The sequence below is a fragment of the Typopeltis vanoorti genome, chromosome 9, assembly GCF_054136105.1.
Source record: "Typopeltis vanoorti isolate ZY-2024b chromosome 9, IOZ_Tvanoo_1.0, whole genome shotgun sequence".
In the NCBI taxonomy this organism is placed as follows: domain Eukaryota; kingdom Metazoa; phylum Arthropoda; class Arachnida; order Uropygi; family Thelyphonidae; genus Typopeltis; species Typopeltis vanoorti.
In genome coordinates this window covers 114,637,947-114,710,035 of record NC_143557.1, presented here as the reverse complement: position 1 = coordinate 114,710,035, position 72,089 = coordinate 114,637,947, and the positions used below count along the sequence as shown (strand labels likewise).

The following is a 72,089-nucleotide window of genomic DNA, read 5'->3' as shown; positions in this document are numbered from 1 at the left end:
CGTAAACGTTGTGTGGAGTTGGAGGGAGATTATTTTATATTTGTGTAATTGACAATTCCAAATATAGTTATTTCTTTTGATTTAATAATTGTGCTCTCATTACATGAAGAGCGCACTTTGTAAATAGATACGACAGCTTATGTTGCTAAGCCATGAACTAACCAGAGGAGATGGAATGTATTGTATTGCGAAGTTTCCCTTAGGCAGGTGTAAGAGGCAAGAGAGCTGAAGAGTGTTAGTGAGTAGCGAGTTGAATTTCACGCGACATATTGCAAAATTTGTAACGGTTGCGTTTCATTTGACAATTTCAATAACTATTAAACGTGGTCATTTCTTTCGTTTGATACTTCTCTCAAACATTTGATCTCACATCATAAAAAATCAAAAATAGTCATGTATAAAAAAAATATATGATTGAAGAAGAAATATCTTTATCCGCACTGGCATCACAACATAGCTCCTAACTAGAAATATTATGTAAATGAAACTTTAATTACAAATGTTGCACCTTAAGACATTCTATCAGTCTTAACACCTTTATAAATTGTTTAAAACACTTAGCAGAGCTGCTGAATACCAAAATACTTAACAAAAGACAGTAAAATATGATAATACTGGTATTATCTCTGCTTTAAGGAAGTTACAAGAACAGTAATAAATTTATTTCAATTTTTTTTTAAAAGGCAGTTCCATATTATTATTGTTGTTTGTGCTGTTAAATGGTACAATACACGAGTCGAAGTTCTGAGACGCTTTTGTTATAGGGAGAAAAGTTCAATGTTTTAAAAATCATAAAGAAAGACATGATTAATCATTTAGGATGTTTCACGATTATCGTTATGATTTCATTTTCAAGAAATAATAGGTTTTTACAACGCGAGATAAAGAGACAGAGAGAGATATATAGATCTGTTCAGTCACACTACTAAAATAGACTACTCTAGACAATGCATTAATCGCTCTACAGCCTTGGGCAGATGATATTTGCACTGTTTATGATTCCTTTAATAGATCTGGATAAAAAAAAAAAATAATAATTTTAAAAAATATATAAATCAAATGGATATTACATCCAGGTTTTGAAATAATGCTGGATTTAATGATTTAATATCTACTTGATTTATATAATTTTGCATCGCCGAAATGAAGCCTTTTTTGGCTCTTTATTTTAATAATTTATAAAATATATATTTACAACCGAAGAACTTTAACAGATTTAACACGCATTATTATATATTTTGTAAAATTATATAAGATTCTGTATAGAAAAGTTATAGATTATTTTCAATTTTTTATAGTTTAATATAATTAAAATCTCAGTTTCTATGATGTTAATAGTCAACTGTCACAAAATTGTTTGGATGAATGTGTACAAAATGATTTTCCATCCCATAATACACTTTCCAACGACCCATGTTCTAGTTATACTGTAAGCTCCTAAGTCATGGCTGTCGAACCAGGTGATATTTGACTAATATCCAGCACTACTTTTAATGAAATCAGCCAGTTTAAATGAACATGATTATCATAGGGCAATATTAGACATTCATTACTTAATTGCCTCAATTATAAGTTTGTGCGATTGTGGTGCTGAAGATCCTCGCTGTCAACTACTTCAAATTACCATAATTGTACATGTGCAGTCAACTATATGACGGCCTGGGTTCCCCAAGATAGAGGTCAGCTCTTAACACAACAGGCTGTAGTCTAAATCCCGGCATAGATATTTCTGCATGTCTTTAGGTGGTAAAAATTCATCTGCATATGTGAGACTACCACCCCGCTTGTTGGAAATTTAAATTGCTTTAGGAAAGTTCCATGTTTGATCTTTATAGAATACGACTTTCAGATTATGTGACCTTAGCCCGTTCATGGAGCTAGATGTGCAACAACATTACAACTTTCGTAAGAGAAAAAAAAAACCAAAAAAAAAGTTGCCTTTATACCCTGTCCCACATAAATTTGTTACTGACATTACAGAAAAATCAGGATGTCTATTTTGCAAGTATAGTGTGAGGAAATTTGCTATCGCCTTGTTAATAGTCCATATAAGGACTTGCTTAAAGGGCCGAAGCAAGAATGCTTTTCATATTCCCCGTTTTCTGTAGAGGACGGTGTAGGGATAATGTGTTATTGAGCTATTAAAGCTCTGATCATGGCAGGAGGGTAATAACAGCAATAGCCGAGCCTCAGTTAGAACTTCCTTGGCATTGCAGCATTGCCATCCATTACCCTCTAAGATTATTTGGTGATATTAATCACCCAATCTCCCCCTCCGATACCGCCTTGTTAATACCATTCAAATGAACCAATATCTATAATATCTATTGGTTCATTTGAATGGTATTAATTTGTTGTACTTCCCTATATTGCAGTATTTGTGATAAATAAATGATCATAAAGCAATTCGCGTGTGATACTGTATATGATATTAATTTCTATCAACATAATACTGCATTAACAGTATCTATTCTATTCGTGTCCCAGTCAGGGACTGGCTGAGAATTTTCCGCCGATAGAGTATCACTGGATAATGAATAATTACGTTAATTAATTATAGTCATCTTCACAGTTCATGTCATACGGAGGATATCACTGCAATGCTTTTTTGAAAAGTATATCAAGAGAGAACGCTGGTTTCTGTCTTAACACAAACCAGATAACGTATTTCACTAAAAACCAAGATCGAAACTATTTTCCAGCACACGGGGGAAAAAAAAAAAAAGAAAAAAAAAAAAAGATTTTAAAAAAAGATAATTTTTCTACCTTATTCTTTCTGATTATTATTTTTGTAAATAAACAATTTTTTAAATAATTTAGCCCTCATCCTGTTAACTTGATGCTTGCATTGAACGCCCAGATTGCCTTTACGGCCCCCCGTCAACAAAACCTACGGCCCCGAAGGGGGCCGCAGCCCACAGTTTGGAAAGCGCTGAGCTAAGGTGTCTCCATTAAGTTTCGCTTTCTGGTTGACAAGATTAACCGTTACATGAAGCGTAATGATTAATCTTGTTAATCTTAATTATTTATCCCGATTATCATTTGAAAGCCCCGGTATACTGGTAGCTATGACTGATAACTGATTTAAAGGTTAAACAAACAATTAAAAAAATTTCATACCATGCAAATCAATCGAGCATTCTCTACTTCCTCCTATCCTTGAAATGTCGAAAATAAAACTTTTGATATGGATGGATGTATAATTAAATATTTGAACAGCATCTGCCAAATTGAATTTCAGAACAAAGAGCAGTTTTAATTACTGCAATTCGTCCTTATAGCTTATAAGGACTAGTTTAAAGGAGCGAAGCAAGGATGCTTTTTATCTTCCCCGTTATCTGTAGCGGACAGTGTAAGTATAAGGTGTTATTGAGCTAAATAAATAAAGCTCTGATCATGGCAGGAGGGTAACGCTGTAGCCAATGACTTGACAATTATATCTTTAGGGGTGAAGCAAGATGCTTTTCATATTCCCCGCTATCTATTGCGGTTACAGTGAGGGTAAAATTTATCAGCAGTTTGCTCGCCCTGATTGGATAGGAGATTATGCATCGCTATAGGAGGTTAATATAGCTTTCGGTCTTATATGTTTGAATATGTCCGTTGCCTCGTGTGCTGCAGCTTGCTGAACCAAATCTTTGGGGTGTATGGACATCTTTAGGAAGAACTTAGATGCTAAGGATTGTAGGAAAGAGAAAATATAGGGAATATTTGTATCTCTATGAAGTTGATTGTTTCTAACATACCATGGGGCGTTCAGAATCATTCTCAAGCACTTGTTCTGCGCTCGTTGTATCTTGATAATGTTAGTATTAGAGGTGTGGCTCCAGGCTGGAGAGGCATAGGTGATTATAGAACGAATCGTCATCTGGTATAGCTGCAATTTGATTTTGTTGCTGAGCTTGCTATTTCTATTAATTAGCGGATAGATCTATGCGATGGCTTTAGATGCCTTTGCGCACGTAAACTTGATGTGTTGGTTGAAAGATAGCTTTTTGTCGAGAATTACACCCAGGTATTTTGTTTCTGTCTTCCAGGGAATTTTAGTATTGAATAGTAACACATCTCCTGCAGGAGATATTGGCCTTTTCGAGAAAAGAATGGTTTGGAGAATCAACCCTCCAGCTTTAGAAGGTTTTCTTGAAGCTTTCTGGTAATGAAATGGGGTCGGAGAGATCTGGTTAGTATTGCTGTATCATCCGCATACAGGACCAAAATGGAAGACATCGGATTGTGCGGGATGTCCGACATGTATATAGAAAACAGCAATGGAGCTAGTAGGTATCCCTGAGGCACTCCAGCAAAGATATATCTGGGATGAGGTAGAACCGTTGATTTTGACTTGTATTGGTCTATTCTGAAGATATGAATGGATTAGATGAACCATTTTTAGTGAGATATCGGCTGAGATAAGTTTGTGTAGGAGTCTGAAATGCCAGATTTTGTCAAATGCTTTTTTCTTTTACTGCAATTCGTCCTTATAAGGACTGGCTTAAAGGGATGAAGCAAGAATGGTTTCATCTTCCCCGTTATCTGTAGAGGACAGCGTATGGATAAGGTGTTATTGAGCTATTAAAGCTCTGATCATGGCAGGAGGGTAACAGCGATAACCGAGCCTCCGTTAGAACTTCACTGGCTACAGCATTGTCATCCATTACCCTCCAAGGGTATTAATGATCGCATCTCACGGTCGATCCGTCTCCAACCTCTCCTGCAATCTCCTGCAATTCATTTGATCTTTGAACTTAATTGGTTGATGGACTGAGTCCTTGACTCTTTATCCCTTCATCTGGATTTTAGATTGTGGGTGATGAGATTATTGTGGGTAATTTACCTGCTCGTTGTGAGCTTTGAGGCTGTATCACCTTTCTCTTGCGATGGAGGATTTCGGTTTTTTTATGTTTGAAACGATCTGAGGGCTTGTGGTCCGCTGCCTGTCGAACTAACTGATTTGGGTGATTATCCGTGATTGTGAAGAATTTCTCCGCAATGCTTGTCATGTAGGTCTTAATATCTGGAAGATTGGCTTCCTGATGTAACTGGATGTTTATGATGAACCACGGGGCATTATATGCCATTCTTAGGCATTTATTCTGTATTATCTGAAGTCTGTTGATGTTGCTTTTAGTCGTGTGACCCCAGATTGGAGAGGCATAAGTTAGTTGCGGTCTGATTACCGATTTGAAAAGGAGGATTTTGTTGCTTATGCTTAGGAAGCTGTTCCTATTCAAAAGTGGATATAGCTGTGCTATAGTCTGACTTGCCTTAGTGGCAACACTATCCATATGTGACTTGAAGTTTAGACGTCTATCAAGAAGAATTCCCAGACATTTGGTAGAATTGCGCCAAGGGATGATTTTACCAAACATTTGTATGCTTGTATTCGGTTCTGCTTTACGTCTGGTGAAAAGTACTGCAGAGCTTTTGTTTGGATTAATTGCGATACGCCACTTAGTGTACCAATCCTCCAATTAATTGACTGCTCTCTGCAGCTTGATTGTGGCCAGGTGTGGACGGAGGGATCTGGCTATAATGATTGTGTCGTCGGCATACAGAGCAGTGATAGCTGGAGACAGTTTGGGGAGATCTGCCATGTATATGGAGAAGAGTAGGGGAGATTGTAGAGAGCCTTGAGGTATTCCGGCCGTGATTCTCCTCTCTGTGGATCTGATACCGTTGAGTTTTATTTTAAATTTTCTGTTATTTAGATATGATTTGATAAGTAGAATTAGTGGAATACCAACTTCGTGTAGTTTAAAAATTAGTCCATGATGCCACACTCTATCAAATGCCTGAGTGATGTCCAGGAAAACTTCGCCAGGGTGTTGGTGCCATTCATACCCTTGGATTATATGTTCGATAACTCTGTAAATTTGTAGCGTTGTGGAGTGATATTTCCTAAAGCCGAATTGTTCATCTTGAATTATATGGTTGATATCTGTTGCCTCTTGAACCCGTGTGAATACCACGTTCGGCTATCTTACCTATGCATGAAAAAAGGCTGATTGGTCTGTAATTTTCAGGAAACTGTGTATTTTTTCCAGGTTTGGGAATTAGGAAAACGTCGGCAATTTTCCATCGCTGTGAGAAATAATTTAGCCGGACGATGGCATTAATGATGGCTACTAGATGCATAACCCCTTTGCGGGGAAGTAACTTGAGTACCTTGTTTGTTATTCCATCTGGACCCGGAGCCTTTTTGTTATTTAGTTTTCTTAAAATCTCATATACTTCTGTTGGTGACAAGGATTTGTTATTGGATTGGATTGAGGCATTTTGAGTTATTTTACGCACTTGGGTGTGAATTTTACTTATGAAATTTATATCTGTATTGATATAATTGGGGCTGCATTGTTTTTCTAAACTGTCAGCAAATGCTTCAGCTTTTTCCTCGTCGTTGCAGACACCATTAGATTCACCTTAGATTGGAGGAAATGTAAAACGCTTTGAACGGAGTGATTTCATCATTTTCCATATCGATTGATCCTCTGTGTTTAATTGGAGAATTTTGTTATTCCAGAGTTGGTTACGGTGGTCCTTTAGGGCATATCGAGCGTGGTTTGTTGCTCTATTCACTGCTTGTTTATCCGCTGGGTCCATTGTTCTCTGATATTGTCTTCTTAATCTGTTTTTCTCTTGGATAAGACGTTTTATATCCTCTGGAAGTTAATTTGATGGTGTACATTTGGTTATATTTGTTACCTGTGTTATAGCTGTCAGCAGTTGTTTTTCAAGAGTCTTCACTGATTTTTCTACATCTTCGGAGGATGTTATATGCGGTATTGGACCAAGGTTTTCCTGGAAGGCTGAGAGAAGTTGTTTCCAATTTATAAATGTGGTGGTGTTTTCTGTTAAATCTTGTATGGTGCCTAGTTGTAATATGATATATGCAGCCTACAACCCCCCAAATAAAATACTCCTTGAATCGTTTATTGCTTGTATCTGATGGCTGTGCGCTATGTTTTTTAATATAGCTATATCTAGTATATCAGGACGTCCGGTAGCTCCGTAATGTGTGGGTTCAGTGGGTCCTATTACTGTTACATTTCTTGAAGTGGTGTAAGAGTTGAGTATTCTTCCGTTAATATTTGAGTTTCTGCTGTTCCAAACTGAATGTTTGGCATGAAAATCTTCGGCTATAATCACTGCTCTGCCTGTTTTTAGTATCACATCTAAGTCAGATTCAAGGAGTATTTTATTTGGGGGGTTGTAGGCTGCATATATCGTAATGCTGCTTGTGTTTTCCATATGTATTTCTATTCCTGTAGTTTCCATGTGTTATGTTTGGGGTTCTGCTATTGAATTATGTTTTATGTTTCTTTTCACAAAGATGGCAGTGCCTCCACCTCTAGCAAAGCATCTGTCTGTATAGTAAGTGCTATAACCGTTGATTCTGATTTTGTCACTTGGACGATGATGTGTTTCATTTATGAGGATGATGTCTGCTTGGGTTTCTGCTGCAAACTCTTGCAGCTCCTTCAATTTGATAGATAAACCATTTGCGTTCCATGAAACAATTTGTAACGATTTCGGTTTTCTTTTAGACTTATCCATTAAGAATTTCCATAAAGAGTGATTGTGTGTGTGCCTTAAGATGATATCCTTAGCTTCTTGAGTTGGGTTGGTTTGTTGGAGTTCAGCAAGCATTTCACCTAAGTGGCTTGTTATGTTCAGTAGAATAGGTTTGTTGGTTTTCTGTGATTGCTTTGGTTTTGGGTCTTTTTGGAAAGTTGATCTTGTAACTTCAGCATACGATCTTCCAATCTTCCATCCGTTTTGGAGACTATGGTTTGATGGGAGGACGCTTGTTCTTGAAGAGGTTTACTGGTTTTGAGTTGTATCTTTTGGTTTCGGGGAAATGCTATACAGCCCCTATAGTTTGCAGGGTGTGGTCCTCCGCAGTTTGCACACTTTGATGGAAGTGTACGAGGTTTATGGCATTCATTTGATGCATGTTTGCCACCACATTTCACGCAACGAAATTCAGCCTTTCAGCATCGTTGTGCATGTTGTCCAATCTTCTGGCATCTATGGCACTGGGTGTAGTTGATTTATGTTTCAATGCCTCAACTTTTATGACTAGGTCACAGATGGTTTGGAGATTGTATATATGTTTTTGGTCTACTTATTTCCACCAGAATTAGGGGATAGGGTGTTTTATCAGCTCTCCGCATTCGGCTGACTTTAATTGGGCTAAATCCCTTAAGTTGGAGGTCTGCAGTGAGGTCTTCTATTTGTAATGTTTCAGTTACTCCCCTTAACACTATTTTTAAATTTTTCTCACTGTTGAGTGCAAAAGTGTGGTATGGCAAATTGTTGTTGTCTAGAGGTTTGGTCATTTTTCTGTAGTCTGATGATGTTGTAGGTTGTATGCGAATCCCTTCTTCTGTGTTTGTGGCTTTAATGAAGGTGATATCTGAAGATTTCAGTGTGGATGCAACGGACGTCCAGTGCTCCTTGGCCCTTAGGGCGACTGGGGCTACCCTTTCTTTAATTACATTATCTGGTTCTATATTCGCTGTTTTGGGTGTATCTGCAGTAGAGGAGATATTCCTTTTCTTTTTGCCCGTGTGGAATTCTGTGTTGGATTCCAAAAACTGCGGAGTATTATCCAGAGATGCAGCATCCTCTATATTCGTGGAGTGACTTAATTCTGGTTCAGTCAACATACTTCCTTCATTAAAATCATCCATCCTATCTTCTGTGACTGCTGTAGGGAGGAATGTATCTAACAGCTTTACTTTCTCTGGCCAGTTGTCGCTCAATAGCTTTCCTAATCTTAGGAATTCTCTGTAAACTTCTTCGAATATGCTTTTATTGAAGAAGGCAACAACTCTATTAGAATAGAGTTTGAGAAATGTGGCCTAGAGCCCAATGTAAATATCCCGTAGATCAAATCGATCTACCAGCATCGGTAGCAAATATTTCACCTTAAAATGGCGAGTTCTAAACTACAGATTTTTTAACACTAACACGCGAGCAGCCATTTTTTTTCTCCTCAGAATTAGTAAAATGCGATTCAGTAGTCAGCTTCCTTTTATACTCATCTACAGTTTCTGACAAAACAACACTCCATTTTATCGAAATCGTAAAATGATAACGAAAAATGCACACTCGTCATTGCACGATTGGATTACACGACAAAAGAACTTCTATCAGAGTTTGCAAATAAGCAACAATAAACTCCTGCAATTCATCCTTATCCTTATAGTCCTTATAAGGACTGGCTTAAAGGGGCAAAGCAAGAATGCTTTTCATCTTCCCCGTTATCTGTAGAGGACAGTGTAGGGATAAGGTGTCATTCAGCTATTAAAGCTCTGATCATGGCAGGAGGGTAATAGCAATAGCCGAGCCTCAGTTAGAACGTCATTGGCTACAGCATTGCCATCCATTACCCTCCAAGGGTATTGGAGTGAATGAATCAGTCACCGCATCTCACGGTCGATTGTTTATTCTTCCTCCTACAATTCATTGACAATTGACAATTGACATTTATGGCTTTAGGGGTGAAGCAAGATGCTTTTCATATTCCCCGCTATCTGTTGTGGTTGCAGTGAAGGTAAAATTTATGAGCAGAGTGCTCTCCCTGATTGGGCATGGAGATTATGCATCACTGAAGGAGGCCAATATAGCTTTTGGTCTTCTATATTTGAATATGTCCGTTGGATCGTATGCTGTAGCTTGTTGAACCAAATCGTTGGGATGTGTGGACGTCTTTAGGAAAAACTTGGTGGCTAAGGATCGTAGAAAAGAGAAAATATAGGGAATATTTGTGTCTCTGTGGAGTTGAATGTTTCTAACATACCACAGGGCGTTCAAAATCATTCTCAGGCACTTGTTTTGCACTCGCTGTATTTTGATGATGTTAGCATTAGAGGTGTGGCTCCAGGCCGGAGAGGCATAGGTGATTATAGGACGAACTGTCATCTGGTATAGTTGTAATTTGATTTTGTTGCTGAGCTTGCTATTTCTATTAATTAGCGGATAGATCTGTACTATGGCTTTAGATGCCTTTGTGCATGCAGACTTGGTGTGCTGATTGAAAGATAGCTTTTTGTCGAGAATTACACCCAGGTAATTTGTTTCTGACTGCCAGGGAATTTTAGTATTTAATAGTAACAAATCTCCTACAGGAGACATTGGCCTTTTTGAGAAAAGAACGGCTGAGCTTTTCTGGGGGTTGACTTCCAATCTCCACTTAGAGAACCAACCCTCCAGCTTTAGAATGTTTTCTTGAAGCTTTCTGGTAATGAAAAGGGGTCTGAGAGATCTGGTTAGAATTGCCGTATCGTCCGCATATAGGGCCAAAATGGAAGTCATCGGATTGTGCGGGATGTCTGACATGTATATAGAGAACAGTAATGGAGCCAGTAGAGATCCCTGCGGCACTCCAGCAAAGATGTGGCGCTGGGAGGATGTAGAACCGTTGATTTTAACTTGCATTGATCTATTTTGAAGATATGAGTGGATTAAATGAACCATTTTAGGTGAGATGCCTGCTGAGATAAGCTTGTGCAGGAGTCCAAAATGCCAGATTTTGTCAAATGCTTTGGATAAGTCTAGGAAAACAGCGCCTGTGCACTGGCGCCAGTTGTAGCTGGTTGTGATGTATTCAACAATTCTGTGGATTTGCTGGGTAGTACTATGGTGTTGCCTAAAACCAAACTGTTCTTTTGGAAGGATGTTTAGGTCATTTATTGAGGTATGAAGTCGTGAGAGGATGACCTTCTCTGCAACCTTTCCCAGATTTGAGAGGAGACTGATTGGACGATAATTTTGGGGTAGGTATGAGTCTTTGCCTGGCTTATGTATGGGAATTACGTCAGCCAGTTTCCAGGTGGAAGGAAAATAGTGAAATCTTAAAATTGCATTTATTATACTGGTCAGGTACGCACTGCCCTCCGGGGCAGAAGTTTAATCACACGATTAGTAATGCCGTCTGGTCCAGGAGCTTTTTTGTTCTTTAAATTTTTAATAATGTCATATATCTCAGCACGTGATGTTGATGCAATATGGTCAGTGCTGGTGATAGGAAGTTTGAGTGAGTGTCTGACCTTGCTGTGAATCTTATGTATGTGGTCAAAGTCAAGGTTTCCATACGAAGGCCTGCATTGCTCTTCCAAGCTGTGCGCTATAACCTCTGCTTTGTCCACATCTGTGTGAGCAAGGCCCTGATCAGTTAATATTGGGGGAAGGGATCTGCCTTTGTTTTTGGTATTTTTCAGTAGTCCCCAGATGGAGTGATCATTAGGTGAAATGGAGGATAACTTTTCATCCCATACATAGCGTCTATGAGCTTTCAGGGCATCTCTTACTCCTGCAATTCATTTATTGCTTGTCTAATACTAATATAAAAATTATATTAAATAAAAACTGGTGTATTGTAAACAACTTGTTATGTGTTGTAAATTTCTCAAATATCGAAATATTTTTACTTAAAATATTAATTTTTTCAGTTGTACAAAATTGTTAAGCATCTAATTATAAGTTACTTTTGTGTATCTTCTAATATTTTATTATGCCGCTTTCGTTAATAATAGACCATGAATTATCCTATTTATTATTTAGAAGTACTTTGACACACAAATTACTAGACCGACATATATATAAAGAGGAAAATGATAATTATTACTGTAAATAAAACAGCATTCTAGAATAAAATATAAATATAAACATAGAGTGCATTTTAAGGTTCAAAAATCGCGTTTCGTTTCATTAAATGTACGCCTGAGGAGTCGTGAGGTGAAACACCCTTAGAGAAGACATGGATACGCAAGTTGAAGTTAGAACTATTAGTTTTTTTTCTCTTTTTTTAATGTAAGAATTATAATCCGAGTTTGAAATTGATTTGCGTTTTTAGCTTATAAGAGACGCACCAAACTGCATTTTGCACCAGCACTTATATATGTTTTATATTTCTATATTCATTTCTTATATTTATGCCAGAGTTTCTAAAGTTAGAAAAATATCACCAACGTTATCTTCGAAAAGTCTTCAAGGTACAATGGAAAGACAAGCAAACCAACCTTGATGTTTTGGAGGTAATAACTACACATATTGGGGCAATGATTATCCCCATCAACAAAAAATTCGCTGCTGGATTGGTCAAATGACCAATTTCCCCGCAGGGTAGATAACGATATTCCAAAACAGATTTTCTCCTTAGAACTAAAAGACGACCATAAAAGCCCTTCAAGGCAAATAACCTCAAGGCGTAAATGAAGAAATGTATTGATGTAAGCAACTGGAAAGATTTAGATCTAGATCGGTCAAAATGGATCAGAATTTAAATTCAAACTAACACATTGACCAGTGTATCTTCTGCAAGAAAGAAATGTATTTCTGTTGCAATACCCGTATCACAAAGAAAAAATTCAGAAATGATGCATTCGATCTTCAGCTCGTGGCAGAGAAAAGCGACACATGAATATGCCAGTCGATTGACATGTTATTTACTTATCTTTTTTTATATTGACCCCATACTGTGTTGAGTGCAGATGAGAACTGAGAAAGAAGTTGATATATTTTTTTTTTTTTTTTAAATCTGAAGGTTGTAGTTTAGAAATACTTCATGAGGAAGGCTGTTCCAGTGGAAGGAATAAAAGAGTAAAAGTGAAGCAAGTTCGGGGTGGTTGTAATTGCACAGTAAAGAGATCCTAGGCAGTTGCTGCTCTTGTACTAAAATATGCAACCGAAAGTGGAGAAATGATGGTTGCCCATTCACTGGAACAGTGATCTTGGAAGTACCTGGAGAACAGAACAGTGCTGAAACACTGCATCTGTGAGATGGAAGTTGAAATGTAAATCTGTAAGAGAGGGATCATCTCTTATAGATTTACTAGCCTCTGGACAGTTTAAAGGATTTTAAGAAATATGTGGCTAGAAAAAGGTCTTTCGTATTCTTTCTTAAATTTCCATAAGTTTTGGCATTGGTAGAATATAAACTTAATCATTGGACGTAGTCAAAAAAGATGAAATCAATGGGGAATATGGGATTTGAATAGGGTAGCCTGCAAATTCTTCCATATCTTAGGTGATTCTACATTCAGAAAACATTCCTCCTTCTTATATATATATATATATATAATCCCCGTGTAGTGGCCGGGATAAGAATAGCTCCACTGCGGCCGTGCATGTCGTACGAGGCGACTAAAATGAGTACCCAGGGAGGGTAATGGATGACAAAGCTGTAGCCAATGAAGTTTTAACTGAGGCTCGACTATTTCTGTTACCCTCCTACCATGATCGGAGCTCATAGCTCAATAACACCCTATCCTTACATTGTCATCTACAGACAACGGGGAATATGAAAAGCATTCTTACTTCGCCCATCTAACCAAAAAATAAAATAAAATAAATAAATAAATATAATTTTTTTTTATAAATATATATTTTTATAAATAACCTTGGCATCTCTGGGTCTGGCTCCCACTGACGAGACCTCAATAAAGGTCGAAACCGGTTTGGATAGTGGCCCTTTCCTTTAATGCATAGCATCATGCATATCCGAAATTGGATGTGCTTTGCATTAGGATACTAAGGGAAAGTGATCAGAACTTACTCCACCTTTACCACGAGTTGCCTCAGACCTGAACATAGTTCAGGCACAAACTCGACTTACTATTCTGTTTGCTTACTTGGAAAAAAAAATCAACTAACGCCTTTTTATTCCCTAATAGGGAATAAAAAGAGTAGGCGAGGCCTTTATACCCTATCTAGCTTTTGGAGACTGAGTGGGCATTTCAATCTCCACCGGTAGCCAATCAGAGATAGCTGGCCCATGTCTATCACTAATTATAGGAGCCACCGATGAAGAGGCTGGCAAACAAGTGCTGCCATCTCTTGGTACCTAACCCTAACAAGATATGTCACTGTCTGAAATAATGTGGTTACTACGGTCGATTTTCTTGAGTTTACAGGAAGAAAAACCCGAGTTTCCGGGAGGAAAAACCAGCTTGCCCATGCTAGAGATCAACTAACTCTGGCATGGGCAAGCAGGTTTTTGCCAAATTTATAAGATTGCTTGGTATTTTTAGCGTACAGTATACCCAAGGTAAAAAACTTATACAGTATATATATATATATAATTTAAAAACGAATAAAAAATAGAAAAGGTGACTAACTCCTGGTTTAATTGTTATAGTTTTCTGTTTGAAGCATATTAATAGAAAAAAAAAAAAGAGTCAATTTCAAGGTGAGGAGAAAGGCATTATTGGTTTTAAATTTCGCACGGAAGTATCACGTGATCAGATGGTTGGAGAAAAAAAAAACATTTCCAATGAGGGAAATTCTGACATAATGTCACTTTTTTCGAGACTTGAATACTCCTTCATCTTACGCATCACATATTTTTTTTTATCCTCCTCCATGCGACCTCACAATTAAAAAAATATATAAAGTTTTATATATTTTTCTAAAATAATCGTGACCGCTTCTGTTTTCATCAGTGGTGAAAGATATTTTCTATATATATATAAATATATTTTATATACAGTATTTATATTGAAACATTTAAAGAAAAGTTTAAATATTTTTAAATAAATACGTTTGGATGAATGCTGATTTGATTATCACAGTACGGTTTATTCCATTTTACATAAGCAAATATCCACTTGTTTGCTGATGTTGCAAAATTAGGAAGAGCGATAGTCAATTCAGATGATATCAGACAGGATGACTTAAATAGGCTGATGATATGGGCTAAAGTAAATGGCTGTCAGTTAAACGTGGCTAAGTGGAAGATGATGAACTTCGGGAGGATGAGATCATATGCTGTTTCCTATATCAATGGAACTGAACTGGAAGTTGATGAGGCAAGGGACTTGGGAGTTATAGGGTAAAGGGCATATTGCAAATGTTGCCAAAACATCACATCAAATTGCATGGTTGTTGAAGAACACAATGACAAGCAGGGATAAGGAAGTTTAAATTTTAAACTTTATAAGGCATTAATAAGACCTCATTTGGATTATTGCGCACAGACCTGGTCACCTGGGTTTCTTGGTGGTAATGAAATGGTGGAGAGGATTCAAAAGCAAGTTGCAAAGATTGTTGCAGGTCTGTGGGTATTTCCTACGAGGATAGATTGAAGGTCTGTGGGCTCCAGAAACTGACGGTATGATAGAGGCATATAAATTATTAAAGGGGTTTTATAGGATTGATACTGATGACTTTCTTAAGATCAGTGCAGGAAGGGAGAAAACGAGGGGCCATCCCTGGAGATTGTGTAAGAGTACGGTTAACAAGGGTGTTAGGACTAGATATTTTGCTTGGAGTATTGTAAATAGGTGGAATGCGTTGCCAGAGGTGGTTATGAATGCTTCGTCTGCGAATGAATTTAAGGAGAAGTATGGCAGGTATTGTGTGAATAATGGTTAGTGTGTCAATGTAGGGTCTCCGGCGATGAGTCTTTTGACTCCTTACGATTGTCAACTTTTACTACTTTACCATCAGAATTGGGGAATGGTAAAACGTGGAAGGGCAGAAGTTGTGCCTAACAGCTATGCTGTAGGACCAGAAGGTTTTCGACTACGATTTGAGCAGGTGGCAAGCTTAGTGCATTTAATACAAAGTCTGCTTTAGATTTGTCGATTATCTTTTTACAGTTGTTATGTGCTGTACTGTAAGCTGAATGAGAAGCAAGAGTATGTAACATTGAATATGTAAATTTTTTCTCTTGAACTGTTGGACACATTTGTCGGAGAACTGGAGCTTCGATGCGAGGTTCGGTTTTGAGTCAAGTGGTGAATAAAAGCTCATTTCGGTATGAATAACTTCAGTTATCTGATCGGAATAACTGCTAACATCAGAATCAATTCACACTACTAACATAACATAACATGACATCATTGGCCAGAAGGGTAAAGCAAGATGCTTTTATTCCCCGTTGTCTGATAGGGAGGATGAATTGAAGGAAAATTTATGAGCTGAGAGCTCGCCCTGGGGGGGGGGGCACGGAGATTAGTCATTGTTGCAAGTATTTAGGATGGCTTTTGGCCTCTTGTATTTGAAGATGTCAGTTTCTTCATAGTTTGCTGCCTGTTTAACTAGATCGTTGGGGTGTGTACAGACCTTTGAGAAGAATTTTTCTGCTGTAGTTAGTAGGAAGGAGTAGACGTAAGGGATGTTTGTATCTCTATGCAGTTGTACATTCCTTAGAAACCACGGTGCATCCAATATCATGCGCAAACACCTATTTTGCACTCTCTGTAGCCTGAAGATGTTGGTGTTGGATGTGTAGCTCCAGGCTGGAGAGACATATGTCATCATGGGGCGGATCGTCAGCAGGCAGAGGAGCACTTTGATTCTGGTATTTAGTTTGCTTTTTCTATTTATTAGAGGGTAAAGTTGTGCAATGGTTTTAGATGCCTTCGTGCATAAGGATTTGATGTGTGGGTTGAACGTTAATCTTTTGTCCATAATTACTCCAAGATATTTTGTTTCTGTTTGCCAGGGGATTTTAGTGTTGAATAGATAAAGGTCCTCCATGGAAGTTACCATTCTTCTGGTGAAAAGTATCGCTACACTCTTTGGGGGATTCACTTGTAATCTCCATTTGGAGAATCATTGTTCTAGTTGTAGCAGGTTTTCTTGCAGTTTTTTAGTGACAAGATGTGGTCGCAGAGATCTGGCAAGTACTGCTGTGTCATCCGCATAAAGTGCTAATATGGATGATATTGAGTTGTTTGGGATGTCTGTCATATATATCGAGAATAAGATCGGTGCCAGTAGGGAACCTTGGGGAACTCCCGCAGAGATCCGTCGCTGACTTGAAACTGTACCATTTATTTTGACTTTTATATGTCTGTTCTGGAGGTAAAATTTAATTAGGTGGACGATACTTGATGGTATGCCTGCTGAAATGAGTTTGTGTAGTAATCCCAAGTGCCATATCTTGTCAAAAGCTTTCGCTATGTAAAGGAAGACTGCTCCAGTGTGCTGATGCCAATTGTAACCGGTGGTGAGGTACTCAATTATCCTATGAATTTGTTGAGTAGTACTGTGATGTTATCTAAAGCCAAATTGTTCCTTAGGAATGATATTTAACTCATTGACTGAGGCTTGGAGTTTAGAGAGAATGATTTTTTCGGCAATTTTGCCTAAGTTTGAGATTAGGCTGATGGGTCGATAGCTTTCAGGCAGGCGTGGATCTTTACCTGGTTTATGCACTGGGACCACATCTGCGACTTTCCAATAACTGGGGAAATAATTAAATCGGAACATGGCGTTGATTATGGTGGTGAGATATATGACAGCTCTTCGGGGCAGCAGTTTAATTATTCTATTTGATATGCCATCTGGACCAGGGGCTTTTTTATTCTTTAGCTTCTTTAGAACTTCATAGATTTCTGCTGGTGAGGTGTTTGGAGGTATGTTGTTGCAGGTTTCGGTGACTTTCAGTGCATGTCTGACATGGAGGTAGATATTATAGACATGCTTGAAGTTCAAGTTGTCGTACGTAGGGCTACACTGTTTTTCTAGGTTCTTTGCTATTTCTTCAGCTTTTTCTGCGTCCGTGTGTACTGGTCCCATATCTGACTTGAGTGGGGGAAGAGATTTGTTTTTGTTTCTGAGACTTCTTAATGTGTTCCAGACCGAGTGTTCGCCGGGTGATACAGAGGCTAGTTTGGCTTCCCATGTTTCGGTCCTGTGAGCTTTAAGTACTTCTCTTACTTCATTGTTAAGTTTATTGAGGAACTTTTTGTCCTGAGGCGCACAGGTGTTGTGGTACCATTTTCTAGCTTTGTTTTTGTTCCTAATTAACTCCATGATGTCTTTTGGTAGTCGGTTTGGCTTAAGAGTGGTTTTGGTAGAGGTGACAACCTTTATGGCTGTGTTGATTTGCTGAGTCAGGCTTTTGACAGCATTTTCAATTTCTTTTATGGATCTGATGTGAGGGACAGGTCCAATGTGTTCTGATAGTACTTCTGTTAGTTTTTTCCATGAGATATAGGAGTGGGAAGGAGGCAGTAGTTGTTTTTGCTTTCCCAGCTGGAGCAGGATTGGGTTGTGGTCAGATGTCAGCTCGTTTAAAGAGTCTAGGCTATACTGTAACTTAATATTTTGTAATATAGCAATATCAAGTATGTCGGCTGTGCCATACGTACTATGATATGTTGGTTCTGCAGGGCCTGCCACCACTGCATAATTTGAACTAGAGTAACTGAAGAGTGCGTAGCCGTTTCTGTTTGTGGTTTTACTGTTCCATGCCGGGTGTTTCGCGGTTAGATCACTGGCAATGATGACTTGATCTTTATTGCCTAGGACGGTATCTAGATCTGAATATAGTAGATTCTTTGATGGAGGGTTGTAAGCTGCATAAAGTGTTAGTTTCCCGACTGAGGTAGTGGGTACTACTGTTCCTGTGAGTTCTAGATTTTTGGTTGAGGGGCTGGTTAAAGAGTGGTGATCGATGTGGTTTTTTATGAAAATGGCGGTGCCTCCTCCTCTGTAGTTTATTCTGTCATTTCTGTGAAGGAGGTATCCTCTAACTTTGGGATTGTCTGCTGGTCTTAAGTGGGATTCGTTTATTAAGAAGATATCTGGGTTGTATCTTTGTGCAAACTCTTGCAATTCCAGAATCTTGTTTCTAAGTCCGTTTTCGTTCCAAGCGATGATCTGTAGGGAAACTGGAGTGCTTTTATATTTATGCATTTATGAGAGCTGCTAGGATGGATTGGGTTTCTTGTAGAAATCTTTTTCTGGAGTCTGATGTGGGGTTTGATTTGCTGAAGTCTTGCAGCATATTTGCAAGAGAGTTTGTAATGAGAGCTGCTAAATTTGGGTTGTATTGCTCCTGAGTGGTCTTTGTTGAGCGGACTACATCTGCATAGGATTTTGTCTGCCGATTGAGGTTTGCTTCGATCGGGGCTTCTGGTTGCGGCAGTTTGTTTTGTATCGTGTTTTGTCGACCTCTGGAGGGTTGAGGAGTTGGAGCTACTGGTTTTTGTAGATTAGTAGAGTAAGCAGATAGTCTGTTTTTTTGGGTGTTGTATACATCCTTTGTAGTTTGCTGGATGCGGGCCCCCACAGTTTGCACATTTAGCCGGGGTAGATTTTGGCTTGGTGCAGGTATATGTGGAGTGGCTCTCCCCGCATTTTAAGCACTTGTATTCTGCTTTACATAATCTCTGGGTGTGACCATATTTTTGGCACCTGTGGCACTGTCCTGATGAGGTTCTTTTTCTTAGTGGTTCTGGGCTGATTTTTATTCCACAAATTGAAGTTAGGTCATATATGTTTTTATATGCCTGGTGGATCTCTACCAAGACGAGTGGCATTGGACTTTTGTCTGCTCTGGTCATTCGGCTGACCTTGATGAGTGGTAGGTCTTGGTAGCAGAGATCGGCGGCTATGTCTTCTGTATGTATGCGCTCTGATACTCCACGGAGAACCACCTTCAGGCTCCTCTCGGAGTCAAGGGTGAAGGTGTGGTATTGCACACCTTTATTGTCTAGCTCCTTTGTGAGTCTGCAGTAGTCCGTTATAGTGGCGGGTTGGATTTTGATACCATCGTCTAAATTCTTTGCTGTAGTGTATGGTATCTGTAGATTAGTCATAGTGGCCCTTAGTTCTGTCCACCTATTCTTTTCTCTTAAGATAATTGGAGGCAATTTCTCTTTAGTGGAGGCAGGAGGATCTTCCTCCATACCTTCATCTGTGGGTGGTTCTGTCGTCTGTGTTTTGCGTTTTTTCCGCGCGTAGGTCTCTCCTTGATCCTAGTGGGGATTGGAGACCACCAAATTCAATTTTTCCTCTGTATTAGCAGTATCCTCGCTTTCCTCATCATCTCTCGTTGTGGAGTACAGATTCAAGTATCCTGGCCATTCCACTTCACATTTTTTTAGCAATTTTTTGAGTAGGCTTAGTGCCAGACCTTTGTCTAGTGTTTCTATCAGGGCGTCGGTGTCTATGTCAGTCATAATTACGTCTAGTAGGTTTTGATTCGGGGTTGGTCAATTACTAAAACTGAGAATTAATAGCGAAACCTTACTTTTCGCTGAGTGAATCTCAATCAAAATGCACTCCTTTGTATCGAATGCAACTGGAAAAGTTTTCCACAAGTTAGCTTTTCTGCGATAGCTACCGTTAAAATCCAATGACGTATTTTCTTTTTCAGAAAGTCTTACCTCTATATATCTATCAATCAAATCGCATCTCCAAATTCACTGAGCACCTTCACTGTCGCCATTTTTTTTTTTTTTTTTTAATTTACAATTCACACTACTACAGTGCCAATGATGATACATCAGTTTAAGATAACAAATGATCTAATAGGTGTCAAAGAATCTTTACATGTAGCTAAAGAACTGTAAAGTTATTCGAAAGATTTTGCATAACATGAAACTTTTTTTTTCTCCTTTAGATTGATATAAATTAATAAATTCAACGTGAATTATCATGGAGTGTATTTAGCGAAAATGAAAGTTACTTTAAAAGCTTAGAGTTGAAAGAAAATAGAAATATCCTGTGATGTATTTCAAGGTCTAAACACTTATTTTCAAGACCAACGCATGGATAATTGAGTTAAAGTGGATTGTCAAGTCATGTAGAAAGTTACTTTTGCTTTCTTAAATGTAATCGAAATTTAAAGTGCTTCGTGCTCTGTCTGCGATAGTAACTGATGATTTCAATATCATTTCAAGTATAAATGCTTCAACTGCAATAAGGTATTGAGTTCAAAGATGAATTTCAAATATACAAGTGTAGTAGTAGAAATAAATGTTGAGAACCGTTAAACATTGTCTAAAGAACAGTTAATGTCCCATCAACTGGGGGTAACATTGACTAACTTGATTTTTTTTACACAAGTTTCGTGAAAACTGTACACAAAAATTGTTTAAAATAATTATGCGTTAGTTCAGTGAATAGAGGAACAATTTTCTGCTTTATGTTTTTATTTTTTTTGGCATGTTTAACTATTACCGAAAATATTTAAGAAACCGGGCTAAGGTTGTCCCCGCACTTGGGATAACTTTGGTCCATAGGTTTATTTTTATTTATTTTGTATGATGATACAACGGCCGTGAACCCCCTTTTATGGAGAGGTATGGCACCATCTCAATCCCCCCCCCCTTTTATCCGGGCTCGGGACCGGCATAACTGACGAATCAGGCTTGTGGGTGGGATACACCGTTTATTGAGCATTCCTGGCTGTAATCCGTGTGCGCTCACAAGGCCGGTTTGCCCGTTCTGCGGGGCGAAAAACACCCCTCCTATTTCCGTATGAGACCGGCTAACTCACCTTTCGTCGAAAGAGACCAGAAAGGTTCCTCATGTCACTGACGGGAATCGCACCCCGGTCTTTCCGACAGAAGGAAATACATCGACTGAGCTACGGAGGCTCGGTCCATAGGTTAAAATCCATTTATAAGAAGGTTGTCCATCTCGTGTTATTGTTGGACCCAACAATAAATCGAAATAACAATTTTGTGCAACATCTGACTAATGAGTAAGGTTTTACACTGGTTATAGGACCGAAACAACAACAGAATAATAAATTATAAATAAGCACGTTATTTCGAACTTAATAACGAGTTGTTAGGATGAATTATGCAAAATAATGAAACCCAGGAACAAAGAAATGATTCCTCTTAGAAATTAACTTAGGAGGCTTGATTTTACAAATTCCCAGTTATAAATTCTGGCGTCTTTTCTTTCTGGACATCGTTCAAAACTTTACAGTTTTTTTTTTTTTTTTTTTTTTTTTTTTTCCACTGTGGGAATGTGGGAAATTACATGATGTGTCTCCCCATTAATACGACAGTTACGAGTTCACCGACTACATATTCCTCTGGATTAAATTGTTTGTAATATGACAGAATTATTTGCATTTTTTAAACTGTCCTCTAAGTAAGAAATGATTCTAATGGTACTTCATCAGGACTATCATGAGTCAAATTACTCCAAAAGAAAATTAATTTATGACAAACCTAAGCAAACATATAAAAATTGTATATACAAATTATATTTCTATAATACTGTGAAAATAAGAAATTACACATACCAAAACTCCAGTTAATTCATGCAGGTGAAAGTTTGTGGACAAGATTTTTGCTTTGTCTCGTTTTGGATAACACGAGAACAGTGCTAAGAGTGACAAATATATGAACTATCACAAACTAACTAAGAAGTGAAACGAGTGTTCCAATCTTCAACGAATTTGGCTCGTTCATTGTGCAGTCATAAAACAAATAATTCCCCCCCCCCGCCTAGGAAGTGAGCTATTGTTACCTTCAAAAGGCCATATCCTAATTGACGGAATCTCAACCTAGACAAGTAAACAGATGTCAGCGAAAATGTCTTTTATCATATCACCGCTTTGAGGGTGAAGCGATTGGCTTCGCATTTCTGAACTAATCTGCGACATTCTTCTTCGTTTTCTGATATTGTTTTATCCATTGTCGGGTGGACTACTTGTAGAAGCATTCAGGAGGCAGATAGCATCGATGTTTCGAGGTCAGTACCTTCTTCCACCATGTCTTATAGAGAAATCACGTGTACATTAACAAATTTATTTATATTACTCATTTCAATCAACTGAATTCCACCAGTATTAATTTTTAAAATGTTATTGATGCATTCTTATGATTTCCGTATTTTACAGAAAACATTTGCAACAGCACTGGAAACGTTTCGCTTAATAGGGTGTAGACTAGGAGCTTACGTTTTTGAATATGCTGATGAAGGCTAAATAATCCGAGAAGAATTACAGACAAATCATAAACGTTTATTGCATAAAAACTTCAAAATGCTACAGATGATTATTTTAAAAAAAAACTATAACTTTAAAAACAAACGATTTTAAAATTATATAATATAAAATTGGTATCTAATTACATAACAAACAACTAAAAGACATATTTCAAAGCATCTATTGAAATTTCCATAAAACAGACGATATTATCTTTCATTTTATAATTTAGGACTTGATCCAGCAGGTCTGTAATTTCGTCGGACACCTCCGTCTTGATGAAACTGATGCTAATTACTTGGATATAATCCATGTAGAGTTTGGAAGGTTAATACACGAAGGTAGGGCGCACTGGTATGTGGCATTTTTTTTTTTTGTTTGTTTGTTTTAAGTTACAGTAGAGATAATGTGTCTACTACACAGAAATGCAGCAAGTTAAGCTTATGTACTGTACTTAGTTCTTTATATTATTTAATTACATATTTGTTATTTAACGTTCGCTTGTTGAAATAAATGTATTCCCTAATGTCTTTTATTCCCCAAAGGGAGTAGGCACACCTCTTTTACTGCCAATGTTTTGGAAATTGGTTACAACCCGTCTTCATCCTTCTATCTTCACTAATGGCTGAACTCAAAATTATCAACGAATAAAGAAATAAGAATGCAATTACTACTTGCGTTTCCCCTTATCCCCCTCAGCATGGAAAGTTATATATTGACCATAAAAAATTTCGAAAAACTGGGCTACAGAGCTTATGAGAATACAACCCACAGCACTGAAATTGACTTGGAATTGCACTACTTAAAAGACAGAAGCTCTGCCCACGAGCAGGTATATTGCCCTTTTAGTGATTTTAGGTTTCACTGGCTTGACAGCTATTCCGAACTGTTGATTCTCATGGGAGACCAGGCAGAAACTTTAAGGGGGGGGGGGGTAGTTGATTTTTCATAACTGAACTCTAGGTCGGTGCGGAATTGTAATCATTGAAAAATATTAGACCCTAAAATGCTTCATTTCGTTGTTGTAAATTAATAGAAATAGGGAATATTATAAGTCCATTCTTATAGCCTTATGCTAGTTAAAAGACACGCGCTTTTCCCAGTAGCCCAAGTAGTACAAGTCCAAGGTAACACCGATGTCTAAATTTTGTAAGTTTTTATACATTCAGCTATAAAATAAGGATGGATTTATAATATCACTATTTCTATTAATTTACCTAGCCGAAATGAAGCCAATAGTCTCTCTTTTTCAATAGTTATGCTGACTTTTATCTTTGCTTCTTTGGAGTCTGCTGTTAAATAAATTTCAGGAAACTAGAAAAAACGTTAAAGAGAAGTAATGGTGATAGGATAACGTTGCTAAAGATAAGAACATTAAACAACTAGCAAAAATCATTCTGTTCTATTAACGCGATATCATGTTTATAACTTCAAATGGAGTCACTTGATATGTTTGTGCGTGCCTGCATTTTGTTTTGCTCTCAATAGTAAAAATGTTCCTTTGTATACAATGCATATATATTGCACGTAACTTCTAAATAACTGAATTAACATTTATATTTTTGCATCAATATTTCACATTTACATATATTTACAGTATATAGTCCATACATTGAGTAGTTTATATTACATTTCAACGTAATGTAATTATAATATTTTGATTATAATTTAATGTTTTGGATAAGTCTCTGTTTTGACAATGGCCACTCGTTTTCAGAAGCGATGACATGTTGTATTAGAAGTATCTGGATGGAGTCCAGTGGCTGATAGTCACAGAGTAAGTGACCAACAATCTGTTGAAGGTGTGAAAAAAAAACAGATGCAAAATGGCGATTCCAGAATATGGAATCTATTTAGTTAATGTCTTAATTTTTCATGCCCTGTTAGTAGTGATTAAATCTAGAGAGATGGCATCTATTATTAAACGAAATCTGCACGAATTCTTTTGTTGCTGATCGTTTTTAGATATTTTCCATTCTTCTTCTTCCTACAAGTTTTAAATATTTGTAGATACTGTAAAGGCTTTTTGAGCTTCATCCGTAAGCAATTCGCATGGGAACGATACACCCTCATCTTTCTGTTATTTTAGTAGTTGTATTTCATGACTGGTTTTTCTGTTATGTAGTAAGCAAAAACGTGAATACTTGTTCATCGAGTGGAAACCAGTTTTAATGGCCAAATGTGTCTCAATTTGAGACAATAATACCAGATAGCGTTTAGAAACGCAAGAAGCAATGGTCTACAGTAATTCCGTAACCGCAAGCCTTCAAAATGATTGGAAACTTAACTATCGGTGACGACTATATAAATAGAACTTTCTACTCAATCTAGTCATACAATAAATCTTTCAGCGTGCAAACATTTCAAGATCATCTAAACATGTCCTAAACACTGATCTCCATATCATCTTTCACTGTGTAGTCGCTACCATCACTGATTCCGAAATGCAGTTTTTTTAAGCTCCCCAAAAAAACTTTAGTTCTCCCCTTACATTTGATAATCCTCAACTCAACTGTGAAGACCATATCTCTCTTCTGGGACTAACTCTTAATCTTTGCTAGAAAACTGCATCACTTCTATAGCACTCTTAGCTTGCAAAAAAACTTGGCATCTTTTCATCTGTTCATTATTTCCACATAAATCCCAAATCCGTGCAAAATTGGATTACTGTTCTCACATTTGCGATGATGTTGCAACTAAGACCTCTCTGAAAAGTTCATGCTATTCAAAAAGAGGGCAATTCGGTTGAATGACGATTCCTCCCTGTGCCATAGACGGTCAGTTTCTGTACCGTCTCTTCTACAGATATTTCCATGGGTAATATCTGTAGAAGCAAAAGTAGCCGTTCACTAGAACCATTACACCCCGTCTCCTATTTCTGCTAAACCTACAGAAACAAGAACAATACCTGCCCATCATCCTTTTATAATAGATCTGCTTACTCATCGAACCTGCTACTACCTTTCATCCCATATACCGCAGTTCTGTAGTCCCCCCCCCCCCACACACACACACGAACTATTTCCCAAGGATTACAACATTCAGCTATTCAAGAGGAATATCAACAGATTGCTTTGCTCTTGACCTCATTACTCTCCTGGCATGTCTTTGTTATATGCCTCACGGTCTATGGGAATGAATAAATAAACCCATCATACGAAATTCTATCAAAATTATTTGAACGTTTTGGGGGGGAAAACAGTGGAATTGTCACAAGAAAGATATTTTTCATACAGTGTAAGGTTTGCTGGATTTCCTTTTGTTTGATAAATCAAGTTTGGCTGAAATAATTCAAAATTAGCCACGCCTGCAGTATCACCAAGATACAGCAAAACGTATCAGGGAAAAGACTAACTTTAAGTACAACAGATTCACAACTTCCACCACTAACCTACAGTCTACGATGCTTAATTATGATAAAGTACTCACTTCTAAATTCTGTAATTTAGAGGTTCAAAAATTATCAAAAATCATGACCATGATGAAACACAAATATCTACCCCAATATCTAGAAATATCTCGTGATAACCCTCTTTAAGAGTTATCACGAACATTTTACAACAGAAGTGTATACTATACTAACGAACACAAGATCTGCTCAGTCCATCGACTAAGCTACTGCAGTATCTTGGAACTGTTTGGATTCGCCATTTGATTTTTCTTTTTTATTTTCATGAATTCATAGTGCTCAATATGCCTCAGTTCTATTAACATTACGTGAAACATCCCATGTAATATGTTTTTTCCCTGTGAAGGTTGGCGTTGCAGGAAAAAAGAACATTACTTTTAGGAATATCTGATATTTCCGAAATGAGTTGAAAATTTTCAATTCATATAAATAGAAAGAATTAGATATGAAACAATCTTTGAAAATATATTAGGAAATTTTAAATAATTCACATACAATGTAGCCTTCGTAGTTCAGTCGTTATAGACGAAGCCCTTTGGTCGGAAAGACCTGGGTTCAATTCCCGTCAGTGACGTGAGGAACCTTTATTTGGTCTTTGTCAACGAAAGGTGAGTTAGTCAGTCTCATACAGGGGTTGAGTTTTTTTCACCAAACTCGGGTTTTTCGTCCCCTCCCCTTCCATAACAGACAAACCGGCATAGGATTAACTACCTTATCTTCGGGTTATGGTTGCGGTTTGCGAGAAAAAAAAAAAAAAACACGACACCGTAAAGATAGAAGAGGGAGGATTAATGATACTCTGTCATTAATCCTCCCTCTTCTATCTTTACGATGTTGTGAAATGAAGTACATGTCTGTGGACTCGGTGGTGCAAACGAATGACGCGGTCCACTATCCCGTGGAATTCCTCAATCCTTCTGGCTTCCCAGCCCACAAGCTTCTTCCTCAAAGTAGGGGGCTCCAGTGATGTTGCTGCAGAACCTCAACCCACCCAGACTCTGTAATGGCACCAAGCTGCGAGTGAAGGCAGCTTCCCGCCACAGGAACGTCATCGAGGCCAGTGTTCACCAGCTGTGCACGGTGAGGAGTCAGTGTTCATACCACGCATACCATCAGAGTACCCTTTCGAGTTCAAGAGGCTGCAGTTTCCCCCCCCCCCAAAGGTCTGCTTGGTTATGACCATCAACAAATCCCAGGGTCAGTCGCTGAATGTGGCAGGGATTGACTTGAGGGAGGACTACTTCTCACATGGGCAGTTCTATGTGGCCTGCTCCAGAGTGAGCTTACCCAGCAGCCTGGTGATCCTAGCACCTGAAGGAAGAAACGCCAATGTGGTCTACAAAAGAGGTCCTTAAGTAGAGAAAAAATGTCGTAGGTATTTTTTGCGTTATTTGTTTTCATTACAATCTACTCTTTTTTATTTCTTTATCAAATGTTATATTTCGAATTTCACTTCCTCGTTTTTCTGCATCAGCACACTTCGCTTTATTCAAACTATATATACTTTTTCTTTATTAGTTTTCATTTACACCTTTGCAAAGCATGGGTTTTATGCTATTATATAATATCACAAAACCAATTCAAAAAACAAAAAATGTTATATACCCAGAAGTATTATCATTTGAGTGTTTTTAAATAACAAACATCTATAAATTTCGAATTCTATGTACAAATGTCAAAAAATATGCGAGGTATCAAATTAAAGGGAATTTCAACCTGAACATGAATGTGGTGTTGGTCATGTCATTCGATGGAACCATGACTTAATAATTACAGGGTGCTGCCTGACATGGGGGGGGGGGGCGATGGCTGTGGTAAATTTAAATTATTCATTGCAATCAAAGGAAAGTTTATTGAAGTCAAAATGAATTTATGGTAGTTAAATACTGTAGCAAAGCACAAATATTTAATACACGAGTAATTCCGTATCTGCCAAGCTTTATATATTTCATTCTGCACTCCCTCCACCTTAGAGCTTGGGATAAATCCAAGTATCACGTGGAATTAATGACAATCATAATTGTTGAAACTAATGTGGTACTGCTTACGTTATCTGTGATGCACTAACGACTTAAAGCACGGTCTTGATAATGCAAATCATAATTTCATTGCCGGCCTGGTTGGCCGAGTGGTTAGCGTGTCCACTCTCCAGCCGAAAGGCTGCGGGTTCGAATCCCGCTGTGGACATGAACGCTGTGAAAATACTAGTGGTAGATGATGATGGTAGTTACAGTTGGTGGAGTGGCGGAGACGGAGTTGTAGAGTAGATACCCTCCCTCGATGAGTCTTCGGACTCCCTGGGGTGTTACGTAATAATAATAATTAACCATGGGTCCAATGCCTGTAGGTGTCTGATACCATCTTGATATGATTCTTCCATTGCATTCTATTTTGTGCAAGATGACTCAGTTTGTGTATAGAGTTTCTGCACCATTTGATAATGTCATCGCCCCATTCTGTGTTTGGTCTTCCTCTTTTGTTCTTTCCTTCAATCATTCCAAACAGCAACGTTTAATTTTCTCTCATCATTCATTCTCCATATATGGCCAAATAGATAGTTTCCTTTTGATGATTTTCTGAATCAGCTTTTCTTTTGGTTGTATTCGTCTGTAGAGTTCATTGTTCACTTCCTGTATCCAGCTTGTCAAGATCTTTCTATAGCACTTCCTCTCAAATGCCAATATCCTCCTTTCAGATTCTCTCAGGAGTACCCAGGCCTCGCATCCATAGAGCATGCTGCTGAAGATAAAGGTTTCTACAATGCAGAGTTTAGTTTGCATCTTTATAGCTTGGTTCTTCCATATTTTGTCCATGGCTTTTAAAATAGTTGTTGCTCTGGCTATTCTAATTTTTATCTCTTTTTTTGGGGTCCAGTCATGCGTCATCCAAGATATGTGAAGTGTTCCACATTTTCCAGTTGAAATCTATCGTAACTCTGTTTTCAGTAACTCCTGTTGTCCGAATATCATTGTTTGTTTTTTCAAAGTTGACATTTAGTCCATATCCTTTTCCTTCTGTGTATAGTGTTTGCAATTCTGTTCCAGCCTTGCTGCGTCTTCTTCAATCAGGACGATGTCATCTGCAAAGCAGAGGTAGTTTATTCTCATGCCATTTATTGAAATGGCTCCACCTTCTTCTTTAATCTTATCTAGTGTTCTTCCCAGATGTGTGATGAAGATTGGTGATATTGGGTCCCCTTGTCTTGTGCCTTGACTAGTGGCAAACCAATCTCGTCTTACCTGCGATTCTGATTTTTGCTTGTGGTTGGTTGTTTATATCTTTCGGCAGGCGGATCAATTTAATGCTAACCATACCCATAGGAGGGATGATTTTCATTTCCTGATGATGCTTACTGGAAGCTTGAATTAGGTATCGTTTCCACTTCTTCACATATGAAGTGCTGATGCTAACCTTCATGGGCATGTCCAATAAACCATTAATCAACTAGAAATAAAGTAGTCCATTTGATATAGCAGTAAACCACTAAAGAGATTCTGCAGGGCAATGCTTGGCTTATACATAGGACTAAATCTGAAGGTATTCCTGACTAGAAACCATTAGCTTCCTGCATTACTGTTATGCTCCAATCATGCCATCAAAAATAATAGTAACACTGTAGATCACCCTAAATAAATCTATATATCATGTGAAAATATTTTAGGATCATGCACTCAGCAGAGATGAACATATGCATGCATCAAAACTTGATCTGTTCCAACAGAACTCGATAACTACTACTGGCCACCTCAACATTCTTTGTCAAAGCTTGCTAAATGTAAAATCTTTTTAGTGTGATCTGGCTCAAAATTTCCTTGTCAGACTTTGTTTCATTTGTTCTTTGATATACTCTAAACTTCGTAAACCACTAGTTAGGTAATTTGGTAATTATGAATACCACTAGTTAGGTATTCATAATTCAACCTGAATTTACTTCTCTAACTTCACAAATCAAACTAAACGACAATCTGAAGCATTTGGCTACTACTTAGTAACCATCTAACACAAAATGCCCAATTAATCAGGATATACTAGATAATCTTCATTATCCCCACCCACTGGATCATTTCTAAATAAACTACTCGGTAACTCAAACCATATGTTGTCCTCATTTCTTTTTCCCATTTACCATAGAAAACTTTTTTTTTTGCTACCTAGATTACAACTGATGACTACCAGTATGGATGATCACATGTCCACTCACTCCACAGAATATTGCCTAGATCATCTTTGGAAAGGTTTGTAGAAACCCATGTGGTCACACTTCATATTTTTATAAAACAACCAGGTATACTACAAAAGGCTCATTACCAAACTACTATCTTATGATCGGCATCCGATCTTTGTACTGGGATACAAGTTTCATTTCTAGTTATTAACTACCTCCTCACATGTCCATAGCCTCTTTAGACATCAAAAAAATCTGTTCAGTTCAAAGCACTGCTTCACTCTTGTGCAACTCCTAATATTGAATAAATCCCAAATCTCTCTTAAAATACTGTTCTCACACTTGGGGGTAATATAATACCAGAAACCTTCCTCAAACTTCTTGATGCTATCAGAAGTCACAATCCACTTAATAGATGACAAGACCAATCCCCCCCCCCTCTCCAAGGATTTCTTTTTGAGAAATCCTTTCAAACAGATGTTCAGTTTCAGTAGTATTTTCCAGCCTCCACTAAACTAATCACCATCACTTCCATCCTCTAAACATGTCAAAACTCAAGCAGTTGCTTGTCAACATCCATATAGTTCCTCAAACTTACCAAACCAATTTCTCATCCCCTTTCATTTCTGTTCTATGAACAGCCTTCCATATATCTTATTCCCCAAAGACCACAACCTCCAGCTTCAAGAAATAATGCCGAAATCTACTTACCTGTCCACACAAGGAACTGTAGTGTTATAGGTTGTGCAACTTCTCATATATGATTATGTTAAAAAATAAAAATATTTAAAAAATGTCATGTTTTTTTCCCTCTCACCTTTGGTGTATTCATAGCTTGTATTAATTTCCTGTTCATTTGAAAAACATACTTAAGTAATAAGCCCCATTTCATTCAGAACATGTCAAAACTAAATATATTAACCACCTTTTGCTTTCAGTACAGACTGAATTCTTCTTGAAATGGACTCAAGTTCTCAATTATTTCCAGTGAGATTTTGTACCATTCTTCTGGAAGAACGAGTTGTTTAAAAGACGTGCAGGGGGTAATCTGTTTCTTATTCTGGACTCCAAAACTGACCATAGTTTAATAATGTTCAAATCTGGTGATTATGCTGGCCAGGAAAGATGTTGATCTCTCCTATTTGAAGAGACCTCTATTGAGGTCTCTTCAAATAGGAGAGACCTCAATAAAGGTCAAAACTAGTCTGGGTAGTGGCCCTTCCCTTAATGCATAGCATTATACATATCCGTAAGGTGATGTGTTTTGCATTATGGGAGATACTGAGATAGGAGTGATGTTAGTTTGGTCCACCTTTGCTACGAGTTACCGGTGTTGTACTACCTTACCCCAGTCCTGAAGATATTTTCAGGCGCAAACTTTGTTTGCTCACACTTGGATAAAGGATTAAACTAAATTTATTATAGTCTAACCAAGTTAAAAAATAAACTTTCAACATCTTTCTCTAAATCCAGAGTAATTTAATAAAAAGGTGGAACACCCTATGGCAACTCCTATAGGTAAAGATGACCTCGCCATTGCTTCTGTCTGGTATTTCCAGTTTTAGTAGAAATTCATAACATTTACAAAGACATTTATAATTTAAAATCAATCTGTGGACTCAAAATCACCCCAGAACCATTGAGAAAGAAATCATCTTCTGGGCAGTGCCACCGATGCCAAAAATTTGGCCATGCCCAGAAGCTATGCAAAGCTCAGTTCAAATGCCTAAAATGTGGCGAGAATGACCCCACAAACACCTGCGCCAAGCCAAAATCCACCCCGGCTAAGTGCGATTAATTGTGGGGGTCCTCACCCTGCTAATTATAGAGGGTGTATACATCACCCCAAAAACAGATGGAATGATACAAGTTATCAATCTACCTCGTCATCTAGTGCGAGAGTTCCTGAAGCTCAGGCTACTCAGTTCTCCAAGAGTGAATACATGACAACAGGTGCTCGCCCATCGTTAACTGAGCCCCTTAAGAAAACGAATCTTCAACATCAAGTAAGAACATATGCTGATGTGGCCCGCTCCAATCAGATAGTACAAACCCAGAACCGGAATAATCCACACTCAAATCTATCAGCTGTTATCACCTCTTCTCTTGCAAACATGCTGCAGGATTTCAGCAACTCAAATCCATCCTTAAGTGTCACAAAAAGATTCCTACAGCAAACCCAATCCATATTATCTGCACTCTCTGATGCATAGGAAAAAAATCGTCAAAAAATTCTCTTAGGATTATCGGTTGGAATGCCAACGGTATAAAAAACAAACTGTTAGAAATCCAGGAATTTAATAATAGATACAATCCAGATATACTGCTAATTAATGAAACTCACCTGAGGCCTGCTGACACCCTGAAAATCAGAGGGTATCAGATTTACAGAAACGACAGGCTTGGGTATAGAGGTGGAGGTACAGCCACCCTTATCAAAAACTATATCAATCATCACTCAATAACCAACCCTACTACCACCAACCTCGAAATCACAGGAATCAATGTTCTCACAAACTCGATTGGAAACCTCAAAATTTTTTCTGCATACAACCCTCCATTAAAGACATTATTGACCTCAGATCTGGATGCCATCCTTGGAGCAAAAGAACCGGTCATCATTGCTGGAGACCTCAATGCAAAGCATCCTGCTTGGAACAGTAAATCTACCAACAAAAATGGTCGCATCCTCTCTAGCTACACAGGATTAAACCATGCTGTTGTGGCTGGACCTACCGAACCAACTCATCTCAGTACATCTGGCACTGCTGATATCCTGGATATAGCCATCCTGCAAGACATTAAACTACAGTACAGCCTTACATCACTAAACGAGCTGTCGTCGGATCACAACCCAATTCTACTGCAATTGGGTGAGCAAGAATGCCTGCCTCCTCCTTCTCATTCAGGCATATCGTGGGAGAGATTGTCTAAAGCACTTCGGGATCAAATAGGACCTGTCCCTCCCATTTGCACACCAGAAGATGTGGAATCTGCAGTGACTAGCTTCACCCAACAGATTAAGTCCGCTATAATGGTTGCATCCTACCAGAAACCTGTTCCCAAGCCTGATCGTTTGCCTGAGGACATTATAGACCTGATCAGAGAGAAGAGCAGAGCTAGGAAGAGATTTCATAACACTCGCGCACCTCAGGATAAGACAGTGCTTAACAGATTGAATGGAGCAGTAAGAGATGCACTTAAAACACATAGAAACGAAGTCTGGGATAAAAAGTTAGCCTCTATCTCACCTATTGATCACTCTATCTGGGGCCTACTGAGAAATATCAAAAATAAAACCAGATCCCTCCCCCCCTATAATCTCAAACCAGGGCCTAGTCCACACAGATGCAGATAAGGCAGAAGCCATACTTAAAAATCTTGAGGATCAGTGCAAACCTTCTTATAACAACATTGATTTCAATCATCTGTACAAAATCCACAGACAGGTTAGGCATGCACTAAACCTCCCGGACACCAGTGCCGATCATATTGCACCCGCATCACCTGTTGAATTATATGATATTATTAAAAAACTTAAGAACAATAAAGCTCCTGGACCAGACAGCATCTCAAACAGGGTGATCAAGCTGCTGCCTCGAAAAGCTATAGTGCATCTGACCAATATAATAAATGCAATCTTAAGACTTCACTATTTTCCTTCCACCTGGAAAATGGCTGATGTGATTCCTATACATAAGCCAGGCAAAGACCCACACTTACCGCAGAATTATCGTCCAATCAGTCTCATCTCCAATCTGGGTAAGGTCGCAGAGAAGGTCATCCTCTCACGACTCCAAACCTCAGTAAATGACCTAGACATCCTCCCTAAAGAACAGTTTGGATTTCGACAACACCATAGTACTACGCAGCAAATCCACAGAATTGTGGAATATATCACCACCAGCTACAACTGGCACCAGTGCACAGGTGCGGTATTCCTAGACCTATCTAAAGCATTTGACAAAATCTGGCATTTTGGACTCCTGCACAAACTTATCTCAGCCGGTATCTCACTAAAAATGGTTCATCTAATCCGTTCATATCTTCAGAATAGATCAATGCAAGTTAAAATTAACGGTTCTACATCGTCCCAGCGCCATATCTTTGCTGGAGTGCCGCAGGGATCTCTACTGGCTCCATTGCTGTTTTCTGTATACATGTCAGACATCCCACACAATCCGATGACTTCCATTTTAGCACTGTATGCGGACGATACGGCAATACTAACCAGATCTCTCAGACCCCACTTCGTTACTAGAAAGCTTCAAGAAAATCTTCTAAAGCTGGAGGGTTGGTTCTCCATGTGGAGATTGGAAGTCAATCCCCTGAAAAGCTCAGCGGTTCTCTTCTCAAAAAGGCCAATGTCTCCTGCTGGAGATGTGTTACTATTCAATACTAAAATTCCCTGGCAGAAAGAAACAAATTACCTGGGTGTGATTCTCGACAAAAAGCTATCTTTCAACCAACATATCAAGTCTGCATGTGCAAAAGCATCTAAAGCCATAGCTCAGATCTACCCGCTAATTAATAGAAATAGCAAACTCAGCAACAGAATCAAATTGCAGCTATACCAGATGTCGATTCGTCCTATAATCACCTATGCCTCTCCAGCCTGGAGCCACACCTCTAATACTAACATTATTAAGATACAGCGAGTGCAGAACAAGTGCTTGAGAATGATTTTGAACGCCCCGTGGTATGTTAGAAACAGCCAACTCCACAGAGACACAAATATTCCCTATATTCTCTCTTATCTACAATCCTTAGCTGCCAAATTTTTTCTAAAGACGTCCACACATCCCAACGATTTGGTTCAACAAGCTGCAGCATACGAGCCAACGGACATATTTAAATATAGAAGACCAAAAACTATATTAGCCTCCTATAGCGATACATAATCTCCATGCCCATTCAGGGCGAGCAAACCGCACGTAAATTTTACCCTCACTGTAACCACGACAGATAGCGGGGAATATGAAAAGCATCTTGCTTCACCCCTAAAGACATAAATGTCAATTGTCAATTGTCTGGTATTTCCACTTCTGGGCCTGGCTCCCACTGAAGAGACCTCAATAAAGGTCGAAACTAGTCTGGGTAGTGGCCCTTCCCTTAATGCATAACATTATACATATCCGCAAGGAGATGTGTTTTGCATTATGGGAGATACTGAGATAGGAGTGATGTTAGCTTGGTCCACCTTTGCTACGAATTGCCCAGTGTTGTACTACCTTACCCCAGTCCTGAAGATATATTCAGGCGCAAACTTTGTTTGCTCACACTTGGATAAAGAATTAAACTAAATTTATTCAAGTAATTAAAGCTATGAAGCTAGAGATATGTTAATTGCATTCTTGGAGATAATTCTGTTTTGAAAAAGATAATTTAAAAAAAAAAAGTTTCTGGGAAAGAAACTACCACTTCTATATAAGACAGCTAATGTACCAACTGAAAAAAAATCCTAAATCAGTATAATGATTTCAAGTCAGACAAGAAAATGTCATATCCCCATTATTGACAGATAATTACCAAAACAAGTGACAGGGAAACCAATATTTGAAATTCCTCTATCTGCATATTTTGCATTTATTCATCACGAATAGAGCCAATGTCTCTGAATAGTGATATGCAGCTGTGACTTGAGATATTGTATAACATGTAGAAATTGCATTTAAGGTGTATATTTCAGATGAGAGATGAATTTCATCATCTGGTATGAAACTATTCTTACTAGAGATCTGAAGTGGCTTGAAAAATTCATGTTTGATCTTCAGAGCAATACTTCCGGATCATACAACACTCAGCCTATTGTACTGTGTCCAATAGGTTTACATCTTTCGTAACAACTTGGAGCTGTGTCATAGTATAAGGATCTGCAAGGAATGGATATTAGAAGTGAATAAGAAATGGTTATGAGGTATGAAGGAACAAGTTTGAATCGAATGAAATATTAGCGAATTTAATTTTGTTTATTATTCTACTGTGGTGGTGATGTTGATACAAAAAAAAAAAGTTGTGTTCATAGAATTTGCATTTATACTACAGTGCAAGTTTTTGTAAAGTAGTTGTAATTTTTGTGAAAAATGATTGAATTGTTCATGTCTTTAAAATATAGTTCATTGAAACAACAATGTTAACTGTTCCTCTCTGAATGAGAACTAATAAGCCACTTGAGTAAAATTAAGGAGGTAAAACTTTATTGAAAACAATCACAGCAGATCAAGATATTTTAAATATATATACATATATATTATACACAGAAAAATGGCACTATTTATAATATAAAATCTGATGAATCAATAACAAACTGCAGATTTTATATTAACAAAGTGAAAACAAAGTTCAATTTAATAGGAACTAAAATGATCCCACATTCATCTATTAGTAAACTGAGATGATACCCATGCTAGTCCCCATTTCAGATTTGTTAACATGAATTTCAAAGCTTTGGTCCACTGTTCCTCTGAGTTAAATTGTATTTTTATGGAATATGTATTTCCTGAATTACTATCTTCTATTTTTCCTTTCTCCATCTTATAGGGAAGCCGAAACTCAGAGTCCCCCTTTTCAACTTCTTCCTTAAACTGCTGAAGGCAATCTAAAAATGCCACCATAGCTTGATCAAACTTAGTATCCCAGAAAAACTTAAAACCTCCTGATCCATATAATGGCAATTCCTTGGATTTGTCTTCCAAGGATTCTAAAAAAGAATGATTGCCATATGGTACAAGATGATATCTCTGAAAAGTAAGATTCATTTTTTTGGCTAATGAATAAAGTAAAAGCACAGTCTGACCCCATGCTGCATTAATCTCTGACCAATCTACTGGCACACTTGGTAGCCTTCCAAGTCTAAAACTGTTGATTGTTCCAAAATGGCCACTATGCCAAATGTGAAATGTTGCATTAAAGACGTTTGTCTTTTTCAATTTATCGAGTTGAGATTGTGCATAATGTAATTGATTTTCTACACTACGAAATTCATCTTCACATAACAAAAATTCTAGCTTAAGGTTACTGTATTCATGCCAATACCTTTCTTCTTCTATCTGTAACATTTGTTTCTTTTCTTCATGCTCTTTTATTTCTGCTTCTAACTGCTCCATCTGCATTTCTCCCTCCTGTAACTCATTCTGCAGATCCCTTTCCTCAGTTTTCAACCTTTCTAGCTCATCTTCCAATTTATCAAAATCTTCATCTTCTTCTTGTTCTGCTTTAAGACGTTCTAGAAACTGTTGATAATCCCTACATTCATCTTCAGCAATTTTAAGTTGCTGATCCATCTGATCAAGAAGATAATCTGTACATTCTTCACATAATGGATGATCAACATCTGACTGATCAGACATGATATCAAAAAGCCTTGCGCTAACTCGCAAATGATAAATAAAACTTTCTGATCCCAAAACATCGCCAACTAACATAAAACCATTGCCACTGTCTGTTAACCTTACAGGTAAAATCACCTTCCTAGAAACATCATAATCTTCTGTTTCACTTTTGTTATTCTGCAGACAGTGCACTGTTGAATCATTAGGTACATGTGAAAACAAAGGAGCAATGAGCTCTGCTTCTGTCTGTTCATCTATATATCCAAAAGAAGAGTCCAATTTCAAGGGCTGGCAGCATCTCTGACATACAAAATTTACATTTACACTTCTCTCTTTTGCATTTGATTTTCCAGGTGATGCCATAATAAATACTGTAGATCTAAATGGCAGTCTTAAAATAATATTATGGCACCTTTACTGTTACCTCCACAGTTTGAACTGAAAAGAGAAAAAAACAAAAAAAAAGTAGTAAGAAAATCAACATTCTGTACCATAAAAACACAGGGTATGAAACTTAACATTAATATCATTAACTGAATTACCACTCAGGTCAATCTCAATAAGATGACTATTTTTAGAGAAAGGAAGAGATCTGTCATTACAATTTATTAAAAAAACATTTCAAGGTACTGGGCAAATGCTGTTTCCATTAGTGTATTTCTGTCACTATCTAATATGTATTAAAAGCTATATATCAGGGGTTCCCAACCTTTTTGTTTCCTAGAGCACATTCTAAAATACCGGTAGGGCGACGGGCACCATCTATTTTTTCAAGCAAATTTTTTGAATTCGTTTGTTAAATGAATACATACAAAGTTTACAAATATTTCATTACTTAAAAGTTTACATTATATAAAAATTTAAATATATATATGTAAGTTAATGTGATCTTTGGCATTGCATTTCATTGGCCAGTGCTTCATAATTAGGAGAATATGATGATATTCCAGTTCTTAAACTGGAATGAACAACTTCAAATGCACGTCTACTTTACATTGTATGCGTTTAATACTTGTCTTGTGTCATTAACGCATGCGTCATATAGCATGCCATGAATTGTTGCGTGATTATTTCAAACTATACAACACACGGTCAAACAGCAGTGGGCACACACGACGGGCGCCATGGTGCAGGCAGGCATAGGGTTGGAACCCCTGCTATATATGATAATTTTTTTTTAATGTTTGAGGTATAACTGAAAATGTTATTAATGAAAGCATTTTTAAGATTAAAAAGCCTCAAACAAAAAAAATACCCAAAAGAAAAAAAAAAGTGGAAAATACATTCATGACATCTACATCGATTTCAACATCTGTATCCTCAAAGTGCCAACAAAATGATCAGCACCTGCTTAAAGATATACCAGAGCTGGTCCTCAATTCTTAACATCAATTTGAAGCACCGACAACAACTTTGACAGCTCCAACTAACCCATGTATAATTCCTTGTTGCTATAGTGGTAGAACGTGTGCATTCTGATATCTCATAAGGGAATGCTAAATTAATAACTCCCATTTTTTTTTTTTTGTATCTTTTGGCTACTCAAAACTTTTCTTGCATTTATTTAAAATCAACATTACTCTCTATCTGTGGTAATTACTCCGCCATCTCTGAATTTATCTCTGAAACATCAGAAATAAAAATTCACAAGTATCAGGAAATCAAGCAGTCCAACTAGTCAAATAGTAAACTCGACAAGAAATAATATTCTTATATAATTCTTTATCCAAGTGTAAGGAACGAAGTTTGCATGTGAAGTTATTGTCATGACTCAGCTACTTGTATATAGAGGCTACTGACTGATTTCATAGCAACTGCCTTAGCATCTAATAATGCAAACCACACTTCCTTTCAGACATGTATATTATTATTATTATTATTTGACACCTCCAGGGAATCCAAAGACTCATCGAGGGAGGGTACCTGCTCTACAGCTCTGTCTCCACTACCTGACTGCAACTACACCAACGCCATCTACTGCTGACCACGACTATTTCGAAAGACAATCACAAACATCCGCAGCCTTTTGGGTGGAGAGTGGATATGCTAACCACTCGGCCAGACTGGCTGGCAGACCCAGAAAGATACCAAGGTTGAATTAATGCAGAAGTCATATTTTCCATATATAAGCAGTAAAAAAAAAAGTGCATCCCCTTATTATTAAAAGACTAGAGATCAAAGATGGTTACTGAAAGTTTTTTTTTTTTTATTTGGTTACAGAAGTAAATTAAAGTGTTTAATTGATCTGCTCTCCAGGCAAAAGGCTGAGTTCAAATGCTGCCATAGGCATGGATGTTTGCTGTAGTTGGTGGATTGAGTGGTGGAGACGAAGAGTTGTAGAGTAGGTGCCCTCCATCAATGAGTCTTTGGACTCCTTGCCAAGTAATAATAATGAATGGGGATAGTGAACTGAAAGAGTGAAACCAGTATGAGCAGTAACCCTTCCCATAATGCACAGCAATATACACGTCTAAAATGAAGTATGCTTTGCATTATGGAATACTAAGGCAACTGATGTGAAGTCAACAGTCTCTATATGCAATTAGCCTAGTCGTAAAGATACTTCACATGAAAACCTTGTTTGCTTACACTTGAATCAAGGATTATACAAGAATATAATCTGTTAAGTTTGATTTACTTTATAACCAAGTGAAAACTTTATACAACCCAAATAGTGTAATCATCTTCCTCAAGGTCTTTAAACATTCAGAACTCCTGTTCCATAGACCAAGCTATACAACATGATAAAGTATTTTTTAGTAATAATGATGAAGCATAAATTGTCCACTTACCAATAGCAGATATTCTCACTATCCAATGTGCTACCTTTTCTTAATCCCATTCTCCTTCCGAATATACTTCTACAGATGTCACACCTCCTCTTGATAACTCAAGCCATAGCCTCAATTAGTTTTTCTAAGAAATACCCTGCCCTCCCACTAGCTTTACACCCATTCACTTTTAATTCAGTTCTTAAGAATTTTGATTCCTTCTGCACCAATTCCATTTCTCTTTCCAAGTATTCTACTGTCACCCAGCATCTCTATACTCAAGTGATTCATTATCACACACATTTCTAAATCTTGTATTTAGTATGGTTATTCACTAACATTTTCAATGGAATACAATAAATATACAACAGAAAACACGCAATTTGTAAACAAAATTAAAACAATTCCATTAACTTCTGTTTTTAAAACAGAGGTTAATTGAATTATTAGACTGCTGAAGAGCATACACATCCAATGAGTAATCAAAGTATGAACTAACTGGTGCACAATTGAAAGTGCAGAAGAACACACTCCATCTAAGAACAGCAATAATAAAATTTTATTTCTCAAAAGATATGTTAATATCACATCTCCAGATGTGGTAAAGAAAGAAATGCAAATACAGTAATCTAACCATTTATCTGAAGCTTCATTATCATAACAGCAAAAGTCTGATAACTGAAGGATCAGATAATTTAAATACAATTACATGGTGCTATACCATAAGTCAGTTGACATGCAAGGATCGGCTAATTAAAGGGTCGTTGTTTTGAAGGTTAGATAAACAGATTACCTGTAACATGATAATTTCCACATAGCATTTGGATTAGCATATAAAAAACTACCAACCTCACTGTATGAGTTGTTTATTCAACTTAAAATAGTGCTATGGTTCCATCAAAACTTCCAATTCATTGATAATTGATCAGAAGTAGATCGATTCACCCAAAGATACATCTGTGCATTACCAAGAAAAAGATATCATTCCCAGCTCAAACCTTATCACCAGGTGATTTAAGATATTCAAAATACCTTCCTCTTGTATTATCATAATATATACTTCCAGTATATATCATAATATATATATATATATATATATATATATATATATATATACACATATACACACACACACACACACTGGAAGTATATATTATGATATACTCCATGAAAGTTTACATCCTTACCAACTTCCTATGGACAGTTTTTCTCCAAAATAATCACCAATCAGAACTCCAATATAATCACATTTTATATTTCAGTCTTCCTCTAGGTTTTTTCTCCTATATTATGTCATTATGTAAATCTGGTCTCTCAAGTAGTACTTTCTCCTCAGATTGCTCAGTATCAACATACATACATAAAAAATACTTCTGCAAATACATGTGGATCATTCAAATTTTTTCCAGATAAAGCAGTTAAATTCATTTCCATTAACTCCCTTTTTTGTACACATCCATAACAGCTTTTTTTTTTTTTTGATTAATCCTAACATTCTTAGCTACTTGTAATTCAAATTTTGCTTTGCAATCTTTAACAAATTAGTTAATGTTTCAGATACTCTTTCCATAGCTTTTTCTTTGTGAGAGTTTCTGTGTTTTGACAATGCCCTTTGGTTGGAAAAACCTGTTTAGGGTGCAAGGAGCCTTTATCAGGTAACTGGAAGTGAGTTAGCCAGCCTCATATAGAGGTGGCAGAATTTTTCATCCTGCAAATGAGGAAAACTGGCCTAGTAGCCTCAATTACTTCAATCATAAATCCAGAAACCTATCTTTCAGTGTATTTCTTTAAGAACGTGATTATTCATCCAGCTGACTCCAGGTTTATTATAAAATTCTCCTCCTTAAAGCTTAAATATCTCTTTCATTATCAAATCTAAGTTCCAATCCTCCTTCACTAATTGATTCTCTTATGTTTCAGATAACTATCACAATGTTGATTCAGAAATTTAGTACTGGTTGTATTATGGCATAAAGAAGAAGTGAAAAGCTTAGCAACAGAAAATTGCATATCTTAGTTATCTATAAGACAAATCAAATACCTTAGTGTATGAAAAATATAAAACAGTATAACAAAGTAAATAGTAAGAGAAGGCAAATTAAATAGGAATATTGGAATAAATACTTCAAAAATTATGTGAATTTTATGGTATTCAAAGAATCTGCAGAATAATACAAACTCAAAAGAAAAAAAAAATTGAATGAAAGTATAAAATTAACAAATACTGGATTGAATAAATGACAAGATTTTCAAAATCTATATGCAGAAAAGAATAAAGATAATATAACCAAACGATGTTTGGTTATATTATCTTTATATAATATGAAGAGGATAACTTTTGAAATAACAGGAATAATATGAAAGGAAACAATTAGCAAAAGAACTGATATTCTAAATACAATATTTAAAGATAGAAAAATACCAAACGACTAGCAAAAGAATAATACCAATCTTCAAGAAAGGAGATGGTACATTCAGAGAACTACAGAGGGACAAATCGGCTGTGCACTTTTAATATACATTAAAGTTATGGATGAAATAACGCGATAATAATTTGAATTAATTAATTGATGAATAATAAGAATTTAAGAAAATGAGATCAACAACAGATGCCACTATTTATATTAAAGCAAATAATAGAGAAATTAAATACAATAAACCTCTTTACATGTGCTTTTATTGATTTAACAAAAGAATGGAAGTAGGTTATGTCTTAACTGCATTCTATCATGATAGAATACAGTTAAGACATAACCACATTAAAAATAAGAAAACTACCAAACTAGTTTCAGAAATAATTAAGAATATATACATAGATGAGTTCTATAATAAACACTCTGAAGAATTAAAATAACCAAATGAATTAGACAAGTTGACTCATCATCTCATCTTATTTAGTGATGGATGGAAAAATAAAAAAATAAAAAAGTGTAGAATACAAATATAAAATGAAAAATTAAGAATAAATGAATACGCTGATGATATCTCACTAGCAGAAAAAAGATCTATAAAGATTACTAAATACATTCAGTTATGTAGTAGAAAAGAAAAATATGAAGATATCAACAGAAAAAAAACATGACAACTGCTAGAGAATCCATAAGATGTAAATTAAAGATCAAATAGAAAATAATTAAACAGATTAGTAAAATAAAATGTTTAGGAGCAAACTATATAGAATAGTCTAGTTCTATTCAACTATTGTGTGATGCCTAGAATAACCTACGGCATCACACAAAACGAATTACAAACAAGCAATAAAAGCTAGTGGAACATCTAAAACAGCCTCATCTGGAAAAATGAGAAACAAGAAAAAGTTTTCAGACCAGTTTCATATTTTGTTTAATATTGGAGTAGCAACAATATTAAACAAAACTGAAATCAGATAGAAGAGAAACTGAAATACAGCCAAAGTAAGATACCAGATAGATAAAGAACTTTATACTACAGTGAAAGAGAAGCAAAGTAAAACTAAATAAAAGATGGCAAGGTGATGTTCAAAACAACAAGCATCTAGGCTTAATTATTATTATTACATAACACCTCCAAGGAGTCCAAAGACTCATCAAGGAGGCGCACCTACTCTACAACCACAGCAAACTCCAACTACCATCATCAGCTACACCAATGCCATCTACTGTCCACCACTAGTATTTTGTCTGTAAATTGAGTGTGTTCTCAAGGTCAATTTGTCTGTATGCAGGATGAAAAACTCTAGTTTCTGGGAGAAAATCCTACTACCTCCGTACGAGATCAGCTAACTCACCTTCAACTGAATAAAAAATCATATAAAGATTCCTCTCATCACAACAAGAACTGAACTTAGGCCTTTTCCAATCGAGAGGTGCAATGTACCATTGGTCTTCCAATTGTGCTATGCAGGCGCTTAATATAGAAGATTATAAACATTCTTATAAATATTATAATAAAATATTATTATAAAGAATATTATAAACATTCTTAGAGCTTATTTCAAAACAATTAAATGAGCATGAATAGACATTGATTAATTTACATTTCTACAGGCATGTTTCTGAGCCTTGGCAAAACACAGATTGGGAGTGCATTAATGTACTAACATGAAATTGTAGTACGAAGAGGAAGGAAAAAACAGCTGACAAGCTTCTGTGGAAATGTTTCATTGTATATTGACATATCACTTGAATATTTCTTACTTCAATTGCACTCTAGTTCATGACCTGCATAATCACACAGGTCATGAACTAGAGTGCCATCATACAACATGGTTAAAAATTAAATTAAGATATAACAAAATGATTAAACAATAACAAAATAATTAAATTTCCTATGGATAAACAGTCATTCTAATTTAAGTTTGGGGAGCTTAGAAATGCTTTAGCACTATTTAAGTGTGAGTAGACTCCAGGGTGCTCACACTTAAAATGAGACAGACAAAGAAATCCACTGCAGCTATCTCTGAAGTAATATCAAAGATCCTGAAAAGATACAGCTTAGTTCCTAATTCTTCCCTATTTACAACATCTGGTCATGCTCCACAAAAGATAAACAAGTCCCTCCCTCCCTCAGTGGTTTTTACCGGATTCAATGTTAGTGCCTCCGCTTGTACTTAGGACAAATATGATGTTCAGTCAAAAAAATGCAGGAACACCAATCACATCCACATTGCACCTGAAAAAAGCATGGACTGGACACCAACCACAATACCTCTGATGGAATACATAACCGTTACATTAGTGTTGGTTTATTAATTAAACTTAATATGGATATCTACATCATTTTTATTAGCATAGAATTTTTGCTCTAGTGACAAGGGCATGTTCAGTATGAGTTTCAAATTAAAGAACAGAAACTGGAAGATTCAATGATGGAAATGTATAACTACACATACATGATACAGAGACACTGTCTAAATACATTAAGATCTCAATAAAATAACTTTAACAAGAGATCATTAAAAGATCATTTCCCATAAAAGGGATAATTTCAGCATCACCTCTGTTTAGGTTCAGATGATGTTGAAAGGTTTCAACTTCCTTTATATAAGCATTCTATGAGATAATTACTTTTATAGAGACCCTTGCTCTCCTTCCAAAGAATTCAATGTCTGCTGGAGATAGCAAGTCGTGACTGTTCAAGGCTAATAGGATTTAATGTAGTCTAGATGTTCATCATGTTGCAATGCCACTAATTTGTCTGTTCAGCCAAAATATGATAACCCACACTAGCAAGGAATTTGACAGACTCCAGGGTGGGCCAAAAGAGAGAGCCAAAGCTGTCTCCAATGTAGGTAAAAATTTTAAATGCAGCAAAAATACTAAAAAATAACTAATATCCCCCTTTTTTTTATATATATATAAACATGAGACAAAAGGTGCCTCCATAGCACAATTGGAAGAATGATGGTACGTTGTGCTCTTAGATTGGAAAAGACCTGAGTATGATTTTCATTATGATGAGAAGAATCTTCATATGTGCTTTTTCAATTGAAGAGGAGTTAGCCGATCTTATATGGGAATAGCAAGGTTTTCACCTTCCAGAAAGTCGCATCTTCATCCCATGTGCATGCAAATCAGCTGTCAGAAGATAAACAATTCAGACAAAGAACGCTGTTGTTGTTCTTATTATTGAGGGGCAGTAGATGGCATGGGTAGTAGTTGTGTCTAGTGGGAGAATTAAGCAGTAGAAGAGATGGTGAGATGTGTGTATAGCAGGTTGGAGTAGTGTCTTCCTGCAATGAGTCCTTGGACTCCTTAGAGGTGTAACATGATAAACTGCTCTGGCTAATGCTACTCATCTGAAACAATTAGTTTAGAATGACAAATTTTGTTCTTCAGTAGATAAACATTGTGCAGTCTACTTCCATGCAAAACAGATAAGGTAAGTTAATATCTGATTTAGTCAAAAGTACTTTTATTAGTTCAATTTGATTCTTTGAAAGGAAGAAATGCTTCAAATCACATCACAGCACAGCAGTAAATGTTAGCATTTATTATTACTAAAAATAATAAATGTTTATTCAGTATCGTTTGAAAGGCATAATTTTCATCACTTAGTCTTCATAACCAACATTCCAGATTCCTGATATTGTCTTAATCACTCATCTCTGCATCTTCTCAAATGTTGCCACATCACAATGAAAACCAGGTGACCAAATCTGAGCAAAAGTCCAAGTGTGGTCTGACCAGTACTTCATAGTTTGTTGCAACTGTATGCAACAAAGGAAAAGATGAACTTCCTTGATCTGCAGTGTAAATGGGTAGCATGACCATTCATGAAAAACATTTTTTCAATGTGTGTAGTAAGTAGTGATAATTCCATCCTAATTTTTTTCAATCAATATATTTACTGACTAATACACCATGCAGCTTGCCAAATAATGTTCTGTTGTTTATAATAGTGATACAAAATTATTACATAGTAAAAATTGTAATATCCTTTGAGTAAGTTTGTTGTTAATATGCATTACTTATAAACTTTTTTTTTTTTTTAATGTAATCCCCACCAAAGAAAGATCATAAAACTAATACAGTACTTATGTGAGTTGGCTAATGGCTGGCCAGATAATCTAAAAACTCTGCCACAAAACTAAACATAAAACTTTTTTTATTAGTCCATTCAGGCATCCAATAAATAGGGAGTGAGAGATTCACTCAACAGCAAACTTATCATCTTCTTCAAGTGTCATCCCCTAAAAGGAGGTTGGCAACCATGTTACAGAACCTTTTTCTTTCTTTTGCTGCTCTGGAACATTTATGGTAATTCAAGCAAGTCCAGTCCTTAATGTCTTCAAACCACATTCTCCTGGGTCTACCTCTCCCTCTTTTTCCATCCAATTTCCCTTCTAATATTAATTCCTGAATGCCTTCTTGTCTAGTTAGATGTCCAAAATATTTAAGTTTTCACTCTTTAATTATTTTCATTAATGTTCTTTTCATTTTTGCTTTCTTTTAAAACATCTTCGTTTTTCATTTTCTCTGTCCATGATATTTTCAACATTCTTCTGATGGTCCACATTTCGAAAGCTTCTAATTTTTTCTCTGCTTCTTTATTTAGAGTCCAAGTTTCACAGTTGTAGAGAAGGCTTGACCAGATATAGCATTTTATTAATCTTTTTCTTGTGTCTATATTAATGTCTCTGGATGTTAGAACAGTTTTCATATCAGTAAAGGCTTTTCTTGCTATCTCTATTCTTCTTTTTATTTCTTTAAGGGAATTTCCTCTGTCTGTAAACATTTGTCCCAAATATATAAAAGCTGAACCAGTTCAATTTTCTTTTTGTTAACAGTTATGTTTAGTTTCTTATTTATTGATTCTTTTGATATAATCATGCACTTTGTTTTCTTTAGGTTAATGAACCTTAAAATCTTTAACACACTCCCTGTATTCACAACACATTCTCGTAGTGTTCCATTCAACTACAATTCTGCATATAAAAAAGTATCTACTTCTCACACTCTTCCTCAAAACATATGGTCTCTTGTTCTTCCTCTCTCACCTTCTGTTTATAATCCATTCTGTATTATTATTATAACAGTGTCTCCGTGGAGTCAAAAGACTCATCGTGGGAGACCCTACATTGACACACTAACCATTATTCACACAATACCTGTCATACTTTTTAAATTCTTTCAGAGATAAAGTATCCACAACCACCTCTGGCAATGTATTCCACCCATTCACAAACCTCCAAGCAAAAAATCTAATACTAACACCCTTGTTAACAAACTCTTACACAATCTCAAAGGATGCCAAGCCCTCATTCTCTCCCTTCCTGCACTGGTATTAAAAAATGCCACCTATATCAATCCTATAAAATCCCTTTAATAATTTATATGACTTTATCATATCTCCTCTCCTATGTCTATCAGCTAGTTTTTGGAGCCCATGGACCTTCAATCTATCCGCGTAGGAAACATCCCACAGACTTGCAACAATCTTTGTAACTCTGAATCCTCACCTCTATTATATTCCTTTACCCTGCAACCTCTCTCTCTCTCTCTAACCAACATTCCAGACTCCTGATATTGCCTAGTCATTCATTCCTGCACCTTCTCCAATGTTTCCACATCAAAATCAAAACTAGGTGACCAAATCTAAGCACAATAATTCAAGTGTGATCTGATCAGTGCTTTACACAGTACAACCACTGCCTTATCCCTAGATGTCGGTGTACTCTATCATAGCAGCCATGCAATCTGCAGTCCTTTCAACACTTGCAATATGCTCTCCAAACTTCAGACCACTGCCAATCATCACCCCCTAGATCTTCCTGTTCCACCAAAACAGTACAGCCTTATATCTCTGCACTTCAAAGTACAATGTCACCTTGCAGTTAACAGTATTAAAGCTACAACATCATTCATCTGTCCAAGCAAAAGTCTATTTAAATCTTTAAGGAAATTAAGATCAACAGCTCGTTATAATTCTTCCCACCTTTGCATCATCAGCAAACAACTCAAAATCCCCAGTCAATCCAGATGAAATATTAAGAAACAAGTAAAATAGCAGGGACCCAAGAACAGATCTCTGGGGCACATTACTAGTCACCTTCCTTTTTTGTGACACTACTCCATCATACACAACTTGTATGATGGAGTACAACCAATCTCCAATCCATCTGACCAATCTATTATTCATTCCTAGTATCTTGCTGCTTCTACACCAACCTATCAAGAGGTAATCTAAGAATCTCACTATATGTGAATTCCTTTTATCCAACAGTTTTGTCACTATCATAAAATGCTAAAACAAGACCTAGTCTTCACACATTCATGTTGACCATCAACCGAATCCTATTATTCTATTCTTAACAAACCTGGATCTCCAATACTGACTACAACTGCTGGTCTAACTGGAAACTTCTATCCTAGAATTGTGTTTCTGAACTGGTGCTATTTTGCCTTCTTTCCATTCCTTAGGAACCTTTCTCATAGCAAGACTCATTAAAGAACCAGGTCATAGGCATAGATAACTGTTTTGCACATTCCTTAAAAATATGTGATGTCATCCATTCTCACAGCCTTATTAGCACCAACCCAATCAAGACCAGATACACCTCTGATTCTCCTAATATTGTCTCCCTTCTACATGCCACACCATCATTTACACGAGTATGATATGCACTAACATATCACTAACATAACATTAAATAACTCTATATCCTTTGAAATGATCACTCTGTTGACCTAATTATCCACAGATGTCACCCTGCCATTATTACTGTTCCTGGAGCTTGCCATATAGCAGAATTCCGTTTAATTATCTTTGGCCTGAATAGCCAATCTGCTCTCATACTGCACTTCATACTCTTGTGATCACTACTGACTGTCTTATACTTCCATAACTTTCTTTTCTTCAACACCTGGCTTGATTTTGCTGCTCATCCATTACATTCCTACTCTATTTATTCATTTAACTTTTAGTATGCAATTATGCATGACTTCCGTCAGATACTGCCTTATCAGTTTCCATACTCTGTTAACACATTTTCTGCATAACTCAGTAAGCCTGAATATTGATGCTAACTGACTACAGAGCTTCTCATAATCACCTATCTTATAATTCCACATATAGCCCTTTTCGAGGGAAACCTTTTCTTATTTCATCACTTCCCAAACAAGTATTGCATGATTGCTCTCACAATACTGGCAGTTGTAGCATTAACAACCAAAATTCATCTACCACCTAAATGCATTCACAACATCCATGCCCAACGTGATATTTGAGCTCACAGCTGGAGAGTAGATAGGCTACATGCAGCCAACCAGGTCTACATGCTTAAGCTACAAAAGTGTAAAATGACATTTGTGAGTGTGTATATAATGTTTACACAGCACAATGCAATGTAGTAAGGAGAAAATTGAGAAAAACAATATTATTAAATTTTATTTTCATTTAGATAATGTATTACTTCTCAAGACTGTCACACAAAAACACCTATCTGTAATGGTTTTCCTCTGTTTCCAAGAAAGATAGTAAATCAAAAGAATGTCTGACAATGTAGTGTGATTTTCAAAGATGTCCTTATTATTTGAGTTTTTGTATTTAAAATTTGGTACAGTACTTTGAAAAAAAAAAAAATGCATTTATAAATTTTCAAAAATTGACAAGTCCCACACAAATCTTTCAGTCACTAAACATCCTCACAAGGATGTATGTATAGAGTAAATAGCCAGATCATTTATGTTCTTCCTATTTGATATATTAAAATTTATCAAATTGATAAAATTTGATCAAATAAATATATGTGTATGTGTTAATTCATTACAAGTAAACTGAATTACACCTCTTTATCTAGATACTGATTTACTAATTTTATTATTATTATTATTATTACCGCGACTGTTGACAAAAACAACTGATCATTAATCAGAAAACTGGTTGCATAGAAATAGCTACGCAATGGAAAGAAACTCCCTAATATTCAGAAGTTTATAAAAGAAAAGAAAAAAAAAACATTTTTTTTATTATTATCAACCTCTCCCCCAAAATGCTCTCGCTGATATTTTTTTTTTTAATCAAACAAATCAAATAAAATTAGATAAAAATTCCATACATTTGTATAACAAGTATATTTGTAACAGGTTCTAAAACAAACAAAAGATTTACGATGATAAGCAAAACACCAGAGATAATTACTTTCAGGGTGAGTGGTATTTTAAAATGTTTGTGAAAACAAATCCTAACAAAACTTGCGTTTCCGCTGTAACTTACCACAACATAGCACATTGAACAAACCCCCATCTCAACTTACGCCCACTCACAAAAGCAGACAGTTTCGCATTTGCAACTTAACCAAAATAACAATAATAATCATCAATGCTACATAACAGATGGCACTCCTGTTTTTATAACAGTGAAGATAAAAATTCGATTCTATGTTAATATTATATTTTATTTTCCAAAATTCGCGTTAAGAGAGAGAGAGAGAGAGAGACTAAGTTTAAAAAAAGATATTTAGACTACAAATCAAGTTCCCTGGCACTTTGAGACTTAATAGCTACAGCAGTTCTGTAGCATACACTCTCCCATCACACTGTTATAAGTAAACTAAGGATATTGTACCTATATGTGTCCTTTGTTTGCAGTATATATTTGTTTCCATCTGGCTTTTCTCCTCAAAACATCTACAAAAGTAATCGGCTGAAGTAAAAACATGAAACTGAACTAGCCGATAGATCATTACCTTCAATCTTTTTTATTATACACCAGACATCATAAGAAGGAGTAAGAGTGTCACGATGATGATACTGAAAGAAGTATTTTGTATTCAGTAAGGTCATGTTAAACATACGTGCCCAAAATGTCAAAATTTGTGTGTTTATTGGTGCACATGTCACAAATAATGACAATTATTATAGGACACAACTGGATAATCAGGTGATAATATCGATGAAATTATTCTACAGAAGAAAGTTCTTATAGGTTCAGTTTTATCTGCAACCATAGAGATTTTTATGTGCATTTTATCGGCAAGTTCTGTGGTTATTCATTCTTTAGTGACATAAGCAGTTTTTTGTTTATCGTTCGTCTTGGCGGCAAATAAAAATTTGCAAGATTAGAATGATTTTTCTAGAGTACAGATAGTAGAAATGACTGAAGCAGGTGAACTAGTTGAATTATTGAATTATAATTTTTGCAAGAGTGTATCATCCAGGTGATGATGTTACAGTAATACATATGTCAGGAGTTAATTTGGAAGTAACTCATAGAGAGAGTCGAGGTACATAGAATCGAACTGAATCTGGATGTCAATACAACAATAGGATTGGAAAGGATATCGGTTCGTGTATTACGAGAATGTGCTAGGGAATTGGGAGTCCTTTTGACTAGGTTGTTTCTTGCGTCTCAGCTCGTGTAGAGTCATAAAGGAATGGAAAGAAATAAAAATAGTTCCATTGCATAAAGGTACTCCTAAGACAGAAGTAACTAATTATGGCCCAATTAGTATTTCAGGAGAGGTAGTCAAAGTATTGGAGAAGTTGATTAAAAAACCCTCCCATGATGAACCCTTGAATTCACTTCTTGGAGGTGTACCATAATATTTTTTTAACATTTTATTATTTCTCAGATAAATTACATACATTATATGAACACAATTATGCATAACAGATACCTTCTCATACATGAAGATTTTTAAATAATATTAATAATAACAATAACTGTTTACGACGTATATTATTATAATATTCATAATGATGATTATTACAGATGTTTCTTTGCAATTTTACACTCTATATATACAATATCAATGGATATAATCACTCTATATTGCATACTTTTGTTACAGTTATTACATACATTTGATTACATATGATACATTACTTACATTTGTTTACATATGCTACTTACATTACACACATTTGTTTACATATAATACATACATTACATACTTTGGTTTACATGTGATATGCACATTACATGCATTTGGTTGCATATGATACATCTTGGATGAGAACTAATTTATCTGCTTTCATCCTCTAAGCTTATATGTAAGCTTATCTGAGGATGACACCAGTTGGTTATTATTTATTGGGTTTTTTGCTGTGTTGGGAAACTATGAAATCTATGATTGAGAAATTCGCGCGTATGTAAGCGCACGCACACACACATACACACGCACGCACGCACACGCACGCACACACACACAAACACACACACGCACGCACGCGCGCGCGCGCGCACACACACACACACACACACACACAATAACTTGGAATGTATTGATGCGTCGCTGAACTGTAGCCTGAACGAATATATTGTGTTTCATTAAGTTTGTATGGTATTTTTGGTGGATGTTTCTTTTTCATAGTATGTCCTTAGAGCTCTTTTCAGGCGATTCTAGTTTGTAAGGTTTCTGTGTTCAAAAGGTAATTTGTTTATCATGTCTGGGATGTAGCAGTTTCGTGTGGCCTTTCTGTGGTGATTATTGTATTTATATGTGATATAATTAGTTGTTTGAGGTCTTGTTATATGGTATGTATTTCTGACTTCCTGTAGTTGACATCGAAATAATGTTTTTAGCAAAGCTGCATAGTGACATAAATGTTTTACTGTCAATATTTTGTGTTCTGACATTGCAATGTATATAAGGTCGTTATTTTCTCTTTGTTCCCAAAAGTTTTATCAGTTTGTACTGTAGCGACATTAATCTATTTAATTTGTAGGATGCTTTCTGTGCAAAGGTTTCTATAGGGTATCTTAGTATATTTTGGCATAGTGCTTTGTATATTAGTGTTTTTAGGCACATGGGAACTATGTCTTTTAACCTGTAGAGTTTGCCACTTATTGTTCGGAGTTATTTGTGTAGCTGGTTTATGTGGCTATTTCAGTTCATATCTGCATCTAAGTAAATTCCAAGGTATCGTATTGTTTCAACCTGAGTGATTGTAGTGGTTTTGCTGTTCTGTGTGTTTTTTATGTTGGAAAGGGGATGTTGGCTGGTTATATATTTGTTATCAACTGGTCGCGTCAGTGGATTTCTGAATATCATAATTTTGTCTATTCTGAGTTTAAGTGTATGATGTTCTTCGTGAGCCAGTCTATGATCTGATTTATGTCATGTTGTATATTTATTTGGGCTATGCTTGCGTTATTATGGATGGATATTATTGCTGTATCGTCTGCATATTGGAATATCTTAACTTTGAGTAGTAGCTGATTAATATCGTTCATGTAAATGTTGAATAGAGTTGTGGGTAGTACAATTCCTGTGGTACTCCACAGGTTAACGGTAGCTCTCTGCTTCGGTTTAACCCGATACGTGTGATATGCTTTCTGTTTTGAAGGTAGTTTGTAAACCACCTGTGAAGAGGTTCGTCTATTCCAACATGCCTTAGCTTTTCTAACAAGGTTTGATGTGTGAGTGTATCGAATGCTTTAGTTGGATCAATAAAGACTACCATGGCAATTTTTTTTTTTGTCTAAGGCGGTATTAATTACGTCTGTAAAGTCTTCCAAGAGAGATGTTGTTCCCTTATTTTTCTGAAAACTATATTGTGTTTTAGGGATAATATGAAAGGTCTCTGTGTATACCGTGAGTTTCTTCAGTATGATCTGCACCATAATTTGATTGATAATTGGTAATGTTGATATGGATCTGTAATTGCTGATTAAATTTCATTTTCCATGTTTGTATATGGGTGTGATTATTGCGGTCTTTAGCATACTTGGTATCTGTCCTGTTTTAAATATTTTATTTATTAATTTTAGTAGGATAGGACTTAAACTAGCTGCATGTTGCTTTATACCTTTAGGTCTGATACCATCAATTCCTGGGCCTTTGTTTGGTTTGATTTGATGTATTGCAGAGAGAAGTGCTGCTTCTTTTATGGTTGGGAACCATAATGTCTGCTTTCATTGTGGTCCAAGTGGAGGATCACGTTTTGTGATTAGGGGAATATTTCTGTGCAGTTCTTGGATGGAGTCTGCAAAGTATTGGTTAAAGTCATTTGCTAGTTGTTGGATAGGTTTTGCGTCTTTCATGAAGTTGTGTTTTATGGTTTCGGAGGCGGTGGTGTTGGGAACAAAATCTAGCATCTCATTGATCAGATGCCAGGTTTGTTTCATGTCGTTTGTGCAGAGGTTAGTTTGTTTTTGCATTTCTGATTTGTGTTGTAAGGCGATTCCTTGTTATCTTATATTCAGTTTTCAAAGCTGTGTTATTTGGATATCGCTTTAATTCTTTCCATAAAGCGTCCTCTCTGTGTATTTCTAGGATTGAATTTTGTGTTATCCAAGGATCTTGTGTTGTTTTTGAACGAATTTTGACTTTCTTTGTAGCTTTCTTATATATTTCCTCCAGAGTGAGTTTAATGTTGTTGTTGTATAACATATCTGCTGAATCTGATGCCAGGTGTTCCCAGTCTGTTCTTCTTATTTCGTGGTTGAATATTTCTTCTTCTATTATTGTTTTTTCTGTTGCCTTTCTTCTGTGGGACATTGCATGGATATTGTCTTGGTGTGCAGGTTTAGAGCAGTGAAGTACTGGTCTGCTACTTTGCACTTTATGACTGATGCAGTGGAACTGTTTGGTGGTGCTCGGACGTTTATATGATCTAGACAAGAGGCAGTGATAGTATTTTGGAATATCTCTTCTCTAGTACATGATGTTATTGTTGGTATTAGATTATTCATGGATAGCGTGTCTAGGTATTGTACAGTGTTGTTCTGGTTTTCGTTTGCAATTTTTATGTTTATGTCGCCAATTATCATTAGGTATTCGGTTGAGCATGATTCTTGCCGTGAAAGCCAGCAATGGAGTTCATGCAAGAATTTTATCATCTTTAGGTTTGGTGGCCTGTAAATAGCATTTAATAATAATAATAATAATAATAATAATATAGAAAACCTGTATAATTCAGTGGAAGTGACGTTTGCATCCTCTGCACTGGGTCTCCCAAAGATAGATTTAAGTAGTTCAAGTCTATTCGCTGGCTAAAGGAACTTTTTCTTAGGTACCAAGTATGGCAGCACTTGTTTGCCCGTCTATTCATCGGGGCCCGCTTATAATTAGTGAAGGACATGGGTAAGATATCTCTGATTGGCTCCCATGCAGTCTCTAATAACTAGATGGATTTAAAAGGCTTCGTCTACTCCCTATAAGAGAATAAAAGGGATTAGCTGCTGCTGATGATGATGATGACAATGATAATAATAATAATAATAATAATAATAATAATAATAATAATAATAATAATAATAATAATAATAATAATAATAATAATAATAATAATAATAATTTCAACAAGCATCCACTTAATTTTGCCAGGGCCAATTCTTCTGAACATTCCTGAGCTTGAACGTCTCTTAAACACTTCTCTTTTCTAGGAATGTCATGAACCTAATGTGGTTTATGACCTTATGAACAACCGGTATAGGCAAAACTAATCGATGTTTGCTGATAATGGAATTCGTTTATACTTTTGGAGAGTTGTAATCTCACAAAAGGAACACGTGCAACGTTTTTTTTTTTTTTTTTGAAATTGGTGTTACCAGCACACACTAAGATATAAAAATCTAGCTCTCACCTCCAGTTTTACAATAGTCATTTGCAACTTCGAAGGATGCATCCTTATCCTTTCCCACCTTCAGAAAATGAAAAATTCGATCTATTAGTATTCGTTAAGCCTCTTTCAGAAATTTTTATCTCTCAATCATATCATTCCCCTTTTTGCTATTTGCCAGTGTCTACAGTCTACAAATTATCAATCTGTCTTCATAATCAGTATTCACAACGCTGCTATCATTTATAACACTCTTTGTTTCACTCTCTGCACTGTACCAGAATAACCATGGAAACTCGATCATTGAAAATTTCACTTCACTATCAGCGAAGGATGAAGGATGGAGACTAGGTACCTATGATTCTTTAAAATGTTAAAATTAATGAGCACTTCTTATGCCATTTGTCGATAATAATTACAAGACATATGTCGATAATAATTACAAGACACATTAAAAGTAATGTGTCATTAATCCTAGTTACACCAGAAACAACAATAAATTGGAAGAAATATCTAAAACGACGCTCCACAATAAAGAGCGTTTACCAAAACCCAACAATTAAAGATCCGTATAATTGGCCACAAGACGAAGATTACTATCCATTTCTGAATATCTGGTAATGCCAATAATATATAGTCTTGAGGTGCATAATGCGGAAGTACTTGTGCTACTGATACTCATTGTTGCTGGAGTTTGTCTACTCTTACTTTCCTGAAGTAGTCCTAAGAGTTATTGGCTCCACATGTGAACGAACCTCCATTAATAAAGAGTTCTCAGTACTCCATTGTAAAATCCAAGAGGAATTTTGGTAACATTGGGTAATTTCAAAATTCAGATGTTAATTTATTCAAGAATCTCACTGAGATGAAACTACAACTATATCTCAGGATCTCTTTTTTCTGAGCCATGAAGCTGTCTGAATGTTTCCTTACAGCATGGCTTTTCTATTTCAAATCCCAATATATGAAGAGGAAAATTATAACTACTGACCGTTCAATTTCTAGATCTATGGAATGCTTCATATGATAATAGTTTGGTGGTCTGTGGGCTGCAAAAATATACGAAAGGTGAAAACCAGGAGACATTATAGAACAGTATGTTGTAAAATGGGATTTACAAGAGTGGAACTGAAGAATTTTTTTTTCCAGAACATGACAGGAAGGGTAGAAACGAGGGGAAAATCCACAAAAATAGTGTATCAGTTGGTTATCGAGTGCATTAGGATTATATTTATTATTTTTTTATTTTTTGCTTGGAGGGTAATGAGTAGCTGGAATAGGGTGTGAGAGCTAGTTGTCATGCTTTGTCAGGGAATGAGTTTAAGCTGCAGTGTAATAGAATGGTGCAAATAATGGGTATTGCGTCAGTAATCGATTTCAGCCATGAGTCTTCTGATTCCATAGAGATACCTGTTTAATAATAATAATAATAATAATAATAATAATAATAATAATAATAATAATAATAATTTTTTTTTTTTTTTTTTAGAACATTTTATTATGTCTCAGTATAAATTACATACAAAAATAATATTTACAATATTTACAATAAGGTTTATACAGAATTTTTGAATTTAGAATATAATAATAGTAATAATAATAATTTTTTTTTTTTTTTATAAACGACTTATTTGTTTTTACAATGAAAATGATAAGGTTTACTATCACACAGAGTATCTGCACACACACAATGAAAAACATATTATCTTTTCTGTACAGTACGAAAATTCGATATACAAAATGCAGAGTACATTTTATAAATATGAATATACATTTTTTTAAACTAGCTAAATATGGATTGGCACCAATGTGCACACAATTCACGATACAATGCAGTAATGCAGCATACACACACAATTCGATAATAATAACAATAATTTTTTTTTTTTTTACATTTTATTATGTCTCAGTATAAGTTACATACAATAATAATATTTACAGTATTTACAATAAGGATTATACAGAATTTTTTTTTTTTTTTTTTTTTATGTCTCAGATGAATTGCATACATAGTTGCTGTAGTAATTATATGTATATAATATTTATAACGCATTACAAGTGTGTATAACAGATACTTGCAAGTTAGTAATTTTCTTCCTCGAAGCTTAGCAGAGCTTATCTGAGGAAGATAATAGATGACAGAGGGTGATGGTTTCATGGTTGTGTTCCTATAGTGGTCACAAGCCAGGTGTTGATTTTACTGTTTGTTGGTACGTGTTTGAAAGACTTTGACTGCTATTACAGTTTAACTTCTTCTTTTTTTTTTTTGTGCAAGTAGGGTTGGATTTAGACATGGTGTGTTTGTTTCTTTGTGTTCTTGTAGTGGTAGTTTTTTGAGAGGGGGGGTTGTCATGGTTTGTGTGTGTGTGTGTATGTGTGGTGGGGGAGAGAGAAACAGGAATTGCTCTAATTTTCATTCTCGCTATAATATTTATATAGTGCCTGTTTCAGCTCTCTGTATATTCCTAGGTTTCTGTTGTCGAATGGCAGTTTGTTTATCATGTCAGGTACGTAGAAGTTTCAGGTGGCTTTGCCGTAGTATAATAATAATAATAATAATAATAATAATAAAATAAATAAAAATCAGCTAACGCCTTTTTGTTCCCGTACAGGGAGTAGGCGAGGCCGTTTACCTTATCTAACTTTTGGAGACTGAGTGGGCAGTTCAATCTCCCAATCTCCACTGGTAGCCAATCAGAGATATCTGGCACAAGGCTATCACTAATTAAGCAGCACGCAGTGAAGAGAGACGGCACAAGTGCAGCCATCTCGTGGTCCCTAACCTTAACACAATATATTTAATGTCAGAAATAATGTGGATTCTACGGTCGATTTTCTTGCGTTTACGGGAGAAAAAACCCGAGTTTCTGGGAGAAAAAACCCGCTTGCCCGTGCCACAGATCGACTAACCCAGGAACCGGTCGAAAAAAGGCTTAGAAAAATTTCTTCTAGTCGCCGACTAGATGCGAACAAAGTCTTCCATCCTGTGGTTGAGTGCTGTGGTGTGCAAACGCCATAATAATAATAATTTTTAATATTTATTCTCCTTCAAAGAAATTACATGTACAAAAGAATATAAACAAAATTAACACTGTAATGCAAACATTTTTACAATAGTTATAACTGATGTATGTAAAAGAATAATAATTACAAATTTTAATAACAACATGAATATTAATGTTATTGGTGTTCCAGAACGGCCTGGTGTAGCTCAGTGGAAGTGGCGCTTGCGCTTGGCCGCTCGAAGTTAGACCTAGGTTCTAGTCTAGTTGCTCACTGGAGGAACGTTTTCTAAGCCTATCTTCGACCGGTTCCCGAGTTAGTCGATCTCTGGCATGGGCAAGCAAGTTTTTCCTCCCTGAAACTCGGGTTTTTCGTCCCGTAAACTGAAGAAAATCGACCGTAGTACCCACATTATTTCAGACAGTAACATATCTTGTTAGGGTTAGGTACCAAGAGATGGCAGCACTTGTTTGCCAGCCTCTTTATCGGTGGCTGCTATAATTAGTGATAGACATGGACCAGCTATCTCTGATTGGCTACCGATGGAGATTGAACTGCCGACTCAGTCTCCAAAAGCTAGATAGGGTATAAAGGCCGCACCTACTCCCTATTAGGGAATAAAAGGCGTTAGCTGATTTATTTTATTTATAGTGGTGTTACAGAGAATGTCTTGTGATTATCAGAGTAGTTTCACTTTTTTAAATACCTTGATAAAAAAAAGTTTCATTGCTGAGTAGAGTAATAACAAATCATACGATTGCAAAATATATGTGACATATGTTGATGTTTGGAGAGCATTGGGAAGCAAAAACGAGCTGTAGGCAAAACAATGGGTTTCTTCTAGACATTGAAGGTCATAAGCATTTGAAGAAGGCATTCTCTGATCAAATGGAAGTACTCAGGCAAGGAAATTTGAATTGATAGGGTTGGGAGTAGGAAGTTTAGCCCCATGTTGGAAAGTTGTTTCAGAAGACAGAGTAACGTTTATTACATTGGAAACTTCAGTGGAAAATAATATACAGTAGTCTGAGAGTACTGACTTAGCTGAGAAATGTAGAAACTGGAATGGGAAAGCACACTTGTTTCTATCTACAAATGCCAAAAGCGTTAAGAATAAAGGCAATGACCCAATTGCATCGATTGTTTTTTCTAAGATTATAAGTAGTAAAGAGACATGGTTAACCGAGGACGATGGCCTAACAGGAATACAGCTGGAAGGATAGACTATTTTCCGGTCGAATAGGTGGGAGAAACGGAATGGCAGAATGTTGCTTATGATAACTAATGAGATGCGCCCTCTAAGGATAGAGCCAAGGGCAAGTACTCGGGCAAGGATGTATTGCGCATGACTTTGAAGCTGTGCGTTGCGAATTGGAGGTAGGCAGGACCAGATAATAGTTGGATGTTGTTGGCCAGGGAATGTAGAGGGTGATGAACATGATATGTTTATGCAAATTAGAATAAGAGTGGACAGCAGGTGATCATTATGAGTGATTTCAATTATAGCAATAGAGATTGGATAGAGAAAGTAGCCTACGTTAATATGGAAACTCATTTTCTGGAATTCTTGTGAGACCAATGTCCTAAGCAGCATGTATTTGAGGGAATCTAAGGATCAACAATATTAGATGTGTTTATAGCGTCAGGGGCTCTGAATGTTACTAAAATGTTATACAAAATGTTTAACATTTTATTGCATGGCATTAAAAATTTTAATGAGAAATTAGCCGATCTGGAATTACAAGGCAGGAGATTTTAATAGTCTTTGAAATCACTTTGGGCATTTTCTATTGATGGCAGAATTGTAAGGTAAAGAGGTCAGTAGTGGATGGAAACTTGTTAAATACTATTTGTTAACAGCAGTGGCAAAGTTTATACCATGAGTGCCAAAACATTTTTAAAAAATTGGGTAAGTTGAAAACCACTGATGTAAAGAAAGAAAAGAAATAAAATGAAAAGAAAAGAATTGCATATGAAAGAGAGGTTATAATTATAGAGTGACAGTTAGTAGAAAATTGCATGAGGAAGTTCAAGTGTGAAAGGTGAATATTATTAAAAGAAAAGGAAAATTAGAATATCAGAGGAGACCAGCAGAACAATCAAGCAACAATCCTATGCAATTTTTTCGTTATGTTGCCAGCAAGAGAAGCCATAGTTTTGGACGAATGGTCTTGTTAGATGGGCTATTCTTCTACAATCGAATTCTCTAATAAAGTGCAATCAATATTTATGAGAACATTTCATTAGAGTATTTCGAGGTGAGTTTTATTCCAAAGGGGATGGAGAGGTTAACTCTCCATCCCCTTTGATCCAAATTAAGTGATGTGAATGTATTTGGAGTACTAAGTACTATGAATGTTCGCAAGCCGATTGGACTGGTTGAAATTTCACCACAAGTCTTAAGTGAATGTGCTAAAGAGCTAACACAGTTGACTTTACTTTTTAATTACAACTAGAAAAGTTCCTGGAGAATGAAAGGAGGTATGAATGAGAGTGTCACTGCACAAGGGTGGTAGGAGAATGGAGGCATTAAACAATAGACTAGATTGCATTACTTCTGTTGTTGTTAAAGTATTATAGAAGATACAAGCTCGTAATAATTACGAAATATGTGCAGTTCATTGCTGTTTTGTTAATGAGAACTCTTGTTTCAGTAATCTGGTTAAATTTCATGTTAAAGTAACAAGAATATGAGAGACATATGTACACTCCTTTTTTTTTTTTTAAGATTTCTCAAAAGCATTTGATGGAGGAGTGACACATGATAAACTTTCATTTAAGGTGCAACGCATGAATTTGAGGGAATTCATGCTTTACCAACTCAATTTGGATATTAAGTTGGTAAAGGGCTGTCTGATAGATGTGAAAAGTTTGTGTGCGGAGGTGCAATATCAGTGCAAATGAACGTCACTAGTGGGGTTTCATAGGACTTTATTCTGGGATCATTGCTTTTCAACATTTATATCAATGATATTTTCATTGGAATCGAAGAATATATTCAGTTGTTTGCGGATGACGTGAAGCTAGTGTGATGCGATTCCTCTTCAAGAGTATCTGAGTAAGTTGGACATTGGGCAAATTAATGGGGATTTCAGTTTAACGTTGATAAGTATATGGGTTTGAATTTTAGGATCTGCAGATGGGACACTACATACTCTGTATGTGGAAGTATACTACAGGAATTGATGAAGCAATGGGCATTTGAAACGGTAGTAAAGACAACTCAGAGGATTTTTTCAATATTAAGAAGAACACGAATCAGCAGAGATAAAGTGGTAGTGATTTCATTATGTAATGCCCTCATCTGGGCACATCTGCACAACTCTGTTCAAATCTGGTCACCAAGGTTTGGAGTGAAGACACTTTAGAGAAAGTTCAAAGATGCTTGAATAAAATTATCTCAGGGCTGTGGAATGCTTGTAATGTGGACAGATTGAAGTCATGTAATCTGCAGAGTTTAGCTGACAAAGCAAAGTGGATGATATGATTAAGGTGTTTAATCTGTTGAGATGTATTTACCAAATGAATGCGAGAAGGATTTTTCAGAATCTAGAACAAAAGGAAAGGACAAGAACTGGAGGCTATCCTAGGAAATTTGCGCAGAGATATGGTGACTAAGAGGGTGATAAGTGGGTTTTTCACACGGAGAGTGGTTGGAGAGCAGAATGCTTAGCCAGATTATCTTGTGAATTCTAAGAATGTGAATGAGTTTAAGCTTCAGTATGACAGATATGTTTCAAGCAGGAGAGATATTCTCTGATAAATCTGCCTTTTGTATTATATGTATATATGTAATTGTTATCTCTTTCTTTCCCTCCTCAATGAGTCTTTGACTCCAGAAGCGTTAGTGTAATAATCAGTGGTGTAGCTAGGGGGGGGGGGAAGGGGGAGGTCCGTGCTGGGCAGCACTTTCTGTTTAAGAAATCTTGCCATGCTGTCTATAGAAAACAGCTACTGAGTGATGAAATAGTCTTCGATTTTGTTAACGGAAAAGCAAGAAAAATAACATTTTAGAATGTTGGAATTAAGGTTTTATTTCAAAAATAAACATAATGTTTTAATTTATTTCCCTATAAGTCGTTTTTACATTTTGTAGTATTTTTGATGTGTATTAAGAGGGGGCGGCAAAAGCTCTAGCTACACCACTGGTAATAATGATGATATGATTAAGTATTTAGAAGTCCAACTTAGTAAGAAGTCAGAGCTCAGTAGAAGTGGCGTTTGCATTCTACAGCGCTTGACCGTATGAAGAAAGGATTTGGTGGTTCAAATCGAGTCTCCAACTAGAGGAAATTTTTCTAAGCTTTTTTTGACCGGTTCTCGAGTTAGTCGTTCTCTGGCACGGGCTTTTTTCTCCCGGAAATCGGGTTTTTCGTCCCGTATACTCAAGAAAATCAACCGTCGAACCCACACTATTTTCAGACATTAAAAAAAAAAAATAATAATAATAAAAATATTGTGTTAGGATTAGGGATCACGAGATGGCGACACTAGCTTGCCGCCTTCTTCCCTGCGTATCGATGAATCAGTGATAGCCTTGGGCCAGCTATCTCTCTGATTGGCTACCAGTGGAGATTGAACTGCCCATCCTGTCTCCAAAAGTTAGATAGGGTAAACGGCCCCGCCTACTTCCTATACGGGAACAAATAGGCGTTAGCTGATTTTTTTTTAGAACTTAGTAAGAATTATGATGATATTTCTTACTTTTTTTTTTGCATCCTGCCCTCTAACGGCATGTTGCTAAATCCGCTTTGCCGTTGCGTTCAAAATGGAGAACCCCAAACACGTTTCTACAACGGGGATTCACATGTCAGAGGACGGGAACTCTAATCAAACTGTGTATCGCTGCGGACCTGGTAACGTATGTGGTTCTTCTTATAGCTCAGAGAACGAAAACTGTGTTTGTAAATCTGTAAAGGAGAGTAAAAATTCTGGTTTAGAGGAAGATTGTTCTAAAGTTGAATCTCTTCAACATGGCGACCAGCCTCAAAAGGTATCAGATATTTCAATTTCCGATGCAAACATGTTTAATGCGAATGATTGTATATCAGGACATTTGTCATGTAATAATCCTTTGGAGATTGATGGAATTGTTACCCATACACACGAAAATGAGATAACTACCATGGATGTGGATAACGAAATTTCATATTTATTGATTTCGCCAAAACAAGATGCCAGTCATGTTAATACCATTCTTTGTGACTCGACTAAGACGAACATTAGTAATATGAGTACTTTATGCAGTTCAACGGACGGAGATCGCACTTCGGTAACATCGTGCCTTCCATTAAAATCTGCGGAGGCAAAAGCTACAACTGATGAAACAGGTAAGACTACTATTATCAATATAGAAGATTTTTTGCGCACAAATAATTTATGCAGAAAAGTAAATCAAGACTTTGATACGTCGTCGACAACAGCAAGACTCGCTTCACTAGTTGATTCTAATCATGTGCAATTAAACATTCCGGTGTCCACAGTTAGTTTTTCGGGAGCCTTAGACACTGTTGGCTTAGCAGGATTTCTTTCAGTTAATTCCATTAAGGATGTGTCTAATTTTTTAAGATGCGATTCAAATTCGGAATTAAGTATTCCTTCAGATACAGCTGATGCTGTCGTCATTAACAAAGCTACAAATATTCAATCTAATGAAACAGGTGGATCAATTATAATTAAAGATATTAGCATTGAGACCCCAACAGATGTCTCGGTTATTATCAAAGATATAGACATTCAAACGCCTACAACTGATGTGCCCATTATTATCAAAGATATCAATATGCAGGCTCCCATAACAGAAGTACCAGTTATTATCAAAGATGTTGATTTGCAGGCTTCTGCAACCGATGTACCAGTTATTATCAAAGATGTTGATTTGCAGGCTTCTGCAACCGATGTACCAGTTATTATCAAGGATGTTGATTTGCAGGCTTCTGCAACAGATGTACCAGTTATTATCAAAGATGTTGACTTGCAGGCTTCTACAATGGATGTACCAGTTATTATCAAAGATGTTGACTTGCAGGCTTCTACAATGGATGTACCAGTTATTATCAAAGATGTTGATTTGCAGGCTTCTGCAACAGCTGTACCAGTTATTATCAAAGATATTGACATGCAGGTTCCTTCAACAGATGCACCAATTGTCATCAAGGATATTGATATTCAGACATCAACTGAAGATGTTCCAGTTGCTATAAAAGATAATAATATTCAATTTCTGATGCATTCAGGTGAAGGAATTGGTGCACAAGAAAGTGTTCCTGTTACAGACTTAGCAGTTACTGAAATTTTGCTTCAGAATAATAATGATAATAGCTTTGCAGTATTAGACAATGTTGATTGTTTGAAAATTGAAAAGCATGATATCTTTTCTAGAAAGGAACTGGAAGAAAATGATATTGAATATAAGAAGGATCAAGAATCACATCTTGTTGGCCTAGATAATAATTCTACTATACTTTTATCCAATGGCAATACAGATTCATTTGAAAACAAACTAGTATATGAAAAACAAGAAGTCATTGTTTCATCTACAAGTACGCCTCAGTTGACCACAGTTACAGATGCTGTTGCAGTCACTGAAACAGTGTCCGCTATACCACAACTGACACCAGCAGTTTCATATATTGATAAAAGTATGCCATTAGAAATGACAGAAAAACCAGTTTATCCAAATAATAAAATTCCTGCAGTTGTGCAGATTCTAATTAACACCAAACAGGGACAACAAATATTTGAAATCAATACAGAATCTGCTACCACATTAGCTGCTTTAAATCCTTTTGAAACTCCTGCTTTAATGCCTATTGAAAATTTTCCCCCAAATACTGTTACCATTAAAGGGGTATCTCTGCTTTCTTCTGATTCCGATGCTGGTTATACAAATGTATTGCTAAAACAAGAATCAGATAAAAATTTGCCAGCAAAAATTGACCCAGAAGTAAAGGAAGGCTTAGCTAGTGATGCTGAGTCAGTGCGATGTGATCAAGCTACAAGCATTGCAAAATTTGTTAGCAAGTTAACAAATTGCAACAGAAATAAAAAGAAACAGTGGTCATGTTCTGTAAATGGTTGTGGACAAGTTTATGACAAAGAATGTAAGCTCAGAGTTCATTTAATTAGTCATTCAGAAAAGAGACCATTTAAGTGTTATGTAGATGGTTGTGATTGGGCTTTCACAACAGCATATAGATTGCAGCGTCATCTGGAGACACACATTGGTAAGAAAGATTTTGTTTGTGATGTTGATGGTTGCCATTGTCGATTCACTACTGTGTATAATTTAAAAGCACACAAAAAGAAACATATACGACCAAATTCTGTAATGTGTCCAGCTGAAGGATGTGGTGAAGGATTTCCTACTCGACGTAAAATGGAGCTACATTTGCGCATTCACAAAGAAATTGAAGCTCCGTATAAATGCCCTGTGCCTGTCTGTGGAAAAGAATATTATTCAGCCAATGCAATTGCATCTCATGTACGTAGTCATCAGCATAGTGAAGATGATTTTAAATGTCCATTTGAAAGTTGTGGTAAAGTATTTGATAAAATTTGTCGATTGAAACATCATGTCAGATCTCACACTGGAGATAGGCCATATGTGTGCAAAGTTGAAGGCTGTTGTTGGAGTTTTATAAGTGCAAGTAAATTGGCTCGTCATATGCAAAAACATACTGGAGAGAGAAAGTTTACCTGTCCTGAACCAAACTGTGGAAAATCATTTATGCGACCTGAGCATTTAAAAGGACATATGATAATTCATTCAGGTGGTAAGCCATTTGAATGTCCACATGAGAATTGTTCAGCACGATTCACTGCTAAATCTAGTCTTTATATTCATCTAAAAAAACACAGTGGAAATGCTGAAAAATTGCTCTATCTTTGTCCTATTGCCTCTTGTAATAAGAAATATAACTGCAAAGCTTCACTAAGGGTTCATATGCAGAAAGTTCACTCATCAGTTTTAGAAGGATGTCAAAAATTATTGTTGCCTGTTTTGACATCAAAGGAATTCCAAAGCATAGTTGCAGCTCCAGAAGTTGATATGTCACAAGAACTACCGCCAGTTCTAGATTTATCCTTAGGTACTCCTACAGACATAAATTTTAGTTGTGAAGAAATTGTTGTAACTCCTGATCACGTTCTTTCAACTTCATTAGAAGATGATGATGATGCCCATCTTGTGTCCAGTTCTGTCTCGGCTTCAGCAGCCAGTAGTACACGTGCCTTATATTCTTCACAGTTACAAATTCCTGGTTCTTCTAAAATCACCATTTCATCATCAGACTTAGAACTACTTGCATCACCACGTTTGCTTCAAGAAAACAATAGTGGATCTGCACGCACAGATTTCTGTAGCAATCACATTCTTAACTCTCGTGCCAAAAAGTGGTGGTTACTTAAAGAAGAACTTAAATCTTGTGTGCTAGGTTCTGCTGATGGTCCATGCAACCAAGACAGTAATGGAATTGTTTCTCAAGATGTTTCTGAAACAGAAATTGTTCTAGGGTCATCAGATGTGATGTTAGCTTCATCATCTATTTCATTTCCAGAACAGTCATCCACAGAATCTTTTGTTCAGGCCAACTTTCTTCAGGATGATCCTTCAACAGCAAACCTTTATTCAGAAGACAATATTCTGACAGCAAGTGGAAACTCACTAGTTTCAGAACTTTCCATTTTGAAGGATCAGTTAACCTTATTAACTGATCCTTCAGATGGAACACAGATGGACTCAGGTATTGAGCATAATTCATCAGCATCAGACTTTACCACTGCCACTCATGATGATGAGTTTGGACGTACCTCTATTAATTTAGATTTATAATGTTATATTAATTTAAAATGTATAATTCACTTTTTCATATGTGTATATATATATGTGTGCAAAAATAAACTTTGAATCCGTATTAGTCTGGTTGTAAATATTTGTTAAATGAACAAAGTCGAGGAAGAAAAAATAGTATTTTTTTAATATTTAAGGATTCCTTGAAATCTCTACACTTTATTAAAGTGTATAATCATGTTAAGGAATTGAATATTCCTAAAGTTGAGTTCCACACTTTTAATGATTTTGACAGGTCTTAATATGATTTTTAGATTTATTCTTTGATATAATATACTATATTGTGTAATTAGTTTAGCAGGAAATTCCTTTCAGGATATACTTAATTTGCTAATGCTTCATTTGGATAATATAATATTATTTATACTCTTCAAAGATTATTTTATTGATATAGAATTTTTAACAGCTGTTTTTGTAAGAGATAAATGTATTGTATTCTCCATCAAAACTGTAAGTAGGGAATGCATTTGCCAGTGTAGTGCATAAAAGAGAATTAATTCCTTCAATACTGGAATTTAGCATTAATTATAAACATCCATTTTGAGCAGAATTTGGAATGTATCATAAATTTTTCAGAAAGCCTTTTATTATTATTATTATTAAATAATTAAACTGAGTAGGGTAAGTTTAAAAAAGAAAGTATAGTTCAATGGTGCTGTTTTCTTTTTATATTTAACACTCTGAAACTTTTTTACGTATGTGGTTCAGTTCAGGTTTTGAAACTGAGAAAAGTGCCTATATATACCATGAGCTGATGCATCTTTCTGTAAATATTTGAATAAGAAGACTGTGTATTTGTTTCCTTTATAATAAACCTGTTTTATTTATGTTTTTCTCTAAACATAATTTATTTTGTATACTGATTTTAAAGAGATGTATGCTATTATCACATAGCTAAATGGCATCAGATTCACTGAAAATAACAAAATATCTTCATGAACCATGTCTGGTAAATACGTTAATGAATTCCAGATATTAGGTGGGATGAAAACAGCTATTTCATCAGTTGCCATATTCTGTGGATTCTGAGTATCATTGACTCAGCCAGACCTACTTCTCTGCAAGTAAAATATTTATTTGTTGATATTCCAAAGTAGTGAACCAGTTTTATCTAGTAGAATCATCTGAAGCTACATGCTGATTTTGTGATTTACCATGGTAAGTATTGTAACAAAGCATGAAATAGTAGTCTTAGATATTCTGTAGAATGATAATAAATGCTTAATAACTGAAGTGTATATTTAAGTAACCAGACATGCAATAATTTATTTTGTTTGTTTTTTTACTAACTCCACTGTATTTATTAAATTATTTTGGATATCTTAAGTGAAAAAAAATCACACCAGGAAATAAGAAATTTCCAACAGTGTGGCTGTTGCAAAGCTGATTTTGTTGAATATTGGGAAGATTCATTAAGAGCTTTGCTGGAAAATGTTTTATATAAGACTTATTTTCCACCCTGATTCTTCATTTAAGGCATGAGTTATTAAACCAGACTTCATATTATCCTTGTACTTTTTTTTTTTTTTTTGGGAATGAACTCAACTGTCAGTAAGAACCACAATTAGGTGAGGTTACTTTTTACACTAGTAGGAAAAATGAAATGCTTCATCTGAATCAAGCTAAGAGTAGATGTTGCTAAAAAAAATTTTTTTTTTTATCCCATGCACAAAAGACAGAAGAGCCTATAGCAGACAGGTGCCATGTGAGGGCAAGGTGAAGAATAGAGTAATCTGTTGATATTCTTCTTGAACTTGGAAGAAATGAAAGATGACTGGAAGTAGCGGGTTTTGGTGAGTATACAGTTTGACTGTAAACGGATGTTGAGCTTCTGTAGCACAAATAACTATAGATCTGGCAGAAATGGGAGGCATAATGGACTAGCTCTGTTGAACAATGATAATGGAAATATCTGTAAAAGAGACATGATGCAGAAACTTATCTTTGGGAAAGTGGCTGAGAAAGTATGTCATCAACTGGACTGTGTTTTTCTGAACAGCATCAAGAATTTTTTTTTTGGGGGGGGGGGTCTTAGGTATACCACCCTATACATGAAAGTAGTATTCCAGTGTTGGTTGGATTTTAGATTTATACAGAGGAGTACCATCTTGACTAGAAAGGAATGCCAAGTTTTTTGAAAGCTGATGTGATGCTATACAAGTGATATGATTGTGTCAGGAAAGGTTTGGAGTATGAGTCAGCAAGAAGAGAGATTTGGTCTTGACTGTTTGAGCTGAACATTATCAAGCATTGAGGCTGACAAAAATTTCACCTTAATCAAGGATACTGTGGAGAGCAGTGTCAGGGCACTTACTCTAGATGATCTTGAAGCTTGAGATGTTTGAGCACTGCATGGCTTCTCATATGAGTAGAATGAATGGAGTGTTCTATCATCAGCAAAACTGAATAAGGTTTGCAGTCAATCGAGCAGGTCATTTATATAAATCAGGAAGAGGGTGGATGAAATGACAGATCTCTGAGGGACACCGGCACGACAGGAAAGCATGAGGAGAGAATATCATCCACATCGGGATTGATCTGAGAGAAAACTGGCAATCCATTTGCACAGGGATGAAGGCAGTCCAAATGATGGTGAATTGTTGAGAATCCCTATCAAAAGCCTTGGAGATGTCAAGAGCAATGGCACAGGTTTCTCCATACTTTTCCATGGAATGTGTCTAAATGTGAGTGACGTAGGTCTCTTCTGGATCTAAAGTGGCAAAATCCATACTGGTTTTCACTAATTAGAAATTTGTTCTCAAGGTGTTGAAGTTGACTGTTGATAATTTTCTCCATTACTTAAGACAAAGCTGATGTGAGAGCAATATGTCGATAGCGTTATGGTAAACTCTCCTTTTTTGGGAATTGGTTGTACGTGAACTTTCTTCTATGCTGAAGGATGGATGACAGCCGAATACAGTTTAATGGATAGAGAACAGGTGTTAGTTCAGTAGCAGATCTTTTGAGTACAATGAGTGGAATTTTATCAGGACTGGCTACCTTTTGTAGTATCCAAGTTATTCAATATTTTTCTGGTGTCTTTCTGGCAGAGGGTCACAGAAGAGAAGGTAATTTGTCACAGTCATCTGTGGAGAAGTTGGAAAAGAAGAATGAAGCCAAGACATCAGCCTTGTCTTTAGGTGTTGCAATGCTACCGTTAAGATGAGATAGAGGAGGAAGTACAGATGGGCAAAACTTGCACAAAATGGCTTTGGCAAGGGACCAGAAAGCACATTGAGTTTTCTACGTTTAACCTTGTTTAATTTAGACTTTGTCCTTTTAACGGTGTTATGACAAATGTTGCAAGCAAATGTGTAAGCTGTGAATGAAGCTGGTGTTTTGGTCTCAACCTACTCAAGAAAGGCTATTTTTGCTTTCCTTGGACAGCTCTGGAGAACACTTTTTGGAGAACCAGAGTTTAGATATGGGTTGAGGAATTTGAACAGATTGAGGAACTAAAGTTTCCATTCCAATATGGGTTATTTTTGTAACTAGATCACAACAGATATCTGGATCTGAAGAATGAAAACAGCAGTCTTACTATGGGTGGAAAAAAGGAGTAAAAGTCATGCAAGTCCCCTGAATTGGCATTTGTTGTAATGTCAGAGCATGCAATGTTTTGAATGGCTGAAGGAAGGATGTTACACCAGAGACAAAACTTGGATAAGATTGTGGTCTGAATTGTTAAGAGGAGCAGTCACACGAACAGAGTACCAAGAAGGAGAACTGGTTAAGAAAAGATTTAGTGTTGGATGAGTGAAGAAGATTGTGAGGAATTTAGGTAAGGAGATATACAATCTGTTTTAAGTCATTACAGCAAAAATCTCTATCTCTTTTTCAACTTGGTCAGTGAAATTCAGAAAAATGAGAGCCGATTTGA

The 72,089-nt window shown here is 36.3% G+C and overlaps 2 protein-coding genes across 3 annotated transcripts; one reads left to right on the top strand and one right to left on the bottom strand.

Annotated features, from left to right (window-relative positions):
• Positions 1–36,442: 36,442 nt before the first annotated feature.
• On the bottom strand, positions 36,443–51,152 carry Atg6 (Beclin-1-like Atg6). 2 transcript variants are annotated; one of them, XM_090397808.1, is made up of 2 exons: positions 51,065–51,152; positions 36,443–38,036 (listed from the first exon to the last, which is right to left on the bottom strand). In XM_090397808.1, the coding sequence occupies exon 2, from the start codon at positions 37,959–37,961 to the stop codon at positions 36,642–36,644; it is 1,320 nt and encodes a 439-aa protein (XP_090253934.1). In that variant the 5' UTR covers positions 37,962–38,036; positions 51,065–51,152; the 3' UTR covers positions 36,443–36,641. The 2 variants fall into 2 exon arrangements, with proteins under 2 accessions (XP_090253934.1, XP_090253935.1); XM_090397809.1 differs by having other exon boundaries at positions 50,990–51,070.
• Positions 51,153–64,149: 12,997 nt separating this feature from the next.
• On the top strand, positions 64,150–68,273 carry LOC150103439 (uncharacterized). Its single transcript, XM_090397450.1, has one exon. The coding sequence runs from the start codon at positions 64,166–64,168 to the stop codon at positions 68,189–68,191; it is 4,026 nt and encodes a 1,341-aa protein (XP_090253576.1). The 5' UTR covers positions 64,150–64,165; the 3' UTR covers positions 68,192–68,273.
• Positions 68,274–72,089: the final 3,816 nt, after the last annotated feature.

Bases quoted from the DNA above. Each gene is read 5' to 3' on its own strand.
- Atg6 (XM_090397808.1), bottom strand. From the start codon at position 37,961: ATGGCATCACCTGGAAAATCAAATGCAAAAGAGAGAAGTGTAAATGTA.
- LOC150103439 (XM_090397450.1), top strand. From the start codon at position 64,166: ATGTCAGAGGACGGGAACTCTAATCAAACTGTGTATCGCTGCGGACCT.